Here is a 72,089-nt window from a genome sequence, read left to right as displayed (position 1 = left end):
ATTAATGGCACCTGTTTGACCTCGTTATCTGTATAAAAGACACCTGTCCACAGCCTCAAACAGTCAACCATGGCCAAGACCAAAGAGCTGTCGAAGGACACCAGGAAGAAAACTGTAGACCTGCACCAGGCTGGGAAGAGTGAATCTACAATAGGCAAGCAGGTTGGTGTGAATAAATCAACTGTGGGAGCAATTGTAAGAAAATGGAAGACATACAAGACCACTGATAATCTCCCTTGGGGTCAAGATCTCATCCCGTGGGGTCAAAATGATCATGAGAACGGTGATCAAAAATCCCAGAACTACACGGAGGGACCTGATGAATGACCTGCAGAGAGCTGGGACCAAAGTACCAAGGCTACCATCAGTAACACACTACGCCGAGAGGGACTCAAATCCTGCAGTGCCAGGCGTGTCCCCCTGCTTAAGCCAGTACATGTCCAGGCCCGTCTGAAGTTTGCCAGAGAGCTTATGGATGATCCAGAAGAGGATTGGGAGAATATCATGTGGTCAGATGAAACCAAAATGGAACTTTTTGGTAAAAACTCAAGTCGTCGTGTTTGGAGGAAGAAGAAGAACCCAAGAACACCATACCTACTGTGAAGCATGGGGGTGGAAACATCATGCTTTGGGGCTGTTTTTCTGCAAAGGGGACAAGACGACTGATCCGTGTTAAGGGAAGAATGAACAGGGCCATGTATCGTGAGATTTTAAGCCAAAACCTCCTTCCATCAGTGAGAGCATTGAAGATGGAACGTGGCTGGGTCTTCCAGCATGACAATGATCCCAAACACACCGCTCGGGCAACGAAGGAGTGGCTCCGTAAAAAGCATTTCAAGGTCCTGGAGTGGCCTAGTCACGTCTCCAGACCTCATCCCCATAGAAAATTTGTGGAGTCCGTGTTGCCCAGCGACAGCCCCAAAACATCACTGCTCTAGAGGAGATCTGCATTGAGGAATGGGCCAAAATACCAGCTACAGTGTGTGCAAACCTGGTGAAGACTTACAGGAAACGTTTGACCTCTGTCATTACCAACAAAGGTTATGTTACAAAGTATTGAGTTGAACTTTTGTTATTGACCAAATACTTATTTTCCACCATAATTTACAAATAAATTCTTTAAAAATCCTACAATGTGATTTCCTGGATTTTTTTCTCTCATTTTGTCTCTCGTAGTTGAAGTGTACCTATGATGAAAATTACAGACCTCTCTCATCTTTCTAAGTAGGAGAACCTGCACAATCAGTGGCTGACTAAATACTTTTTGGCCCCACTGTATACCAACGAGGCATAACATTAAGACCACTGACAGGTGAATTGAATAACAATGATTATCTCTTCATAACGGCACCTGTTAGTGGGTGAGATATATTAGGCAGCAAGTGAACATTTTACTTTTAAAGTTGATGTGTTAGAAGCAGGAAAAATGAGCAAGCATAAGGATTGGTGCGAGTTTGACAAGGACCAAATTGTGATGGCTAGACAACTGGGTCAGAGCATCTCCAAAACTGCAGCTCTTGTGGGGTGTTCCCGGTCTGCAGTGGTCAGTATCTATCAAAAGTGGTCCAAGGAAGGAACAGTGGTAAACCGACGACAGGCTCACTGATGCATGTGGGGAGCGAAGGCTAGTCCGTGTGGTCTGATCCAACAGACGAGCTACTGTCGCTCAAATTGCTGAAGAAGTTAATGCTGGTTCTGATAGAAAGGTGTCAGAATACGGAATGTGACTTCTTTCAGCAGGATAATGCGCCCTGCCTCAAAGCAAAAATGGTTCAGGAATGGTTTGAGAAGCACAACAATGAGTTTGAGGTGTTGACTTGGCTTCCAAATTACCCAGATCTCAATCCAATCGAGCGTCTGTGGAATGTGCTGGACAAACGAGTCTGATCCATGGAGGCCCGACCTCACAACTTACAGGAGTTAGAGGATCTGCTGCTAACATCTTGGTGCCAGATACCACAGCACACCTTCAGGGGTCTTCAGGAGTCCATGCCTCGACAGGTCAGGGCTGTTTTGGCAGCAAAAGGGGGACCAGCACAACATGTAGAGGTGGTCATAATGTTCTGTCTGATATATGAGAATTTTACTCTATGCTCTTTTCGTACTCTTTGATTTTTTCTAAAAAGCCTTAAGTATGTTTATAAGCATTGTTTGTATTATCACATCTTTAATCTTTCAGAATAATTGTCCCAAAAGTAATGTTGCTTTATATTTAATTGCATGCAGCAAATTTCCCTACTTTACAAATCATATTTATTTTTTAAAACAACTTAAAATGCTTTACAATTACAAATATGTATGTTTGTTGAAAAGTCTAAATGTTATGTCTATTCTAAATGATATTTTTTAGTGTTTAAACAGTTTTCCCATGTAATGTCTAAATAATTATCCTCACATTTCCACTGACACAAATTCACATCTGTATTTATTTAACTGGCATGAGTAATCTAGAAGAGCTCAGTAGCTTCACTTTAATACTTTAATAATTCTGGGTTATGTTGTCTCGTGGGTGTATATGCTAGCAGGGAAAAATCCTACTCCTTCAAGCACAGAAGCGATTTAAATGCTGCCAGAAAAGTTAACATGAATCTCCAGGCAAGCTTAGAATTAAATTTAGCTGAGTTGTGATTTACTGGAGCCTGTGAGTCCAGTCCCAGCTGAAAAAGTCAAGTCTTACAAAACAAAAGGAGAGAGAGAAACCTCACATATTGCATGCAGCGGCCAAACCAACCACCCCCCACTCGACCACCATCACCACTGCCACCACCGTCTACAACGCCCTACTAGAACAGCAAATCAAAACCACTTTTATCCCCAACACACACACATTTGAAAGAGCTTGCTGATGATGATCCAAATATATTTTACTGTGAACCCTTAAAGGCAACCAGCAGGACAATAAAAGACAATAATAAGCAACACACAGGGCAAACTGGTGTAGAAACCGGGACAGCCTCTTATTATCGTCTCTTTTAGGAAACGCCCCTCTCACATCAGTGCACTGACATTTGGGTTGCTTTATTCCTGACAACTCGGGCGCAGTCACAATTCCCAAGGTTATAAATAAAACATTACTATTTATAAATAGTAGACTTGTCGCAGAAAATTGTGTTGTTGTCCAAGCAGATGGCACAATCATATTCTTTATACCCACTGATTCAGAGACTAGCATGACACAAGGCTGATTGCATTGTAGACGCCCCTAACATGCTTCTCTTTATTCTTTCAGTCTCGTTTCGTTTAAATATAATTTGTAATTACAGCTTGTTACTTAATGTGGTCAAAGATGTGGCCAATTCCCAAAGATGTATCTTCAGTTCTATTCATTTATAAAATATAAATAAATGTAAACATTTAGTATTAGTATCTTGTAGCAAAAATACATCACTCATTGCTTACTGCAGAGGATGCAGTGGGGAGGAAATTGTAAGCTAGTGGACAGAAATATACACAAAATATGTGGATACCCACTTCGCATCAACTACTATTGCCTGACCTCACAAATGCTCTACAACATCATGTGGAAATAGTTCTCAGAAGACTGTGGGCTGCTGCTGTACCTGCAAAGTAGGTAAATGTTTCAAGTAATTAGTGTGTTTTTGTACAGTGAATACAGAAAGTATTCAGATCCTTTGACTTTTTGCACACTGAGTTGAGTTTAAGGGTACAAATTTCTCAACGAAGGCCATTGAGTTTTAAAGATTTTGAGTTTAGGGGATGTTGAGTTACAAGGTATCACTGTATCTGCTTTCTCTAAATTTCCAAAGTTTATGTTCCCTTTTTGTTTTACAACAGTGTATTTGTTTGTTTGAAAGTAGATTTCTCACAATTTTTACTTGATATTGACGTCCATTGTTGCATATTATGCTTCATGAAGCATCAAATGTTTCAATGGATGACCAGTCTGGACTCCAGGCAGGCCAGTCTAGAACTGAACTCACTAACTTATTCTGTGCAGACTATGATTTAGCATTTTCTCACTAAAACAAACAGTGACGTCTCTGAAAATATGTCATTACGAGGGCAGCATATGTTCCAAATCCAATCTATATTGCTTATATGACCCTAAGCATTAATGTTGCCTTCACAAATGTGCAAATTACCCATGCCAGTTATTATGTGTGTATATAATGCAGTGAAGGGATCAAATCTCACGGTCATTCAATATTGTTTTTCAGCCTTGCCCTTTATGCACAGCAATTTATCTGGTTTTGGTTCTTTAATAATTTTATGAACTGTACATTTTTGGCATTTAGCAGATGCTTTTATCAAAAGCGACTCACGGTATACAATCTAAGCAACTGAGGGATAAGGGCCTTGCTCAAGGGCCCAACAGTGGCAACCTGGCAGTAGTGGGGCTTGAACTTTTGATTACTAGTCCAGTATCTTAACCACTAGGCTACAACTGCCCACATAATCATTTTTAAATTATACATTAAGAAATTGTTGGTCTATTGTTTTATGTGTTTGTTTGCAGTAACAGAAAAAATCACTTGGTCATGAATGACTGAACTGTCCATTAATTCTGTTTTTTTACTTGATTATGATAACATGGCCTGTCTGAAATGTGTTGCAAGCATCAAAATTAGGAACTAGCACATATTTACAAAAACTAATCACGGAATCATATCTAATACTGTATGTTATTCTTATTATTATTACTGTTGAATAAAATATACTTTTTTAGTGCTATCGTTTCATTATAGTTTGTTATTTTAAAAATAATGAATGTAGCTATTGTGTAGTTACACAATTTTTGCCCTGTAGCATTTAGTGTAGCAGTTAGATTTTAATGTTTTTGCTGTTGTAACAACTTTACATAAAGTATCCCTTAGCTAACAACAAAGTTGTAAAGTTTTAAGTAAGTTTTGCAAAAGATTTAGAATATGACCTTCTCTACCTTTTTGAATACCCAATTTACCGTAACAACATAGGAGGACTGATTCAGGGGCTTTCATCTATGGACGATTTACACTACTTAGAATTGGACTTGCTGGCTTTTTATGAGTCATTAGCTCTTGTTATGTTTTTCCTTAGCATGATTTGGGCACTGACTTATTGCAAAATGTTCTAGACCACAGGGGACATCTGGAACCTGCTGGAACTGTGGCGGGTCTGATGAGTCCTGTGATCATTTAGCACATCTTAAGCAGCCATGTAGAAGAGCTGCGAGACAGCATATGGCTTTGTAGTTAGCAGTGTCCAATTACACAAATTATGTGTGCATTTTAAAGCTGCCATACAGCACAGATCTTCTTCATGGTTCTGCACCTTCCAGAGGTTGCATCAGCAAAGCTCAGTTCTTTCCATGATTGGCTCAGAAGCTGTTTGCTGTAACAGCAGTAAATTACCACATCAGGCACCTGGTGGAGCCATGCACTTCCTCTGGTGTGATGTCCATCACATACATGACATCCAGGGTTAATGCAGGAAAGAGGTGGAACGTTCTGGTGTCTGCCCTCGCTCAGGTAACATTCTCCAGGGTCTTTCGTGATAAATCTTGTGGAAGTTGCGGCTGTTCTTGCAAAGACCAAACTCTTTGATCCTGTGCTCAGAAGCAATAAATAGCTTTGATGCTACATTAGCACTGGCCATGTTTTACAGAGCCTATGGGTCTGGACTGAATAGAGGTGTTACCTTGATCTTCCAGAGACGCTGTAGAAAATGGTATTAGGTGAGAACAGGAAATGTGAGCGCAGGGATCAGTGAAAACTGCTTGTCTTCTTGCCCACTGTCATGCTAATTTTCGGTAGTCATTTTTTGGAACAACATCTTTACAAAAGGACAAAGTCTAACACCTTGAGTGGGACAACTGCAGAAAGTGGGGAGACGTCTGTGTAGGGTTCACTTCAAAAGAAATTACACTTTAGTGTTTGGTGTATGATAAGTAAATTTTATATTATATAATGTCAAGTGCCACCAAAACTGATTGATACTTATTGAATGTCTGGTTTAAATGATATGGACTGATATTTGGGCCAAATCTGTCATATAAATGCAGAAGTTATGTGTTTTTTACAGGGGCTTACTAAATACTTTTCACAAAAAGTAGAGAATATAACGTCTTAAGTCTTTTCATTTCCTACATTGTTTCAATGACAAATACACTACCACATCCAAAGCATTCTGCCTGTGACTAGAGTAAGGCTAATTAGAGACCTTGAGCTGTGTGCTAACAATACTTATGCATGTTTCGACTTTTGACTACTATTAAATAAATCACCTTAAATTTAATTTTGCAAATTAAGATTCTGATACAAAAATCTTTGTAATGTTACTACAGACTACAGAGCAGAATCAGGCTATCTAGGCAGAATGTTAGCTGTGTGGTAACACTACGTACATGAAATCAAAGCTATTAAAGCATTTTTGAGTGTGTTGAATGAAATAAATTGATGCAAGTTTTGTCTATGCAGTATATTTTACTTCAGCTAAAAAGTAAGTACATTATAAATCATTGTATCATATTTATTTTGGAACTGGTCCAAATTATCTAGAATTAAAAGTATCTAGTATCTTTATATACTGTATAAATACTGATGTAATACTAATATCTTTACAGCAACCAAACTGACTCTTGGTATGTAGGCTATGCAAATATTTAAAGGTCCATTGTGTAAGTTAGGGTCCCACGGTTATAAGAATTCCTAGAAAAGTCCATTGTGTGAATTAACATCACTTTTACATTACACAGTTACAGCATTAAATATGACAGTAAATTTGTTGTATATATTTAGAACAGGTAAACAATGGCTGCAAACTGATTAACTTAAATGTTCTTTTGATTAAATCCACTGGAAATGATAAGACTCAAGGAAATCTGATGTTTTGTACTAAGGAATCACTTTTGCTTACAAAGATAGAGCCTTTGGAGGATCCTTCTTTTATACCAAATCATGATACTCTCACCTGTAACTAATTCACCTGCTTATTGCAGATTATTTTAAAATGGTGTATCTTGAATATTTTATAAGCTTTTCACTTTTATTTTACTCTTGTCCTATCATTTTTGACATTTTCGGCAGATTTTATCCAAAGCAACTTACAGTATTGTGACAGTATACTGCCTAAGCAATTGAAGGTTAAGGGCCTTGTTCAAAGGCCCAACAGTGACAACCTGGCAGTTGTGGGGCTTGAACCAGCAACCTTTTGATTACTAGTCTAGTACCCTAACCCTAGGCTACAACTTAGTGTGTTGTAGGCATTACATTCTAAATTTTTATATATTTACAAAAATGTTGATCAGCCAAAACATTCAAAGTCATTTATTTGTACTTTTGTCAGTTAAACGTTAAAAAAGTTAAATCTCTGATTCTTATTTTTATGGTATTTTACAAAATGTCCCAATTTTCCTAAATTTTTAATAAATTCAAGAAAAATACTAAATATATGCATTTTCACTAGGGTTCTCAGACTTTTGCCTTACACCATACATAAAACCATAGTTATGTTATACTTTAAAGCATTTTAGCCAACTATTAAAATAACTGCTTAGAATGTTTGAATGTCAAAACTCCCACAATACCACAATCAGTATCGTGGTCTTTAGTTATGCAGCATACTATCTAAGTTCGTTCCTTCAGTGCAAATATTAAATTGCATATTATGCACTACATAGTATAAGGACATAGAGATAGTGGTAGCCTAGTGGGTAAAGCTTTGGGCAATCAATTAAAAAAAAGGTTGAGAGTTTGAATCCCAGCTCTGTCATTCAGCCACTGTTGGGCCCTTGAGCAAGGCCCTTAACCCTCTTGGCTCCAGGGGCGCCGTAGAATTGCTGACCCTGAGCTCTGACCCCAGCTTCCAAATAAGCTGGGATATGAGAAGAAAGAATTTCATTGTACTGTACATTTGTATATGTATATATGACAAATAAGGCTTTCTATTCTGTTTTATAGAGTCAAAGTATTGACAACAAATTTGGTAGCACTCTAACATGACTGTTGGTACAGTAACTGTACTGTTTAGTACAGGTTTATGTGAAGGATTGCTTCTATTTTTCCAAATGTATTATTTCAATGCTTTAACTGCATTAACTGAATGATACTTTCATAGAAATAGTGAAAGTTAAAATTTTTCTGCAATATCCTAAAGATTCCATCGATGGTGTGTATACTATTTAGTTACTTTAAAGAAGAGAGGACCAGATCACTCTGGAATGTGGAAAATGTGTGGCCGCATGACCTAGGAAGTTACGGCGATTCTCCATGCTGCAGGTCAGGAAGTCCAGATCTTTTCACACAGCATTGTCTTCATATTATGATCAGCTCTTACTCCTTAACCAGAGACCATACCTCATTCTTTTACAGAAAGGAGCAATTCTGTAAAACAAGCACAAGGTGTATCCAGCCTATGGACTGGGTAATTGAGCAGTAAAATTGGCTCCTAGCTCTGCAGGCGGGTAAGTGCCACAACACGGTTCTCTTTGATAAGTGCCATTGCTTCCCTTTCACAAAACCGTGTCAAACAGTGGCCCGCCACCGCTTACTGTCCCTAGGGAGGAGCCATTAGCTTGCATGTTGTTCTGCAAGCTGCTCTAATAGAGACTCTAATTAAGCAGACAGGTGATAATAGACATTCTGGTGCCAGAGGGTGGTGCCAGTGAGTGCAGCCGGTATGTAGGGGTGGTGGAGGTGGTGTCATGTTCTGTTATTGTGATCATATTTGTTTCAATGCTGCTTGTTTGTTGACAATATATTGTTGGTCAGATAAAGTAGGGACAATAATGGGGTACAGAATGTGTACTCAGTTCAGACTGTGACCTAACCCCAAGGTAATGTGGGGCGTGCCTTTCTACACACAGACAGAAAGGGGTGAATAACTTCCATTCTCACCTTGTCTGGTTCCAATTCACAAATGCCTAACGATTCTGCATTTCACAAAGGCTTGGTAAGGAGGGAGAGGTGGTTACTTAGACAGAGGACCCTACCTCATGAGTACTTACCAATATGCTGTTACATCTTGGTTTTGCTTACAGTACTGTCAAATTAAGCTGTGGAGTGGGTTTTGGAATAAATAATCCATTTATCCACATAAAAATATACGTAAATGTAAAAAAACTACTTAGCTATATTAAACACATATCTATATAAACACACACACACACACACACACACACAGACAGACAGACAGACATAGAAAGAAGGATAGATAGATAGATAGATAGATAGATAGATAGATAGATAGATAGATAGATAGATAGATAGATAGATAGATAGATAGATAGATAGATAGATATGTACTGCGAAATCTTAATTATATTATATAATATATTTATTATATATATATTATTATATTATATAAATTATATATATTATATGTACAACTGATTCAGAATATAATAGAAACCTGTAACAGTATATTTCAGACACTATATTGGAAATACTTTAGTTACTTCAATATCTTACTTGTGAATGTGTTATTAGAACTATAAAAGCTGATACATTGCTGTCAAATGTATACAGTTGTAAAATAAAATACATACAGAACTATGTAATTACTGAAGTACTTAGATAGTTACGATGTAGCACAAATTAGACTTTTTACTATGATTGTATCACTAAAGTAAAATAAACAGGATATAATTCGATTTTGCACATGTTTTTTTTATCTTTAATGCACACATAGCTAAGTTTATTATGCCATATAAGCAGTCACCTATAGGGCCCAATGTTTGTTGCTGGTTTGTTTGTTTAGGTTTTGTTTGGTTTGTAATTAATAGTAGTGGTAATTTATTTTCCCTACAAATGTAATGGCTGTAAAGACGAGGAAACTAGCACTGATTGAAATTAGTATTATGGTTGAGCTTATGTTAAAGTAATTCTGTTAAAGTAATGAGTCCTGCAATTCTAATGCCAAGTGATTTTAAAATTAAAATTTAGGTTTTACATTTTTCAAAGCAGCTTAGCTTTCCACAATCATGCCTAACCTGCATAAAAGTGATAAACCTAACCATTATGCAAATATTGTGCAACTCACTTGCCTTTTAATATTTTATATTAATCATGACTATGTAAAAATCTGATAATCATTTTATTAAGAACGTCTTTTTAACTGTACAATGTTTTAGAGCTGCTTATTTTTTAAAAGACTTTTTCATTACTCAAAATGTGTTCATTGTTTCTGCAATTTCAATTGAAAAAGCATTATATACATAAAATAAAAGATAGATAAAAATGATAAAAAGGGCATTTTAAAAAGGGCATTTTAAAATCTTGCATAAAGCAGTACAGGACCAGAGACTGCTCTGATCTTTGTGCACTTATATTTATACAGTATTTTAGTGTATTGTATTCTTGTTTTTAAGAATAGTTAAATGATTACATGACAATAACATGATATAGAAGAACTACAACCCACTGGAGAGAAAAATCACTTTGGCTCTTTAGATTTTTAAGTTGATATGTCCATAAATAAGCCTTAAAGTGGAGTAGATGTCTGGCAGACAGGAGCAGTCTGGGACAGTGTCAAAAGAGGAAGCATCAGTAGGCACTGCTATCTCTAATCACTTTGATAAAAGCTGGTTTTAGAAACTGCCCATCCTGCCATAAGTCCCCCACCTATTCCCTGACTGATAAATCCTATTGCTCTGCTTTCTGTAAGGTGTAGCGCCTAGGATGTCTAGCTAATAATGAGCAGTGCATAAGGCTGATAAGACTAATAATGAGGAAAAGAGTAGCAGAGAGCCTGCTGCTGATGATAGCCTTGTGTATTTCACAGCACCCTGTCACACACTATCTACTCGCTTATCTCTGTCTGTAACAGATTTACACTCGCTGATTCACATGCACACATACAGGAGCCTATTTTGGCTAACTGTGCTAATTGTGCTTTGCTGTTGCTTTCTAATCCTTACTAATGATAACAATCAAGTAAGATAAAGTGGTGGAAGCACAGGTACATGAAAAAAGCTCTAATGAAACACGGTCTGATCTTTATTTAAAATAAACAAACACAATTTAACAAAACTATTAATACCAAGAGATGTACATATTTTCAAATTGTAATAGAATCCAGATAATCATTCACAGACCAGGCTAAAAATACACTAGCTTCTGAATGATTTCCGACAACAAATAGATTCATTTACATTTTTGCATTTAGCAGACACTCTTATCCAAAGCGACCACAGTAGACATTTCCCTACTCTAGTTTAAGTTTGTTTGTTTGTTTATTAGGATTTTTAACGTCATGTTTTACACACATGACAGGAACGGTAGTTACTCATTACACAAGATTCATCACTTCTCAAGGTTATATCAAACACAGTCATGGACAATTTAGTGTCTCCAATTCACCTCACTTGCATGTCTTTGGACTGTGGGAGGAAACCGGAGCTCCCGGAGGAAACCCATGCAGACACGGGGAGAACATGCAAACTCCACACAGAAAGGACCCGGAACGCCCCACCTGGGGATTGAACCCAGGACCTTCTTGCTGTGAGGCGACAGTGCTACCCACTTAGCCACCATGCCGCCCACTCTAGTTTAAGTAAACAGTCCAAGAACACAAATCTGCTGAAACCCTGTTAGAATAATTTTACATGTTAGTTCTCAGATTAAGTGTGTAGTAAAGCGGTGGGGTTTATATATACTGTATATTGCATTTGTCTACGCTTTTTCTCACGATTTTTAGCGCGTCCAATTTGTACCCAATTGCGTTATGCTTCCTCTCTACTGGAGCCGACTCCCCGCCCAATTGAGGACAGTGAGACTGACGCGTGTCCCCTCCGACACATGCGCAGTAATCGCACATCTTTTCACCCACTCGAGACGAGTCCACATGTCGATCAACTCTGTGCACGGAGAGCCACACCCTGATCAGCACTATTCCTCGACTCTTGTGCAGGCGGCATCAACTAGCCAGCAGAAGTTGTAGCTCGCTCAGTTATGAGGAGACCCTATCTGACTTGTCCTACCCAATGAACGACAGCCATCGTTGTTCATACAGCCGCCCAGCCCAGCTGGATGGCAGAGCTGAGATTTGATACAAATTTCAGCTCTGGGATTTTAATCGTCTTTTGAAGACGTTCAAGATTGACATTGAAGATTCAAAAATAATAAAATGTCTTGGGAAATGTACAGTCAGTGTCTAGTCACATACTGTGTGTGAATAAATAATTTAGTGATGTTAATGTTTGAGACATTTGCTTGTGTTCTATATAAATATAAGATATGTTTTTGGTCTTAGTTGATTCAGAATGTGTTTGTCACTAATTATGACCCGGTAAAGCTCGCAACTAGTTTTATCAATAATTTAGGTAATCTAGGTTAACAAACCATGAATTTTTCCCAGTATGTTCTTAGTAAACAACAGTGAGCATTTTGATGATGTACGCTATGAATTTTTAAAAGAGCAAACAAGAGCTTCACTCTTAATCACCCATCTGCTTTTCTCCTTTTTTTCCCCAACATATCAGCTATTGTGAATTCCACGCAACACCCCACAAGCAAACAAAACCAGCCTTGTCCATTTTGTGATCTGATTGAATTATATCTCTTTCCCACAAGCTGGTGTCTGCTTTCTCCCTGTGACACACCTCCCCATGCTGCTCTGTGGGAAAAGAAAGACATCCTGATTGCTGTGTATAGCATGCTTTGTAGCAGGTAATTTAATTTTACACCATGTTTGTGTGTTGTATAATAGAGAGCGCCGGGGCATGTAAAGACAGAGAGAAGGGTCCACTAAGCAGTCTTTCATGGATCGTGTGCATTTTTGCATGTGTAAAAAAGTCCAGCGTGTTGATTGTGTGAATGGGGTCAACTTGATGGAGAATGTTTTGCTGTGTGGCATGAGTGTGGCAGACAACAATACGCCACCAAACGGTGACAAAGATTATGATCTTTTCCAGATTGCAGCGCTGTGCACATCCTAGGGCAAAGGGCTTCGTCATTCAATCAGCTATAAGAAATTCTCAAGGTGTAAAATATTTGACATTTACTAACTTGTCCCCCCTGCTTTCAGAACATGGATTCCACAAGATGTTCCACAAGATAAGAATTGACTTTTCACATGACTACATTTGATAATTGCTTATCTGCTGCACATTCATGTTGCAAATCTGCCATTTTACTAACCACCCCATCAATTGGCAATTAGGACCTGATCTGGGGACTGGGAAGGACACTAAGGCACACCAAACTCACTGTCATTTTTATGAAACCAGTCTGAGATTACTAGTGCTTTGTAAAAGGGTCCTTTATCATGTGGGGAATAGCCATTATAATATGGATTAATGCACCCTTGGTCAGCACATACAGTAGTGCCTGCTATAGCATCTCATTCCGGTTCTTGTCTGGAAGCAGTGTAAGACAATGTGGTCTTCTGCTTTTGTACCACACTTAATATATGGCCTATTCTGAAATGCTTTTTGCTTACCACGGTTGAAAAGAGTGGTTATTTGGGTTATTTGAGTTAGCCAGCTCAAACCAGTCAGACAGTTTTCTCTCTAAACAGGACTGCCACTTACTGGATGTTTTTTACTGTTGTACATAAAAGTCACAGCCAATAAGCCATTTCTGATATTCTTAAACCAGCCTGGCACCTCGCCCCAACAACCATGCCACAGTTAAGGTCATTTACATTACACTTGTTCCTATTCTGAGTTTTTGACTTACACTTATCACCAAGGCATAGACTCCACCAGTCTATAGGAGTCATATGGTATCTGGTACCAGGACATTACCTGCAGGTCCTTGAACTCCTCTATGTTTCAGGGTAGACTGTCCTACAACAAGTGTTTTATCTTATAGTCTGTGTTTTCTATGGTGTACAGGGCTAGTATTGACAATTTGTATACCCTGTGACTATGCAGCCACATACACAAAAGGATTAAATGCACCATGTGTTGTGACACATTCCCCCACCACCAGTATTAAAATAATCTGCAATAAGAGCCACAGTAGCTCTGCTGTTGGTCTGTACCAGACACTATAGCTCTTGTTGTTCTCTGGTATCAATTAGTCTTGGCTGCACAACACCCTGGCTGTGGTTTGTGATGTGTCCCGCCTTGGAGCACTGTATGTATGGACTCACCACAGCTGCCTGTGAGCACCCCATAGTGTTTTAGAGATAAATTAACCCAGTCCTCCAAGAATAATAATCAAAGTCCTTACAAATATGCTGCATTTAACATCAGCCCAATATTTATAATTGATTTAACAGTTGGATATAATGGATATAATGAAAAACATTTGGCATTTTATCAAACTCATGAAAAGGATTCTCTGGTGTGATAAGATGAAAATTGAATTTTTGGGCAGAACAGCAAGCACTTTATACCATTCATATGGTAAAATATAGTAAAGGCAGCATCATGCTATGAGGGTGCTTCTCAGTGACAGATACAGCAAAATTGATTAAAAAAATTGAGGAATGGATTAATGCAGCCAAAAACAAAACATCCTTGAGACAAAACCTCATCTACAATGCACAGAAACTTATACTTGGGGTGACAGTTCACCTTTCAACTTGAACCATAGCATACAGCCAAAAAAACTGTGGTGCGGCTTTGGTGCAGGTCTCTGAATGTCCTTGAGTGGCCAGTCAAAGACCTAAACCCCATTAAACATCTGCGGAGAGACTTGAAAATGGCTGCTCACAGGTGTAATTAAAGAAGTGGCTAATGAGTGTATATTGTCAAAGCAGAATGCAGTAGGACAATTTAGTTATGTCTGCCAACATATTTTAAATCTGATGTAGGCAGATTTAGCACTCCAGTAAAGGGGATCCACTAGTTTGGTGATATGGTAAAACTTGGTTTGACTAAAAAGAGGCACGTGGCAGCATTTTTTAATTAGTTGTGGTGGATATCCAAAGATTCGTCAGAAGGGAGTTGCCACTGGAGTAGTCCAGTCTTTTATCTTAAGAGCAAACAAAGCTGCAAAATATAAAGACATCTGCAAAAAATCTGTAAGTGGATGTGTGTTTCTAACAAAATTCCAGGCTCCATTTTTACAAGTATGTAGAGAGCTAAATAGATAAATGAATGGTGTTGTTGCTCCATGCTCACATATGTAAAGATGCATCATTTTCAATCTAAACATATAGTAATACACATGAAAAGTCACTCAGGAGCAGATTTTTAATATAAATTAATAAACCTTATAAATCTTGATATAACTGTGCACAATATGTTGGATTAAATAATTTGCACCGATTATTTAAGTTAACTGTGTGATTAAATGCAAAACAATGTGAATCAATGTAAAATATTTAATGTAATAAAATGGTAATTAAAATTATTACAAAAAGAATCATTCCTTAAAATTTCAAAAACAAATGACATCACTTTCCTACATACAGTGTATCACAAAAGTGAGTACACCCCTCACATTTCTGCAGATTTTTAAGTATATCTTTTCATGGGACAACACTGACAAAATGACACTTTGACACAATGAAAAGTAGTCTGTGTGCAGCTTATATAACAGTGTAAATTTATTCTTCCCTCAAAATAACTGAATATACAGCCATTAATGTCTAAACCACCGGCAACAAAAGTGAGTACACCCCTTAGTGAAAGTTCCTGAAGTGTCAATATTTTGTGTGGCCACCATTATTTCCCAGAACTGCCTTAACTCTCCTGGGCATGGAGTTTACCAGAGCTTCACAGGTTGCCACTGGATTGCTTTTCCACTCCTCCATGACGACATCACGGAGCTGGCGGATATTCGAGACTTTGCACTCCTCCACCTTCCGCTTGAGGATGCCCCAAAGATGTTCTATTGGGTTTAGGTCTGGAGACATGCTTGGCCAGTCCATCACCTTTACCCTCAGCCTCTTCAATAAAGCAGTGGTCGTCTTAGAGGTGTGTTTGGGGTCATTATCATTCTGGAACACTGCCCTGCGACCCATTTTCCGGAGGGAGGGGATCATGCTCTGCTTCAGTATTTCACAGTACTTATTGGAGTTCATGTGTCCCTCAATGAAATGTAACTCCCCAACACCTGCTGCACTCATGCAGCCCCAGACCATGGCATTCCCACCACCATGCTTGACTGTAGGCATGACACACTTATCTTTGTACTCCTCACCTGATTGCCGCCACACATGCTTGAGACCATCTGAACCAAACAAATTAATCTTGGTCTCATCAGACCATAGGACATGGTTCCAGTAATCCATGTCCTTTGTTGACATGTCTTCAGCAAACTGTTTGCGGGCTTTCTTGTGTAGAGACTTCAGAAGAGGCTTCCTTCTGGGGTGACAGCCATGCAGACCAATTTGATGTAGTGTGCGGCGTATGGTCTGAGCACTGACAGGCTGACCCCCCACCTTTTCAATCTCTGCAGCAATGCTGACAGCACTCCTGCGCCTATCTTTCAAAGACAGCAGTTGGATGTGACGCTGAGCACGTGCACTCAGCTTCTTTGGACGACCAATGCGAGGTCTGTTCTGAGTGGACCCTGCTCTTTTAAAACGCTGGATGATCTTGGCCACTGTGCTGCAGCTCAGTTTCAGGGTGTTGGCAATCTTCTTGTAGCCTTGGCCATCTTCATGTAGCGCAACAATTCGTCTTTTAAGATCCTCAGAGAGTTCTTTGCCATGAGGTGCCATGTTGGAACTTTCAGTGACCAGTATGAGAGAGTGTGAGAGCTGTACTACTAAATTGAACACACCTGCTCCCTATGCACACCTGAGACCTAGTAACACTAACAAATCACATGACATTTTGGAGGGAAAATGACAAGCAGTGCTCAATTTGGACATTTAGGGGTGTAGTCTCTTAGGGGTGTACTCACTTTTGTTGCCAGTGGTTTAGACATTAATGGCTGTATATTGAGTTATTTTGAGGGAAGAATAAATTTACACTGTTATATAAGCTGCACACAGACTACTTTTCATTGTGTCAAAGTGTCATTTTGTCAGTGTTGTCCCATGAAAAGATATACTTAAATATCTGCAGAAATGTGAGGGGTGTACTCACTTTTGTGATACACTGTATATGTAAAATATATATGTATGTAGTAATACAGTATATAATAATATATATGTAGAATATATATTTGTGTCTACATATATGTTGTCACATCCCGATGCATTGATTACATATTATACATATTTAAAGCCATCAGCATAAAATGTTTTTGGTTGAGCGTGTAGCCACTGATGCACCACTGCTTTCACATCATCATCACATGAAAATGTTCCACCCCTTAAAGCTTCTTTGAGCGTCCAAAAAGATGGAAATCAGATGGCGCTAAATCAGGACTATAATCTCTCTCTCAGTCTCCCAGACACGACCAATTACTACTCCTACCGCTCCCACCGTTTCCAATCAAAATATAAAAGTGTGGAAACTTTTTGAGGATCCCTCATATAAAGCATGGTAAGATAAAACAAAGCATTAAAGCACACTATGGTTATTATAGACATATTTCATCATACTTCATAACTTGATAGCTCTCAAAATGACAAATCTGCAAGTCATTGCTATTTAAGATTAATCAATAACAAATACAAGCCCAGTAAATTAATATTTAATACTTATATTTGTAGTTGTTGAAATCCAGATATAAGGCATTCACCTCTTAGACAATGACATTACACTGATCTCAGATTGTTACCACAAAAATAAATGAAACATGAACCTGAGACTCAGTGGTGGGGGGCTATTATATTAGACTGCTGCGACACCCAATTTCTTTTTTGCTTATTCAAGATGTAGTTGATGGTATCTTAAGTATATGAATATCTTTAAAAAGCCTTAAAAGCTTCATCATTAAAGTGTTTTGCTGCTTTTGTCTCTAAAACATTCCAACATAAAATTGCATTTGCTTAAATGTATGTATAATAAGAAGTCTATGATTTGCTTGTTCAATTTCAGGCATATAAAGTTTAGACTTTAAAGGGGTTTATTACAATATACTTAAATATACTTTAAAATGTACCACAGGTTGTCACACTACCTCTCTTAGAAGTTTGATTACTGACATAGTCATTTCAACTTTTCAGATTACTAACACGCATGTAACCTCAATAATTGGTTGTTTGTCTAAATTAGATTTTATGCCATCATGTAATTACTCTGTGCATGTAACTGCACTCAGTAATTGTAACTGGTTGAAGTTAAAGTTTTTTTAATCATGAAGAGTTCACTAGGTTTTACAAGCAGCACTCAGCTGTGACATGACTGTGTGAATCTGTTCCTCCTTTCTACTACATCCTGTCTCTATAATGAGGATAAGTGTGGATATCAGTATGCCAAATAAGACATAGCTCTGGTGAACATTAGTATTAGAAAAGGAAGGTGTGTAGTTTGGTGTGTTCCATGCAGACTTATTGCAGATCAAAGAGCTCTCTGAGGACGTTAATTAGAATTAGCACCTACCTGTTACACTCGCTGAGGAGACGCTACAGCTTTAAAGTAATGCTGGCTGTAGGTTCAATCATTCTTATATATTAACAAGCTCTTTCTAAAATGGGTACTTATGTATCATTTTCATTAAAACAAGTAGAATTTATATGAACCTGATGCTTCATACTTTAAAAAAGTCAATTTAACAGTCATATGTAATGCTGTTTTAGTGTTGTGCTCGGTCAGTGACTTCTCCTGGCATATAATTATCTAGATGTCTTTTGTCTTCTAGACATATGTAGCTGCGTCTAAGTATAAGCAATATATTGGGGATGTTTGCCACTGTTGACAGTGTATCTGTTCTTGCCATTTTGTGGTGCTTTAATCTGGAGCTTCCCAGCCTGGTGATCCTAATAAATATTTATGTTGAAATACATATTTGGTAAGACATGACTGTAGGGCATCCATTGCTGCTATATCAAAATTATGGACTATTCTGTCACACCACCCACGATTGATCATTTTCCTGTAAGAGCATTCCTCTTATGTGCTTTATTCCTTCACATATATTGATACATATGTTTCAGTAGCTTGTTGTCAGATTTTCCATCCACGTTTTCCTATCAGCTACTTAAAAGTACATCCTGCTGGATGAAATGTTTGTTTTCTTCCTAACAGACATTTTAAAGAGGCTACAGCCAAATGTGGTGGACTATGCTGCCAAAACCATTTCCTTTTCAAATTAATTTTACATTAAAAGATGGCTTACATTGTTTTCAAATAATTTTAGGTCATTGAGAGGCCACTATGCCATTCACTTAACACATGTTCATCATTTTGTCATTTATTATTGTTGTTACTTCAGTGATCTTCAAGGATCACTCGGACCTTCAGCGGGAAAAGTAAAGTCAAGATTCAACAAAATAATATGTTTGTTCAACTCATGTTAAATACATCAGTCACTTCAGGTCATTGCTTTAGTCACTACAAATATTTGCCCTACTTATACAGAAGCCAGATGATTCCTCCTGGGTTGCTCACTGTGAAATAACATGCATTAAAAGCACTAAAACATTTCATTAAAAAAAACACTTTATACACACATAAAACAAATAAAAAAAGTTTAACTTTTATACATTACATTTTAATGTAACATCTTAGTCTTTAGTCTTAAAGTACACTTGAAAATGTTACTTCTTTGTAACATTGAGTTAGTCTATATGAAATAATCAGTGTTAATTATGTCGATGTTAATGTCAGAGAAAGAACTAAATTTTATTAATTATTTACTTTTACTATTTTTATTATTTTACTAATTATTTCTGAAATGTGTTACTAAATAATTAAAATAAATTGTAAATTGTCTAAAACATAAATTTATTTAAAGGTGTATTGTGAGTTTTTTTAAATCTGCTGGCAGCACATCTAATAATGTATTATTTAACTTGTAGATGATTTTTTTTACTTTAATCATGTTTCTGATAAGTTGAAATCAGAGTATTTTGGCATATACCTCATGTGATACCAAATGTTGAAATTTTGTCAAAAAAACAATGTAAGAACTTTACTGAAATTTACCCCATTATGCTCAACAACAGGTACAGTGATGCTGGGATTAAATGCCTTACCATTTCTCCTTTAAACATAGTTTATATTTGTTTATATTTGCAAAAAAAATGTAATCTTTCTTTCATCTAATAATAAAACAGCCAAGTTTTATTTTGTCCATGTGATCAGCAATAAATGTAAAACTTTGCTTTAAGGGGTGAAATCACTGTTGTGCTATCTGTGTTCCAGCAAACTTTTTTTCTGAACCAATGTCTTATCTTAAAAAAGAACTTTAGTACAAAAAAGACTAATTTGACAGAGAACTATATATAACACTGTATAACCACAACTGGTCATCTCAGAGTTTATCTTTTAAATACATTTTTATTATGTCTGTTTGTTACAGACTGGTAGTAATTTGATGGACTGTTTCACAAATGCTATGCATATTTGTGTCCTTTGAATTTAACTTCTCTAAAGCAAGTCTAATAAACAAATGATACAATAAAAATAAAAAAACGACAAAAATACAACCTTTTGTTATATGAGTCTGTTTAAATGCTTTTGTCATCACGAGAACAGGGAAAACAACAGATAAAGAATGACGACGGTGGTGAAATCAAAATACACAGTCCTAATAGAGGCTCATAAATTCTAAGTTTTTAAACCCTCCTCCTGAGTGCTTTCTTTTCATCAGATGCTTCATCATTTCTTATGACCCTTAAACGTGATAAGATTTTAGGGATGTTATTTGTATGTTGATATGGCAGAATAAACTAGACTTTCCATCAATAATGTTCAGAAAGGCATGGATGGTAAGGCCATTTGGATTTCTGGGGCAAATGGAGGAAACTGGGCACCGTTACGGCTGGAGGGAAACGCCTGACCTGCCACTTTTCACGACCAGTAGGAACAAGCTGAGGTGACAAAACAAACTAATTTATTGAAGTGCCAGTCTCCTGGTTCAGTGCAGAAATCATGGTTCACGTAAACATCACTCTTCTCAGCCCAAATGGTCTGACACCCCCTTAGCCATTTCTTAAAGAGGGAGAAAGCCTTATTTGTTATGTTAGCTAAACAGTAACGCCCGGTAAGCACAAACAAAGCTGTGATTCAGGGCTATTAGACACTCTATGCTTAGCATCTGTGAACCTTTCAAACTTGATTTATAAACTGTAGTTCGGCTTTATAATATAGAGCTCTTATGCACAGTTACACAAATTTGTGCATCTGAAAGAAAACAGGGAATACTTACTTAAGGCCAATAAGATCAAAAGTGTATCTTTTGGCAGGCTTCAGGTTGCATCCCAAACCTTCCTGAACAGAAGAATAAATTAGTAATGTTCTTTTAAAACCGCTTATTTAACTCATTGAACTTTCTGACATCCTATTAAGTACATATTATGAAGTCTGGACATTGTCTCTGTATGGCAGCATGGGGATGTTACACAAATGCAAAAAGCACTTTGATGGCAAAGCACATGCCACAGCCTTAAAGAACTGTAATGTATAATTTGCCCATTTAATTATTTTGGATAATCAAAATGTTATTACACAAGGGACTTAAATACACTTTAGTATACTTAGTCAAATGCAAAATATGAACTGTATCATATATGAAGACTGTATCATGTGACATGGCTGTGTCATTGATGTGTATGAATAGTTTGATGCTTTAATAGCTCTACTCCTTCAGCCCACCTCCTGTTGTAGTTACCACACACCCTCTCTATTGGCCATAGCATTACCATTCTGCCAAATCCCAGCCCTGTCCCTCCGCCCATAGTTGCACCGCCATATTGTAAGGGGGAGATCCATCATCGGCTTGGAAATAGGGATGCCTTAACACACGCCTCATTCTTCTGCATGGCCTGCTCATTGCTAGACAGTATTGCTTTAGAGGTGGCACTGCTGGGGTCATACTGTCCTGGGAAAGTTAAGTTCCCCATTTAAATCAACAAACGACGCAGCCTTCTGCCGCGGATATGAATGTGCCAAGTGGCAGATGGCAGTGTCCCATACCCATAGACTCCCGCGAGCCCTAATCCCCGGGGGGATCATACGTTCCAGGGTCATCAGTTGTTCACATCAAGTATAAAAAAGGGGAGAGTGCAGCAGAGTTAGACACAGAGACCAAAGGCTGTGTCCCTTCTACCAATAACCCCCCTCCCTAAATTAAGCAAATACATTTCATACCAGCTCTGTGGTGAAAAAGGGCAGACATAAGCCTAGAAAAAAGTTTAATTAGGTGTTCCATCAGTCTGACAAGGCATCGTAATCCCAACTAAGTATGCAACGGATGATAAAAAGTGAGGAATATTTTAGTGCCTCCTGTACAATTCATCATTCAAGACACAAATGTTAGCAAATAATGGTTTTGTTCAGGTATCTTCATTGTTCTTCAGCGGCTTGTGCTTAGCTGATATATTATCTACCATTTCATACATGAGCGCTCATTTCACTTATTGTTTGTTTAGGTGGGTGAGTGCCACACTGGTCCCACGCTCCAGCCGTGTGTGTGTTTGTACATATCAGCTGCTCCAGGACAAACAAAGGGGACTCATGTGACTCAGCAGTTGAGGGAGCAGCATCCCCCAATACCCCCTTAGGCTCTATTGCTGAGAGAGGCTTTCTCACACCTCTCCATCTGGACGGGCTCTTTTCGAAACGTCAATCACAGTAGGGACTCCCATTTTTCTGGAAGCACTGGGGGATGACCCTCTCTGGGCAATTCGGTGGAAAGTCAGCGCTTGTTGATTTCTGATTTAGGCCTTTGAGGACATTGCACTGGCCTCTCTTATTTCTTGGGTTAATTTGTACAATTCCGCCCAGTTTGAACTACAAGATCTTGAGTGATGGTATTTTTATGGTTTCCAAAAAACAGCTTTGCTTTGCCACTTGATGCCTGGCAGTTTAGCTGATATGTATATAGTGTTATATTAAGCATTTTATCTCCAGTCCTGGTACTTTCACTGTACTTCCTTACCATAGGTTCTGCTGTAGAAAGGCAAAATGTTTTCCACAACACATAGTGTGGGCCAGACATTTCTGCTATAAGACTATAATTTCTATGTATCCATGCATATGTACCCATGTGTGCACCACTAGTCTGGCTTTTGGGCACTGTTGTGGCCTGTTGCAACCAACCTCACAAAACACTTGAGATCCAGTGTCTTACACATTATTAATAAACTGTGGATATGTGACATTACTGATTGTCGCCAGTTTTGCCATCTAGTTTCCAATGTCCTAATGTCAAGACAATGCTCTTACTGTTTATGGATGGTGCTCGACCCACCACTACCCTGGGCAGGACAAATTAATGTACTTATGTATTAATGAGTAAAATGTAGTAATAATCTAGTAATGCATAACCTAGTAATGCATAATCTAGAGTCCCATTGCCAATTCAAGCCAGTGATCATATGACCTATGTTTTTTTTGTTTTTTTTAAAATAAACCCCCTTAAATAAGCGTGACATTAATTTGATTGCCACAAATGTTATTTTTTGTTAGATTTTATTTATGAATACGTTCTGCTAAGCACTTTACTAGTTTCAAATACTGTATATACAACAGAGCTGTTTTGGCCATTGAGAGAAATCGAATGTATTGTCATTTGTATTTGAGCTCCCTCTAGTGGCCATTGAAAAATGTAAACGTCTTAAGAAGTAAAGCAAGGCATTAAGCCTCCCCTGCTGGTATTTAAAGGAATGACAGCAGCAGCCTAAAAATGTTGAATTTATGATGTTTTTGTTAGTGAGATATTAAGATTGCAGTGCTTTACAATTTACCATATCAAGCACTTCTGATTTAGGCTTTTGAGGAGATTGCACTGGCCTCTCAATTTGTTCTCACTACATGCTTATTTCTTGGATTAATTTGTACAATTCCGCCCAGTTTGAACTACAAGATCTTGAGTGATGGTGTTTTTATGGTTTCCAGAACAACTTTGCTTTGCCACTTAATGTCTGACAGTTTATCTGATATGTAAATGGTGTTATATTAAGCATTTTATCTTCAGTCCTGGTACTTTCACTGTACTTCTTTACCATAGGTTATGCTGTAATAGTGCTAATTGTTTCCCACAACACATAGTGTGGCCCACAAATATATGCTATAAGACTAGAATTTCTATGTATCTATGCATAGAAGTAAAGCATGACATCAAGCCTCCTCTGCTGGTATTTAAGATAACGACAGAAAGTAAAAAGGGCCTGGGTTTGATTCAACCACTGGGCAGCCAGGTCATCTCTGTATAAAGTGTGTATATATATGCACTTTACAATTACACCCATTTTTTAATGTTGTAGAACATAAAAAGAAAATATGTTGACATTGATTGGAAAGAAATTATGCAACTAGTAGGAATTATCGTAAAGGTAAAGGAGCTTAGTAAAGTTCTCAGGGATAAAATGATTAATCAACACCTAAATGGAAAAAAACATACAGAGACATATGAAATATCTTAAACATCACAATAAGTACAACTGGCTCAATATTTCTCAAGTGAAAGGTTCATGGAATCACAAAACCTCCCTTAAAGAGGTGGCCACACAAGATCTCACAACATGCCTTTAGACTAATGATAAGAAATGTAGAAATTCTCCCAAAAATCTCTAAATCTCAGATTTGTTTATTCTCTTAAACCTTTATTTAACTAAAAATTACAAAGAAATGACTTGGCTGAGCAAGTTAATTGTATTTTGTAAATATAAACAAATTTTGAACTTGATTTCTTTTTGAGAGACAGTCGGAGTCAACTTTTTTCTTTTACCTAATAGTGAAATGTTAATATAACTTTAATATAATGTTTAATTACACCATTAAACAAGGTAAATTAAAAATGTGAAATGATGATCCTGTTATAAATGTAGCCACATGGTATAAGGAAGTGCTTTGAAAAACCATTGTCACTTCACATGTTTTGCCTCTGCATGAAGAAATGCAACTTGAAATTCTTTAATACAAAGAAAAAGTCATATATTTTCTACCAGAACTAATCGTCGAAACCACTTCTCTGAACCTGAACTTATCTTAGATGATATCAGTGATGGTGAGAATTATATTGGTATTTCAGAGAGACATATGTTGTGTGTGTGCAATATTGCGCAGGGCGTGTGTGAAGCGTCTGTTGCAGTAGGGTAAGTGCTTGTAGTCAGTGCATGTTGCATGCTGCTTCCTGCCTGCAACTTTCTGCTTTCAGCTACTGCCGCTGGCTAGCCCCTATAGGGGCAAAAAGGGGAGCCGAGTGCGTAAGTCTCCTCCTGCCAGTACATAGCCTCTCCACCGCCGGTGCCTCCTCGTGGCCACACACAGTAACTGGGTACTTTGCAGTCCCAGGCAAAACTGCAGGGGATCTCGGAGCAGCAGTGGGCCCCAGAGATGCGGTGTGCAGGCCCACTTCCTGTGGACACGCTCTGGCACCCGTCAACCACTGCCCCAGCTATGGGCAAATAGCTCCACTGCCTTGTGAGTAGGCCTATTAAGGAAAGGCTAAGGGAGCACACCCCTACAGAAAAGCAACGTGCTGCCGGTGCGCAAAGGCGGGCCTGAACAGAGCAAAGACCCGGCAGCCTCCTGCAGCTGTGATGAGGACTGGTCATCTTGGGCTTACCCATGCCACCAGGTTTACCTCATCATGGTGAAGATAGTGCAACTGGAGACAGCACACCTTCCATGGCACTTTAAAAATCTCTCTGCGCAGGTATCCACCTCTGACCACGGTGAATACTACTTGGACCTACATCTGGTTGAAGTCTGGCGGCGATGGGGTCTCTGGCAAAGGGAACAGGTACGAATGGACTAGAAGCTCTTAGTCCGAGCCCCGCACATCAGCGGCACAGGGTATAAGGTCGCTGACAGCTGGGGCTGAGTGGCAGCTGTCCTCGGCAGTCCCCTGTGCGACTGAGCAGCCCTATTTAGGGATCCCAAGAAAAGGTGGCCTAAAAAAATGGCACTCGACTCACGCCTGGACAGGTTACCGCGCCTGTCGGGTCATTCCACTACTGCGGTCGAAAAAGAAGAAATAAATCTTATAACCTGAAACTGGCACCATGGAACATAAGGACCCTCCTTGACCTCCATGGTAGCTCTGAAAGACCCCATAGAAGAACAGCACTGGTTGCGGCCGAGCTGAGTCGCTATAACATCGACATTGCGGCTCAGAGTGAAACCAGGCTACTGGATGAAGGATCATTGGGGACTGGCCATTAAGAACACACTGCTGCCAAGACTCACTGAAACACCTGTGGGCATCAGTGAAAGACTAATGACCCTCCGTATCCCCCTGGTGAAGAACGATTTGCCACGCTTCTTAGTGTATATGTCCTCCAATAGTGAGATAAAAGACTCCTTCTGGAAGGCGGTTTGATTGTATGCGTCTGGGAAACACTAAGGCAAGAGACAAGTTTCGTTGCTCCCTGGCTGGAAAACTAGGTGAGCTAGAACTCTTCCTGAGTGGTGAGTATCCCCTAGATGAACAGTGGGCAGCCACCAGCTCAGCCCTCTATGAAGCGGCAGCCCAGACAATCGGCTTTAAGAGCAAAAACCACCAAGACTGGTTCAATAATAACTCAGATGCTATACAAAATCTTTTGAACAACAAGCATAAAGCACACCAGGTAGCCTTAAAAAATCCTTCATCCAATACCGCCAGACAATTATGGCAGAAAGCACGACAGGATGTGCAGAGGACTCTGCGGACCATACAAAACGAGTGGTGGACAGCAAAGGCACAGGAAATCCAGTCTTTTGCAGATAGAAATGACATGCAAAACTTTTATAATGCGGTCAAGTTTATCTATGGTCCAACTACCCACAGCATCACTCCCCTTAAAACAGCAGATGGTTTCAAAATTCTGAAAGACCAGAATAATATTCTTGAAAGGTGGGCTGAACACTTTAATACCATACTAAGCCAGGACGCTGATGTAGACTGCACCATTCTGTGGGAATTGCCTAAACATCCACAAATCGACGACCTCAATCAGCCCCCAACATTCCGGGAGGTCCTATCAGCTATCTGATAAATTAGTCAAAACAAATGAATATAATGATATTTGGTAATTATTTTAGTCTTAATTTAGAAGTCTTTTCCCCAGATTATTAAGTTTGTTTTTGTAGTATTAAAACTTACATTTTTTAATATATGGCTTGTCTATTTAAAATCACAGCTTTCATAACATTATGACTATAGGCCAAGAAAACTTGACAAATTTATCTTTAAAGAATAACGCTATTCTTGAAAGACTTTCATTAATATTTCAGCTTTTTATATCACCTTTTTACGCCTACAGTAACTTAAAATGTCTTGTTTTATTTTATACCATTATACCACATTTTATATTATTACAAATCCGTATATCTTCATTGACGCCACAAGGGGGTTAAAAGGCGTAATATGATGGTGTGGTCGTTGTGTAATAAGTAATAAGAGCACACTTTACCAGTGCACTTTGTAGGGTGTAGGGATCAAGGTGCTGTTTGGAACATAGCCTAATGTTGCAAGCGCTAAAACTCGCAGTTCCGCTTCCGTTGAGAATCTGAGTGAGCAGCAGTGTAAAAGCGGCTGTGTTCAGTTTAGTTGCTCTCACACGTGTTACAGTTTCTGTGTGCTATTATAACAGTACTAGTCCTAATTAAAATAAACATCAGTTAAGCTCGCTTTTGTTCTGCTCGTTGCTTTAAGAGCAATACCGAGTTTTAAACTAAGAATTGTTTGATGAAATCTTTAGCATCGTTAGTTAGCGTCGTGTAGCTAGGCGGCTAAAGTACCGGGTAACAGCGGGTTGAGTGTTTTTGAGTTGAATAGCCGAACAGAGCGGTGAGATGTGTGAGAGATCCACATACACAGCTCCACTTTAAATTCATCTCATTACACACCAGGTTTGTTATTAGTACCGCACCTCGTTCTTTTAGCATTACCACGACTGGAGGTGAGCATGGGGGCGTACCTGTCTCAGCCCAACACGGACAAAAGCGCTGCGAATGGAGGGAATCACAAAGTGAGCTATGGACTGGCGGCCATGCAGGGCTGGCGTGTCTCTATGGAGGTAAACATAAAGCTCTGCTGTTAGCCGTGTATACTTCAACATGTGCACAATTCACTGCGCCCGTCTGTTAGCACAAATACTACTTATACAGAAGGTTTATTGAAATAAACAGTTTAATTTAGCGTTCTCAGTGAGAAACGGTTTGCATGTTCAGGCTGTGTGCTCAACCAAACGTGCAGATTTTCGCGCCATTAAACCAGTGGAGTAACATCACTGATCCGTGCATCACACAGTTCACATAATTTCATTAAACTTTCCATCTTGGTTTGTGTTCTCCTGATATAAAACTTCATGACCAAGTTTATCTTTGTGGAACTGTGACTTTAATTCAAGTCTATGTTAATGGTCTAGAATTAGGATTAAATAAATTACAATTAAATTTCTCCCCTTCATTTTCAGGACGCCCACAATTGCATTCCAGAGCTGGATGAGGAGACAGCAATGTTTGCTGTTTATGATGGACATGGTGGTAAGTAAGCCAGTCGAGCACATTTAATCCTTTGCATGGTGTCTATGCACCATTATAATTATGACTGTCAATCTTTCACATTTTTGAAATGTTGGGGGGCATAAATACAATAATTGAAAATACAAAATTCACCTGGTCAGTTTGATTTTGCACACCACATTTTAGCTGTAAAAATAAAAACCTCTAACATTGCTTATTATTTCCTTAGGCTGCTTATTGGGAAAACTGTTAATTGTTTAATAAAACATGGTCAGTCCACCCTGAATCTCTCACAAAGTCACATTGTCATTGAGTCACTGTCCACTTCTAAAGTATAAAGTTAACATGAGAAAAAAAGCTTGGTGTGTTACCACAGCAACACAGAAATGCCAAAAATATCACTCACTTCGTCACTCAATTATAATCACTTTTTTTTTTATTAAACTATAAATAAAGCTGCAGGTAAAATAACTGCTCTTTAAATTGTCCATTGGCTGTGCAAATTTTAAGTAGAAAAGTGTGGGGTGAAATGTAGTGAGTAATACATTTGTGTGTGGCTGTTCAAACACCCTTTTTACTGTGCACTGTTATTTCATTTAAAAAAAAATCAAACAAACAGAACTGCTTTAATTCAATTTGGACCTTTATGAGGTGCTGACAAAGTCACTGGTAAGATTTACTTCTAAACCAGCTGAAAATGTCAGGGGTTTTGTATTAAAACTGTCTGGTGTCTCCTTACGTTCAGGTGAAGAAGTTGCTTTGTACTGCTCCAAATATTTACCGGACGTCATAAAAGAACAGAAAGCATATAAGGAAGGCAAACTGCAAAAGGTAAATGTAAAGTGCTTTACACAACCATGAGCCAAGGCTACCAAATATAGTCATCTTTGCATAATTTCTGTAGGTTGTTTCTTTAGTAAATTTGGTTTAAAAAACCCAGTTGTAAGTCAATGTTTTGATTAATTGTTGAAATGTAACTATGATGTACATCATAAATCAGTTTAGACTTGATATAGACCTAATAAGCTTACCATTGTATCTCAGTAGTAATGCATATAATATGCTTTGTTTTAATCATGTGTTGGTGTTATTATGCTCGCTAATAGCACAGACTGCTTTAATGTAGCATTACGTTCTAATAAGCCGACACCCCGTGATGGAATGGTGTCCTGTCCAGGGTGTGTTTCTGCATTGCTGCATTGGAACCACCACTGGTAAGACTAGTGAGTCATGTAATTCGAAACTGAATTTTACTGAATTGTTGGTTACAAGATTACACATCAAGATTTAAGACACCAGTGTTTAATCATGATATGTGGAAAGGGTGGTGGGATTTGGTGGGATACAAACCTTTGTATTTAGCACACCATAATCGCATAGGCCATAATCTTAGACCAGTGGTTCTAAAATGTGGTCTAATTAGTACTTCAGATCTTTAGAGCTTGATCACATAGTCCCAGATGATCTTGTTGCAGTAACTGAAATACAAAATACATTTCTCAACATTTTCTTTAAATGACCCAATTCTTAAATAATTGAGACATGCTCGCAAGCAGAGGGTGCCATGCAGTCAAAGAAAATGTTCGTTTATTAGGATTTTACCATAATGTTTTGGTTACATTCATGACAGGAACGTAGTTACTCATTACACAAGGTTCATCACTTCTCAAGGTTATATCGAAGTGATGAACCTTGTGGACAATTTAGTGTCAATTCACCTCACTTGCATGTCTTTGGACTGTGGGAGGAAACCCACGCAGACACGGGGAGAACATGCAAACTCCACACAGAAAGGACCCGGACCGCCCCACCTGGGGATCGAACCCAGGACCTTCTTGCTGTGAGGCGACAGTGCTACCCACTTAGCCACGGTGTCGCCCATTCAAAGAAAATGCAAACTAAAATTTTACATGCCTTAATCAAGTGAAGAATGGCTAGCCATAATTTTAGAATAAAAAATAAAAAAATCGGAATGGATCAAAATTCAATTGATTTGCTATACCATAAAGTACTAAATAGCATAAAACCATCTGCAGAAGACACTAAGGGTTGGGAAAACTTTAAGCCCTTAAACCAGGCATGCTCAAGGCAGTAGTTATGTATAAACTTAGACCTCATTTTATGCTGTTTATTTTGCATGGCTATAGGCCCTGGAAGATGCCTTCCTTGCAATAGACAGTCGTATCACTACAGAGGAGGTTATCAAGGAACTTGTCCAGATAGCTGGTCGCCCACTAGAGGAGCACACATCAGAAAAAGTAGCGGATGAAGATGACGGTAAGTACTTCTGTGCATTTGCTTAACAGAATGCAACATGATGATTTGAACCATAGCCTGTTAACCATTGTGTGCTTTATTCTCTTTAGTGGATAATGAGGAAGCAGCCCTTCTGCATGAAGAGGCTACCATGACAATCGAGGAGCTGCTTGTCCGCTATGGGCAGAATCTAAGTAAAATGAACAAAAAGCCAGCCCAGGAAGCCTCCAAAGAGCCAGATGACAGTAAGAATCCTGAACAAGAGAAGGGCATTAATGGTGAGATAGAATGTACAGCATCTAAAACAGACAGCAATGGAAAAGAAAAGGCAGCGGAGACTGAAAAGGCAGCTGAATTTTCCAAAATAAGGGCATGCAGAAAAGCCACAGCCTCCAGCGGTGGAAGCTCTGGGTGTGGAGGCTCCTCTAAAGGGGAGGAAGCAGGAGCAACGGGAGATGCTGGGCCATCCTGTTCCTCCTCAGCAGCTCCTGCGCCAGGAAGTACCAAGTCCAAGTTTTTTGATGATAGTGAGGAGTCAGAGGATGGAGAGGAGGAAGAGGAGGGCAGTGATGAAGAGGTGAGAAAATTGTTACTGAAGGATATTAAGTTGGAATTAAATAAGAACTTTTAACAGCAAGCTTAAAATTATCCAATTTTACCAGACCTGTAGTTCTTGTTCTTTGTTCAGGTTCTCCACATACAGGGTTCTTCTAGCTCTATTTGATTCACAATGCTCATCACAGAAATGATAAATCGAATATTAATGTGCATATTATTACACCAGTAATGATTTGTGATATTTACCAAGTCTATCAAAGAGGGGGTTTCTATAGTTACATAACTGGCCTGGGCAGTGGAAGCACAGTTGTTAAGGCACTGTTCTAGTAATCAGAAGGCTGCTGGTTCAAACCTAACCACTGCCAAGTTGCCACTGTTGGGCCTCTGAGCGAGGCCTGTAATCTTTAATTGCTTGACTTGTATTCAGTTATAATTGTAAGTCACTGAATAAAAGTGTCTGCTAAATGCCATGAATGGAAATAAGAAGTACAGTATACTGAACAGTTATACTGATGAAAATAAGTGCCTGTACCTGCATACCACAACAACTTACCTTCACTGTTAATCAGTGAATAAAAAAAAAAACATACTATAAATTGTATACTTTTTAGATGCTAGTTACAAACAGCATTTTTTAAAATCTGACATCAAGTATTTTACTCTTAACCCTTTGTTAAGCAAGTGGTACAGACAATTGGCATACATTTTAGCATGGAGTTGTGTATCCCTAAAAAAACATTGGCATAAATACATTGCAAATTGAAAAAGCACTGACTTCTTTCTTGTTAAACTTTATATTCTATGTTTACCAGTTCTGCTGATTTACTTGCTTTTCACTTAATTTGCTGACTTTCTTTCTGTTGTGTTTATGGCTTAGGATGGCAGTGAGGAGGAAGGTGAGGAAAGTAGTGAAAATGAAGAGGAGGACACTGAGGAGGAGGAGGAAGAGGACACAGACGAAGAAGAGGAGGAAATGTGCTTGCCAGGGATGGATGGGAAAGAGGAGGTGGGAATTTTAATTTTAGATGTAAAATAAATAAGCACATAATAAAGGAAAAAACTGATTTTGAATATACCCTTGAAATGCATGTTTTAGAGCATTTTTATATTTGATCAGCCAGCAGAGGTTTTAATTGCAGCAGTTATGAGCAACTCCCTTGGCTGTCCCACCCATGGACGAGATTGTTTTATTTTTAATATGTGATTTCATTTCAAAGTCTACTAATTATCTGGCAAAAGGGGCAAACAGTCTAGTTTATAAAATTCTTTAGTTTTGTAAATGAAGCAATAGAAATAAATTATTCAATGTACTTTTTTCCCTGACTAATGAAAAAATGTATCTTTGCCAAATGAAAATTTTGCCACATGAATTGTACAATGCTGTTGTCTGTACATGTGTAAATAATTATTGTGTTTTATTGTCATCATCTTTTAGCCTGGGTCAGACAGTGGGACAACAGCTGTTGTGGCATTGATTCGAGGAAAGCAGCTCATAGTAGCGAATGCTGGAGATTCACGCTGTGTGGTCTCAGAGAAGGGCAAAGCTGTGGACATGTCCTATGATCACAAACCAGAAGATGAATTGGAGCTTAACAGAATAAAGAATGCAGGGGGCAAAGTGACCATGGATGGCCGTGTTAATGGTGGTCTGAACCTGTCCAGAGCCATTGGTAGGTGCAGTTTTTAATGCTCAATTGTTATTTGAAATCATTTTGGGATTTGAGAGGTTTGTTTTAATAAAAACGTTTGTTAATAATCAAGGGGACCACTTTTACAAGAGGAACAAGAATCTCCCACCTGAGGAGCAGATGATTTCCGCTTTACCAGACGTCAAAGTGCTGACACTTAATGAAGACCATGACTTTATGGTGGTTGCGTGTGATGGAATTTGGTAAGTCCTTAAAGCAGTCACTTTTTTGTCATTTGTGGTCATTTGAAATGGGCATGGTTTTGGAATGTCAAACAAGCTTATATAGTGTAGTTCAGATACTTGCACGTTTACCAGGCAGAAGTTTTTTTTTTTTTTTCCACAGACAGAGGTATGCTGCCACAAGTTAGCACACATTAGTTTACAGTTGTGGTCAACGTTATTGGCACCTTTGCTTGATTAGTATAAAAAGCCTATATCTTCTGAAATAGGTGGATATGTACCAACTGTGTATTATTACAACATTTAAATAGCATGTCCAAAGACATGGACAGGGACAACCCCTAAATAAGCTTCTTGCACTTGCCTAATGGTATTTTCTTGCACTACATTGCAGTTCTCTCTCTTGAGTGTTTGCATGATTCCTTTTCCCAATAGCAGATTTCAGATTTTAGTTGTATTGAGATTAGGACTCATTTCTGGCCAGTTTAAAGCAGCCCATCTTTTCTGTGCTAAATAACAAATTAATTTCATTTAAGGACATTTCAATTCTTCAAGCTGCATGTACAAATTGTACCTAACCCACATTTTATTTGTGCTAATGAGAAGACCATATTTAAGTGGTTTGTCATCACTAAAACTGTTGTTTATTACAGGAATGTAATGAGCAGTCAGGAAGTGGTGGACTTTGTAAACGAGAGACTAAAAGCTAAAGGAAGTGATTCCAAACCACTGTCTGCCATTGTTGCAGAGGTAAGCTATTAATAACTGCAAATTTCTGACCAAAGGTTAACATTGGTTCCTTTTTTAGTTTAATAGATGTGGTGATTAGTCATAATGAAGGATGTAATTTTTTGAATGTGGGGCATTTTTTTTATTCTAACATGTCAGTTCATTTTAGCTACAGTGCAGTGTGTGGTAGGTTAGTGTGTCCATCTTTGTCTGTGCTCAAATTAGGGCTGGACAATATGGCTATATATGGCTAATATGACGATATAACTCCTAATTTCGGTCGATACGATATAATTCCGATATCGATATGAATAATACAAATGTCAGAAGAACTGCCAAAAACACCTAAATTGGATGGTGGTACCTGCAAACCTCTTTTCTGGTTTCTGACAAGAAATACAAGCTGAATAAATCACTGAATTAGTCCTTCCTCAGTGGCGGAGCCAGACAGTTTTCATAGGGGTGGCCAGACTGAGACCATTGCTCACACATGGATGGCACAGAAACTGTCTGATACCTTATTTTTTGTATGTGGCTAGTGGCTGTTGATCCAGTAGTGTTTTGGTCACTTGTTTACCTATGGCAGTGAGTACCATGTAGAATTACATCAAGCCTAGCATCATAAGCTTTTTATTTTTTTTTATTTTCCCTGACAAGTGAAAAACTAAAATATAGCCTATAACCTTAACATTATGAGGAAGAATTTCGAAGATATTCCTTTGCAATACTTGATCATTTGACTGCAAACTTGTGTGTACAGATGAGACTCATCTGAACCCCAGAACATGCTAGTGTGAATGCATGGAAAACAAATTTTAATTTTCTTTCAAGAATATGACACATTCTGACCAACACTTAATCCAAATCGGCATTGAAAATTGACTTTACTTTTAATAGCCTTCTACAATGCTGGGGCTTCTTAAACCTGAATATTCTCTTTTCAATAGAAGCGTTATTTAAATGCTATTAAATTGTTTTTCGGGGGGAAAAAAAAGAAAGCCCAATTTGGAGGAAAACCGCCCAATCTGGCAACAGTGTAACGCGAATAGCCCGTTGGTGCCTTTATTCGTCGCGCGTATAGTAATAAATAGTACTAGTACTTCTTCTGTAATAGTGTTGGTGGTTGACGTTTATGTTGAGTGTGTAACTGCACTGTTTTGATGGAGAACTACTCGCTTGACGTGCGCTGTTGAATTGCGTCCCTGTAGGAACACCTGCGAGCAGAAATGCTTCCGCAAAAAAGTAACACCGGCAAAGCGGCCAAGTGGATGCTCGTTCACTCACAGCTGTTGAACTCATTTAGCCGCTAATATCCACCGTGTTGTAGCGGAGTGTAATCAGCTCGGTAACGCTGAGCACTGGCTTCGTTCCTGTGGCGTACGTCATCACGCACTGACGTAATATATATCGATCGAATTTGTTTACAAATCATATCACCGTTATTGAAACATTTTCTATCGCGATATATATTGATATCGAATTATTGTCCAGCACTAGCTCAAATCTTATAAAGCATATATACTGTACATGTTGTATTGTACCTAATACAACAAGGGTTTGCTTGTAACTACTACACCTTACTGTTTTTGCATTTATTTTGAAACACTTGTTTAATATTGTTACAATTTGCTCTCACACGGTTCCTCTAAATCCAAATATTACTTGAAGTAATTAGGTGCAAAATGTTCTTATTGTAAAATTCTGCATTTCAATACTGACGACAAACGTATTGGAAAGTCATGATCCTGACATGTCACATTGCCCAGCCCTACATAATTATATTCATGTTAAAAAGTCATATATGGTAAAAATATTCATGGGTTTGAAACATCTAAAGCTCTGTGTTATTTACATATGATATTCTGTTTTCTTTCTAGCTGCTTGACCACTGCTTGGCACCTGACACATCTGGAGATGGTACAGGTTGTGACAACATGACCTGCATGATTGTCACTTTCAGCCCGCACGCCGGCACCAACGTGGCCGAGAACGCCAAAAAACGCAAGCCAGATGAGGAGGTTTCTGAGAAGAATGGGAACGACAGCAAAAAACCCAAAACAGAATAGAGGTGCTGTCATTGGACGTTGCACTCTTTTAACATTCTTTATATGAAGTTAAATCAGACTCTTTCTTTTCTTCAGCACAACCGACTGGATAATTTTATTAATGACTTCCCAAGAAAAACATTTTTTTAATTATTTGAATGTGCAAGAAAATTAAATGTTAAAGAAAACGGATTTGTACACCAGCTATCTGTTTGTTTTTGTTTTAGGTTTTTCTATAACAGGCCCACTTCAATGTATTTACATGGATAAGTGCTGCAGTCACATGAAATAATTCTGTGAACCCTTATGTACTCCTATCCTTGTATATATTTTCAGGAACTTGTTGTCCTTTTTTATTTACTACTTTTTTTTTTTTTTTTGCATTATTGTGAGTAATGGTGACTTCCTCCAAACCCCCCTATATGTAATTGTATTCAAATACAGTTTTGTAAATGATGTGATAAATGTGATCCTGTTTTAATTTTAAGAATTACATTTGTAAAGCCATTATGTGTTCAGTGTGAACTATTGAGATTTTTTTTTTTATTTAAAACGAGTTTGAAACACAAAAGGAATGTTAAACTCCATTTATCTTTATAAAAAAAAAAATTAAAAAAAAAGACTTGCTAAAAACTGAATGTGTAGATCTGCAGGTTATACCATGAAGCTAGTTCAGTATACCAGGCTTATGTATAGTATTTTTTTTTTTTTAAATAAGATCCTTAGAGTTAGGCCTAATCAATACCATCAAACAAAATCTAGGCTAATTTTTGGGTGTAATGAGTGTCAGTGCACTCTTTAGTCTGGGGTTATGATTAATAAAGCCGCATTGTACTGCAGTTTTACATTTGCTATTTAATATTTGGCAGTACATGTAAGGGGCCAATATTTTGAAAGAAATCTAGATAAAAGCAAGAATTTCAAACTGCATAGTAGGTGTATACTGTGTAGTTTATAATTGTGTTGAGTTCATCTTGGCATTTACTTCAGTTGACACTGACCTTTAAGGAGTATTATGCAGTACTAATATTTGTCGAATATTTAATTAGTCTTTTGTTAATAGCTTAGGGTAATCTTTGTCTAAATGCTTGGTGTCATCGTTGCAAAGCACCAATGTTATCTGGTCTGTTCTCTGTAACGATGCCAGCTGTGCCCCCTTGAGGAAAAGCATCTCTATGGTAAGCCTGAGTAGTTTACAAGCTAAGTCTTTACTCTTTTAATTACTTTAAAAAGAATGAAGCCTACTGTCAAAAAATCAACAACTGTAAATAAATATTATTGCTTAAAGTTATCAGCTATTTATATTGTTACAAATAATTTTAGGTTAACTTGCAATGAAGATTGCTAAGTTGATGTTGAATTGACTTTGTGATTACCAATTCAGTTCCACTTTTGGCAATAAGCATTTATTATAACATTCTGGAACACAGGTTCAGCAAGCAGAGGACTGCAGCTATGAAGCACTCGGTACAAAGCAATCGGCATGTTTCTCAGTTATGTAGCTACATAAGTTTTCTATATGTGTTTTAAACATACTTCGATATCATTCTCCAAATCTACAGCAAATAATGTCTTTCTCTACATAAACAATCAATTTGTCACTCACTTCGTCTGCCCCAGCCCAACAAAAATTTAGTTTGAATTTTGGTAGCCTACTGACCTTAAACCCTAATCTTACAACCTTCGAAGTGACTGCTCTAAATATAACACTGTATGTCTATTTGGGCACTTCTAAATGTATGCCTGCCCTGACCTGGGAATAAATCAAAGTCAGAACAACTCATTTCTATACATCCACTCTGGAATAAAAGAAACTAGGAGGTAAAAACCTTACAGAGCTCTTTTATCCTACACTGCAGACCTTTGCATCATGGCAAGTGATGTAGCCTATGGTGTAAAAGGAACATGGGACCAAATTTCTGGTCTAATACCATTTTTTGGAACACATCGTTTTAAATAATACTAATTAGTCTATTCTAATTAATGCCAGTGATGGTTAACACAGCTGGTAACAGGTGACATCAGTTTAAAGTTATGCCTCAGTGAGCAAGAGGTGCCATTCCATGGTTCTTGCTAGCTTTGATTCTTGTCCTGCTTTGCTCTCTCCCTGCTTTCATTTAAGAATCAATGAAATGAAACAAGGTAACTTAGCTTTTGAAGTACTCTCTCCACAAGATGTACAGTAGTGTTTAAAAAAATAGCAGTCCAACACCATTAACTTGATAAATCACTGTTTTTAGTAGAAGTGATATTTCTACATAGCAAAAAATTCACTTGAAAGTGTAGTAGAGTAATCAAAACTAAACAAACCCAGCAATTAGGACATGCATCCCACTCATTCTGAGTAATTGAAGCATTGATTGAAAGGGGGTTGTTCAAAATAATAGCAGTGAGGAGTTCAATTGGTGGCGGCATTCATTCTGCAGAAGAACGGGTGTCAATTTTGGCCCTTATTTAAGGTAGGAGGGTGGCAAATGTTGCACAGGTTGGTCATAGCGCGTTTCCTTCTGAAATACTGGGTAAAATGGGTTGTTCCAGACATTGTTCTGATGAACAGCGTACTTTGATTAAAAAGTTGATTGTAGAGGGAAAAAACATACAGAGAAGTGCAGCAAATTATTGGCTGCTCAGCTAAAATGCCTTAAAGTGACAACCAAAACCTGAAAGACGCAGAAGGAAGCGTGGAACTACTGTTCGAATGGATCAGAGAATAGCCAGAATGGCAAAGGCTCAGCCAATGATCACCTCCAGAAAGATCAAGGAACATCTGAAGTTACCAGTGAGTACAGAAGATGATTAAGTGAAGCCAAGTTACCAGCAAGAACTCCTGCAAAGTCCCGTTGTTAAGATAAAGACACGTCCTGAATGGGTTCAAATTTGCCAAGGAACATATTAACTGGTCCAAAGAGAAATGGCTCGACATTTGTGGACTGGTGAAAGCAAAATTGTTCTTTTTGGGTCTAGTGGCCATAGACAGTATGTCAGACGACCCTCGAGCACTGAATTCAAGCCACAGTACACTGTGAAGACAGTAAAGCATGGTGGTACAAAATGATGATATGGGATGTTTCTCATACCATGGTGTTATGCCTATTTATCACATACGAGGGATCATGGATCAATTTAAATATATCAGAATACTTGAGGAGATCATGTTGCCCTATGTCGAAGAAGAAATGTCCTTAAAATGGGTGTTTCAACATGACAATGACCCAAAACATCTTGGTTACAGACAAACAAGACTGAGGTAATAGAGTGACCAGCCAAATCCCCTGACCTCAATCCCAGAGAGAACTTGTGGGCTGATATCTGAAACACGTTTTTTTGAGGCAAAACCCAAAATTGCAGAAGAACTGTGGAATGTAGTCTAATCATCCTGGACTGGAATACCTGTTCAGAGGTGCCAGAAGTTGGTCGACTCCATGCAACACAGATCTCGGAAACAATTGTTATGCCACTGAATATCAGTTCAGTAATTTAAAGTAAAGTGAAACATCGAACATTTTTTCATGTTATAGATACATTTTTTTAGTTTTTAAAGAAAAATGCTGGCACTGCTATTTTTTTTAACAGCCTAATATTCATTTTTCTTAACTTTCTGTAAATGATGAACACAAACTGGCTACATTTAGTTAATGTTTTGATTTAGAGTTGAAAGTGGAGTATTTTCAGTGCATTTGCATTTATGGAAATAAAAGTTATTATAATGATTTTGTGCTTTAGTCACTTTTTTAAAGTCACTGCTATTTTTTTGAACACTACTGTAAGTAAATAAAAGTGCACTGGACCTCAGTTTACTGTAACCCATGGCAGGATGTAAAAACAGACTACAGTCAAAGGTAGAGCTGAAGGTGTTACATTGATAGCTCCAAAGGATTTGCTAAAATAAAGAATGTAAGATTGCAACTATGCATCTTAAAGAACAAACACTAGCACTACAATGGGCCCTGGGCAGCACTGTGAGCTAAAGATGAAGATAAATATTTAGTTGTATTTCATACTGTAACCAACAAGTTCCACCAAACGCACATGGGTGTGGGCAGCTAACCTTAATCATGCCTAAAGCGTTGGATGTAATTTTAAAGGTGCAAGATGAATTAGAAACAAGCAATTAGGGAAGCTTAACAATTAACAAATCACTAATACTTGACAACACTGGAAAAGAATTAAAAGGCTTTTATTCATCTAACTCCTTTTTATCAGCATATTGTAGGTACATGTCAAAGCACAAGGTACACACAAATAACTTTAATTATAAATATTCTCAATATAATGAAAAAAGATATAAAGTTTCTGCAGTTTGTAGTTGAGACTGAAATGCAGTTTATCTAAAAGATTTCACCAGAGTGGTGCTCGTTTAAACATGCCCTCCCAGCAGTACGACTCTGCCATCTGTTAAAAAACAAACATAAGTAACTCCATGTATACACTAGTCATTTTACTCTTGCTAAAAAACTAAATTCAACAGACACTATTAATACAGTTTTAATGCTTGTATAGCACAAAACCTACTTACCTCCATTCTTTTATGAAGAAATTGTAGCTTCTGGTTCAACAATTCAATGTCCTGCAAATTAAATGATCATTAGGTCATTAAACATCATGCTATACTGACGAAATTCCTTTAATCAGATTGTAAAATGTATTTAAAAATTGAAATGCAACTTCATGTGAATGTTTCATCTTGAATATCTTGTCTTTATATTTATATTTACGACATTTAGCAGACGCTTTTGTCCAAAGTGACCTACAACTGTCACTGATACAACAATAAAAGCAATTAAGGGGTAAGGGTTTTGATCAGAGGCCCAACATTGGCAGGTAAGCAGTGGTGGGGCTTTGAACCAGCACCCTTCTGATGACTATCACCCATCATATTTGTCATTGTAAATATGAACAAAATAATCTATTATATAATCTAAGGATATTATCTAGATGGCAGCATATGTTGCTCAAACATGTTTACGTACCCCTCAGCATCAATGGTGCCTTCACAGTAGTGCAATTAACTTATTGTATTTTTTGCTTTGCCTGTAATCAGGATGTTTTTGTCTCTTTGGCCCGGAGAACACAACATTAACTATTTATAACAAAAATGTTTTAAGTCCGACTCATTTGACCACAGAATACATTTCCACTTCACTTCAGTCTATCTTAGGCAAGCTTTAGCCCAGAGTAGTTGGCGGGGTCTATTATTATTGATATATCACCATGCATATATAGTCTTAACTTGCATTAGTAGATGCAGCTATGCACTGTGCTTAATAACAAGGATTTTTGTAAGGTATTATTAAACTGAAAGTGGTTATATAAATTAATTTTTAATTAGTTTTTAATCCCCATTCATTATCACATTAACTGTTATTTATTCATCACTTTCATGGTCTTTGGAATATTTTGAAAATTCCAAAGCTGATGTGGTAAAATATTTAATGTCTATGTCTACCAACACATCTCACATAGTGTTTAAAAAGGGCCTTGCATGGCCTAGCCTTTCTGCCTAGAGGTGGTGTCTAGTTATAGATTTGTATGTATGTAGACGCCCAACCAGCCAATAGCCCTGGATCCCAGTGGTAGTGGCCTAGTGTAATTTACTGCTGTATAATGAGCATTTTTATTCATCTTTGCCAAAATTCATGTTCCAATAGGCAGTACATGATTTCAGTAATAGTTTACAGTGTTCCTTTGCTTTACCACAATATCTGGTTCCCCTTTATATTCTGTATTGTTATTAGCTTTTCATATATGCTAAGATATTTAATATGGTAAGCTTTTAAAAAATATCTTACCTTAATCATCTTCTCATGCTGTTTTTTCTTTATTTCAGGGAGCAGTTCTTCCAGTTTTTCCATCTGAAATGATTATAACCAGGCTGTAAGAATGGGCCATGTTTGTACTCCACCACTGTCTAATAATGTATTTATAGACTTTAAAATTCTCTTTAATATAGCACTGGTTTCTTACCCCTCTCACAATATTTTGCAGTCTTGACTTCAAGCTCTTGTTAATCACAGTCATTGCGATGTTTCTTGGCCTTGCGCTAACTTTATGTATACAGAAACAATTTATGAATATGATATTTTAGCAATTATTATAACAAAACAACTGAACGTTTAATTTTATTTAGACAAAGTTTTAAGGGGAAGAGTCACATTTGGCTTTTTTGCACCTAATTTCCATATTTTCCAATTTCCTTGTGCACTCTGGGGACCTCGATCACGCTGTCCAAGGAGAGTCATGGCTAACATATACCTTCCCCAGGACAAGTATAATCACCAGGTGCATGTTTACACTGAACAGTGACAAACTCATACTGAGAGTCTCAACAGGTACAGAGGACCATGCTACTCCCTCCATAGTCTGCCAAACATGCTGCTGTTTTTACCAGATATTAAAAGTCGCTTTTGCAGTAACAGGGAAGATATATGCCATCCGGCCTTTCCTTCCTCAGACACAGCCAACTGTGTCTGTTGAGCACCTGGCCTGGCAAGTGACACCAACATTTTACATTCTTTAAAATGTTAACTATATATGTTATATATACATACAGTATGTTATATGTTAAACAAAAATAAGCACAGCTTTCCCCTTTATAAAATGGCATAATCCTTGAGTGTAGTACCATGCTGAAAGTATTTGGCCACCTCCAAGACATAAGGCCTAAACAGAAAGAATAACAAAGATGTTAAATGAGCTTGCTTTTTATTATGTCACTGTTTTCCAACCATATGAAAAACTATTTTATCTATTTGCTTCCTAATGAATATATTATTAATCTTTTCTTAAAAGTCTAGTCATTTAAATAACTCACATTATGTATTAAAATATCATCTTACAAATACAACCCCAACTCGGAAAAAGTTGGGACAGTATGAGAAATGCAAATAAAAAGACACCTTTTTTTACATTTACTTTGACTTTTATTCCATTGCAGACAGTATGAGATATTTCACAATTTGGCCTGCAACACATACTAAAAAGTTAATTTGTAATTTTTTAACAAACTGAAGATTGCCTGCCAACCTTTGCTCCTCAAAAACTGAGTCTTTTGTGGATACTGCTTTTGTACCAAAACATGATTACAAAACCCTTCTGAAATCACATGGTGATTTAGGTTTTTACCTAATTAGTAGCCCTATGTTGCCCATGTCCCAATATTTTTGGAATGTGTTGCAGGCCTGAAATGCAATAATGGATGTATATTAACAAATAAAACACAGTTGACAAAACATAGGTTCGTACTATCTGCAATAAAATGCAAAAAAAAAAAAGTTAATGTAAGAAACATTGTTTTTTATTATTTGCATTTTTCATATTGTCCCAACTTGTTCTTGTAAAACATACTAAATTCCTACTAATTCTGTTTGGTTACATAACTGGGAAATTAATTTTTTAAGGATATAAATATAGTAAAAAAAACTTACATTTGTTTGCTGTTTACTGCAATGCTGTCATTCAAGGGAATCAAAAAGCCTTGACTGTTGCGTAGCTGTAAGAACACATTTAGTTATTTTACTATATGTTTATACACAGCTTAGAGTACTTATTAGAGACCTTAATAAAAGTGTCAGCTACACTATACAGCAAAATGTATGTGGACACCCATTCTAATTTTTAGATAAAGTGTTTCAGGCAAACCTACTGCAAACAGGTGTAAATAATCAGTAACAAATAAAATAAGTTATATGGTTTCAATTTTGTAGCAACAGTCTGGACAAGTCCCTTTTCCTGTTTTGGTCCATAACAACATGGTTTTTGATGTGAAGTAGCCTGCACAGAGCACTAACTTTATTCTTACTGAACATCTTTGGGATGAATTGGAATACAGATTACAAGCCAGGCTTTCTCCAAATCAATGCCTGATCTCACAGTGCTTTTTGAACTTTAATAGATTTAACAGATTGACAGAGATATACTCCAAATACGTAAACAAAACAGTAGACTGTAACATCACTTAAGAGGAATAGGGTGTCAAGATACTTTTAGCCATAAAATGAGGTTTTTTTTTTGGTCATTCAAATTACTACACATACCTTAAATGTCACCTGAGCAAGGTCTAGTCTGAATGAATAAGCTACAATCTGTGAGAAGACAAAAATGTTAACAATAACAAACTGTTTTGAAAGTGGGTAAAATAGAATAAGCTATGTTACCTGTCTTACAGTGGTCATTTTTGTCCCTCTGGGAATGTGAACTTTCCTCAGAGCTACAACTCTGTTATCTACAAGAAAATCGGTTATTATTATTATTATTATTATTATTAACAGTTGGTCTTGGCAGACTATAACACATTTTCCCACATGCTTTTGGCAAAACTGGTGTAGGTTTTTGCAAAATGTAGCCGGGCTTGGATGTTATTCTTTGTAGGAAAAAAACATCCTCTTGCCACCCTACCCCACAGGGTACAACTATAAAAAATGTATTTTAATTATATATTCCCTGTGGTAGTGTTGGTTGAGCCACCTCTGCAGATATAAAGGCCAAAATTTTACTAGAAAAGCTGAACTTTATATGGGGTTAATCAGGGTCACTTCAATTGATGGTGTCACTGACTACTATTTATTAAGAGTGTGAATGTGATTAGTTCTTTCTGAACACAGCTACATCCCCAATAATAAGAGGGTGTGCACACTTAGGCAACCGCATTATTTTCGTTTTTACTTTTATTTTCCCCTTGAAATGATTTTAGTTTGTTTTTCATTAGAATTACACAGATTATAGGTCAGATTATAATTTATACAGGACTCTGTCATTAAAACAGAATTTGAGATTAAAAGATGCATCAAATCTGACAACCTTTTTAAATCACAGATATGATTTTGATTTAAAATTACAAATGTTGTACTTTTAAGATTTGGCTGTATTTGGCTGTAGTGGATGCAAGTGCTTTTTCTTTGGATTGTATTGCATTGTTTTCTGTGTTTGGGTACATACTATACCCTCAGAATTAATAGCAATGTAGGTGCAGGTGCATTGCTGACTGTCAGTTCCATCTGTTTACTTAAGTGCTCCTTCAGCCTGTTGTTGCCATTGTTTGGGACCAAAGTGACAGGCGTTTTTATAAATAACGTTTATTAACGTTTAATAAAGTGACTTTTTACTGTATACATTTATATACATACAGACAAACATACAATTCAATTCTGTGCAGAGGCGACTATGTGTTGCTATGGCAACCATGATGCTTAGGCACCAGCATCGTCCTTATAAATGCATACTGGTGTGTTTAAAATAATAAGAGAAAGTAAATCTTACCATTTAGATCCAGCCTCTTGAGTGCGATCCACACTGTTGCATGTGCACTGTCCCCATTGGCCATTTAAACAATGATCAACTGGATTCCGCGATCACTGAAGGGATCTGAATCTACCTCGGACTGATAGTGCAGCTCTATAAACACAAACACTGTACTGAGGGAACAGCGGCCTCTCGGGTAATGCATGGTTTTACTCTCAATAAAAGTCCCACACACGGTTTTTTTTTATCCATTCATTAGAAAATACCTTAACCCTTGTCATGTATGTGGTGGGTCCTGCGTTACCCTGAACATATAAGGCGTCACATGGTATCACACTCTCCCCCAATTAATCACTTGCTCAATCAAGTCTAGGGTCAATTTTGAGTTATTGACATATTTTGAGACGTTAAAAGAAAACTAGACTAAGCACAAAAAAACAATCCACTTGGACACAGAAAACATGCCAAACTCTTTGAAGAAATTTTTTTGAGGTGGGTACCAAAACTAGTTCCCCAAAACCCAGGATCTATATAAGGCTTATTCATGTGTATGTGTGTGTATGTGTGTAACTATAAAAACATGCTTAAACTCTAAATGTCTCTTAATTTTACTCATTTTCTATTTTTATTTAACTCCAATATAAACACTGGGAGAACATCTAACAACTTTTTTCTACTTACAAATATTGACTGTGCACAAATCTCAAATTTATGCTACATCAAGAATAATTTAGGTGTACGAAGACATACAAATGTTTAATTTTTTAAGACTTGACAAGAATACTGCACTATTTTCAAAAGTTGTACTGACCATAAATGGTGAAAATACAGTATGTAAAAAATAAATAAATAAAAAATAAAACTGTCAGACTGGCTGGTATACTTACCTTTTGCTAGTCATTCACAAATAAAAACATGGCAGACTCACTTGCAAAATGGCTCACAACTTCACACCAAGGTTGTTTGTGGAGGGATGGGGGGGACACAATCCACTGCTGTAGATTAACCATGTGTGCTATTTTACAATTTAATAAATATTGTGCAACACATTTTATTTATTTATTTCTGAATTTGATCATCAGTTTGAAAGCTTTTTTTTTTTTTAGCACAAGTTACTTTTTCAGTTTTTCTACAACCGTATGCATACTGTAGTGCAGCTGCTACGATTACACGTTCACGGCAGACTAGGGGGAGAGGACTTTTATTTTGAATTCTACACTGCTCCATGTAATGACATGTGAATAATTTGGGTGTTTTGCTGCAGAGCTCACATCTCACACGCCTCTTAGTGTAGTTAGACTGCGGATAGGTGTAGCTGTACACTGCTCTGCTTTACTTCTTATAATGTAAATAAGCTCTTTATTATAATTACATTTCACTCATTATAACACGTCACAGTTTAAAATGAACAAGACAGAAGGTCTGCGATACAGGAGGACAAACAGACCTCAAATTATCACTGATGAGTCTAATGAACCCCAATTAAAAAACACCAGGTGAGCAGCTTATATTTATGACTCATTTAATTATATTAGCTTTAATTATCTAGTGCTTTAAATATGTTAGTATGTACAAATATTAAACACTGAAATTGTAAATAATACCAACAGTCAATATCGGTTGAACTGAGTAAAAATAACTTCATTAGCAGTCAGGGTATATATATATATATATAGATATATAGATATAATGAATGAAGTATATATGTTGTATGTATATATGTTGGTGCTCAAAGTTTGAATTATTATAAAGAGACACATTAGTGACCAGTATAAGAATTGTACTTTATTTACTGGAATGATTTGTACTAATAGAGAATGGACTCTCTGTGTTACTGTATTTGTTTTTGGACGTTTAGTTGAAGATCATTCTCTACCTGCCTATTAATTACAGACAGTAATGTCACTGGTCCAGTTTTCTCTGGCTTTATATTACAAATAATTTAAGCTAAAGTCATGCAGCTTTTAAAGCATTAAACAACCTTTACTGATATTAGTAACAAAACTATTAAAATGTGTTTTAATTATATATTCCCTGTGTTAGTGTTGGTTGAGCCACCTCTGCAGATATAAAGGCCAGTAGTGTTGCAAGCTCCTAATTCATTTTGCTCAATGTGATGTAGTAATTCTGGCTCATTTCTCTTGTAAGTCTAGTTGTGTAAGTCTAGTTGTGACTGTTAACTATTATTGATTACCACAAAGACATCTTCTGTATCCACAGGGCACATACAACCCCAAATCAGAAAAAGTTGGGACAGCATGGAAAAAGCAAATAATAAAAAAACACAGAGTTTTTTACATTTACTCTGACGTTTATTTGATTGCAGACACACTTAAAAGACATTTTGGCACCGAGGAGACCAAGTGATTTAGTGTTTCAGCTTTTATTTTGTCTCATTCTTCCTGCAAACACGTCTTAAGATGTGCAACAATACGGGGTCGCATTTTTCCTTTCAAAATTCTCTATTGGGGACAGATCAGGACTGCAGGCGGGCCAGTCCAGTACCCGTACCCTCTTCTTCTGCAGCCATGCCTTTGTAATGTGTGCAGCATGTGGTTTTGCATTGTCTTGTTGAAAAATGCATGAACGTCCCTGGAAAAGACGACGTCTTGAAGGCAGCATATGTTGCTCTAAGATCTCAATGTAAAATTTTCTCACATTTGTTGACAGACTGGAGATCCTCTGATCATCTTTGCTCATCAAAGACTCAGCCTTTCCTGGATGCTGCTTTTGTACCAAAACATGAATACAATCACCTGTTGACATCACCTGTTTGGAATCACATCATTATTTAGTTTTTTCACCTAATTACTAGCCCTAAATTGCCCTCGTCCCAACTTTTTTTAGAATGCGTTGCAGGCCTGAAATGCAGGAATGGATGTTTATTAATAAATTAAATTAAGTTGAGCAGATAAAACATGAACTATCTCAGATTCATCCTGTCTGCAATGAAATAAAAGTAAATGTAAGGAACACTGCATTTTTATTTTATTTGCATTTTCCATACTGTCCCAACTTTTTCTGATTTGGGGATAAGTCACATATATTAACATATACACACAACATTGCTGTACTCCACTGCTCCCTAACAAACATGACGGAACACACCTCACTCCTTTTCATTTAAATTATTGTGGGTACCACCAGACATGAGCAATGCCGCAAAAAAAGGTCAGGGTAAATTGCTCTGTGGGAATCTAATTTCTCCAGAAATTAGCAATAGTAAAAAAAAAAAAAAGTAGGTAAGAAATAGTGCTGTGGTGGTACAGCCATCTAATACACTAGCCCACCACTACCAGGTTTGACTTTCAGTTGTGCTATCAGCCGGCCGGCCGTCTGCACATACATAAAGCCAATGGATTGGCACCCTGTCCAAAGTATTCCTGCATGCAGTGTTTACTGGTGGAACTGGACCCGCCACGACCCTGACTAAGATAAAGCAAATCATGAAAAAATGTATGAAAGATTTATTTATTTATTTATTTATTTATTCACATTGTGCAAGGTTAATCAGTTTCAGTTATGATTGAGGCCACTGTGGTTTTAGGAACACTAAAAGTTTTATGGTGTGTATGTGAACACTCGAATACATATTCATAATATAGACTGTAAATACCTATTCAGCCTACACTTAGATCTCTCTTGGCTACTCAATGCTGGCTAAAACTTTTACCACAATTATTTTAACGTGTACAATATCAAATATAATTAAAGTCATTACAAAACAGTTTTTGCATTGCACATTATATGCTTGTATTTAATGAAAATAATGTACCATAAAAAACCTGCAAAGCTTTTACATGCCAACATTTTATAATCATATATTTTTCAGCTCATACAGCGGGAGAGTGTTTCGGGTCACTCTGCTTTCCCTGGCTGTGTTACTGATCATGCCAGTTCTGGTAGTCACTTTCATCCTTGAGTCCCCTATTCAGCCCGAGGCCTTCAGGTAAGCTGTAGGGGTGACAGAAAAAATTTATGTCAATGTGTAGGAAGGTAAAATTATGATGTCATGTTACAGTTTCCAGTCTTAAGCTGAAGTAATTGCGGCTAAAGGTGGTACAACCAGTTATTAAGTACAATCATTCATTCAAGTGTGTTGGGTAAATTCATCCCTTGTGTTTTGTCCTCTTTGTATAATATATTTTATTCGCATATTTATTTTTTCAAGAGGATTACATCTAATATAACGTCTAAAGACATCTTAGAATAACAGATTTTTAAAGTTTTTGTAACTGTATCTGGAGCTCTTATTTTCATCATTAAGTAACAGACAAAAGCTATTGCTTAATGTCACTTGCATGTCATGGCTGTTTCAAAATGTTTCAAACTGCCTTTTCACAATACTTCCCATGACTGGTCAGCCAGCATGAACAACTTCCTGATTTAAAAAAAAATCTTTCTGACAGGTACATTTTTGTCTGATAATGCATTCAGTGTTAACTGTGTGTAAATGTCTGTGAGGTTCACATTTTGACAGTTAAATCGAAATGATTCCATACACTTGTTAGGACATGCATGTCACGCCAGTTGCTTCAATGAGTTCTGCAAACTCTTCTTTATAGTCCTAGTACTAAAAAACCCCAAAACAACTAATTACATTACACCGATCAGCCATAACATTAAAACCACCTCCTTGTTTCTACATTCACTGTCCATTTTATCAGCTCCACTTACCATATAGAAGCACTTTGTAGTTCTACAATTACTGACTGTAGGCCATCTGTTCCTCTGCATGCTTTGTTAGCCTGCTTTCATGCTGTTCTTCAATGGTCAGGACTCTCCCAGGACCACTATAGAGTAGTTATTATTTGGGTCATGTGTCCTTCTCAGCACTGCTGGACTGAGAATAGTCCACCAACCAAAAATATATCCAGCCAACAGCACCCCGTGGGCAGCGTCCTGTGACCACTGATGAAGGTCTAGATGACCAACTCAAACAGCAGCAATAGATGAGCGATCGAGTGGACAAACTAGGTAGGAGTGTCTAATAGAGTGGACAGTGAGTGGACACGGTTATTAAAAAACTCCAGCAGCGCTGCTGTGTCTGATCCACTCATACATATTTTTGTACAAAGAAGTGTATCTATTTTTAAACCACCAGTACGATTTTACCACGGCACCGTACAGGTAGTTGTATGATGGTTATTTAGCAAAATTATTTGTACAGATAGTCTTGTGATCTGGCTTCAGGTGATATTTCTTACTAAAACAGAAGGCAACAAAGTGAAAACTTCTTAAGTGCTATCCCATCAAGTTTTGCCAAATATTAGAAAGTACAGAAAAAGAACAGTTGCAGAAATAATTGAAATTCCAAGATTACAAACATTTCCCTTACAAATGGTTGTCCACCCCTGACATCTACTGTTTATGCACACATTATTTTCTTCTTACTAGATACTACAATGGACAGTGGTAGCGAAAGGTTGAGAGTTTGAATCCAGGCTCTGCCATGCTGCCACCGTTGGACCCTTGAGCAAGACCCCTAACCTTCTTGGCTCCAGGGGCGCCGTACAATGGCTGACCCTGCGCTCTGACCCCAGCTTCCAAACGAGCTGGGATATGCAAAAAAGAATTTTGTTGTACTGTATATGAGTATAAATTCAAATAAAGACATTCTATTTTATTCTACAAGGCTTTTTTAATGTAAGACTAATGCAGATTTACATTGGCAGCTTTTCCCCTGGCTCCTAGCAAAGCTGTGTATTTAAGTAACCTTGGTACAAAAGTAAAAACAAATCTGCTATGACCTCTCATTTAAATTCATCTCACAGTTCAGGATTGTTGGTTAATGATTGATTTCATTTGTGCTGCTGTTGCAATGCAGTGTCTCCTCTGAGTTTTTGAGCCTGCAGTGAGATTTACTGTCCCCACCTGAACCTGTTTGCATTAAAGCATATTATTATTACACTATTTGTCTTATATGTTGTTGTATCATTTTATTTCTGATCTTGTCCTGTTAGTCTTAATGAGCCACCCCTTATGGCTGGCTGCTTCGAACCCAACCTAAAGCTGAGACGGGCAGAGAGGCTGTTTGAAGACCAGCTCGTTGGACCTGAATCCATTGCCAATATCGGAGGTCAGTCCAAGTAGCCATTGTTGCCTGTCTTTCAGTTTACCCTTGTGCTAGAAGTGGCTAGATCAGAATAGTAACAGCTAAGTAGGTGAAAGGTTATCTGCCTGTGGTTAAACTTTAATGTCTCTAGTCGGTAGAAAGCTCTTATGTCTGTATTGTAACTATAGTTCTTGTATTTCTATGTATGCATTATTAGTGTTTATAGTCTAAAAAGAGTTTTTTTGCTTTGCAGATGTTTTGTACACTGGCACTGCAGATGGAAAGATTGTGAAAATTGATGGAAGGAAAATCAGTGTTGTGGCAACTCTTGGCAAACCCCCATGTGGTAAGATAAAAGACAAACTGAACTGCTTCTCCACTGGTGGTGTTGCAAAATTTCAGAATACAAAAAAAACCAATGTTTATTCTGAGTCATGATGTGTGATCACACTCCCAAAATGAATCATTAACAGATAGACATGAATAATTTTGTGTTTTATAGCTCAGTATAGCTCAGCATTTTTTGAATGGTATGCAGGTTGGAATCTTGGTCTGTTTCCCAAGTCTGAGTAAGCAGTCAAACCATGTCATACAGACAGGCTCTCCTCTGAGACTAAGTGCTAAATGCACACTCGCAGCCACAGCATGTAATGCAGTTACACTTAAGTAACCAAGAGTTATTATGGAAACATGTTCTTTTCTCTTTTTTAAGGGTCTCCTGATCATGAGCACACTTGTGGCCGGCCGCTTGGAATCAAAGTGGGTCCAAATGGCACACTGTTTGTGGCTGATGCCTACCTGGGGCTGTTTGAGATCAATCCTACTACAGGTTAGAAAACACAAACATTTCTTTTATGCATTTAATTTTACAACAGAGGTCACCAAATAGTGGATCACTGCCCTGATCTGGACCAGGATGGATTTTGTCCACACTTGCATGTTTATTACATGTTAATACATTTACCAAACAAGCATTTCATATCTCTTACGGAGACTCCAAATTTGAATACTTTCATGAACTACTCAGCCAACTGGAGTGTTATTTTTACATACGGGGGCGGCACAGGGGCTCAGTGGGTAGCGCTGTCACCTCACAGCAAGAAGGTCCTGGGTTCAATTCCCAGGTGGAGCGGTCTAGGTCCTCTGTGTGGAATTAGCATGTTCTCCCCATGTCCGTGGGGGTTTCCTCTGGGAGCTCCGGTTTCCTCCCACAGTCCAAAGCAGAGATGTTCACGAGTCACAAAATACGAGTTAGTCAAGTCATGAGTCTTTAGGCTAGAGTCCGAGTCAAGTCTCGAGTCTTTAGGCTAGAGTCCGAGTCAAGTCACGAGTCTTTAGGCTAGAGTCCGAGTCAAGTCACGAGTCTTTAGGCTAGAGTCCGAGTCAAGTCAGAAGTCAATATAATCTACACAAAACATATATTGGAAATGTAGCGTAGAAATAAACAAATAATATGTAAGTTCAGATAAAAACAACAACAGATTAGTGATTGTATTTTGGCGTTTTACTTAGTGTCTTTACTTTCCTAGTTACCAGTTAAAAGCTTAAACTGACATTTTGTTTTCATTGCCAAAATTCCAAACACAGCAAAAAAAATCCATAATACTGCTTACCTTAGTTTATGTTGTTCCAGATGCTATTAAACTTATAATCTTGTGTAGTCCGATTAGGAATATAATTCGTTATTTTGTAAATGTGCTTGTAATTAAAAACCTCCAAACTCCCAGTTGTGTAAAACACTAACTGGTTAGAAAGCCAATCAATCACATAATTTGTGTGACGCAAACTGAATGAATGCAAATAACAGCATTTCTTACTAAAAATTAAAATCAGAAGGTCTGATTGGTTCAGAAAGCGCTTCTTACAATCATTAGCACCAATTCTGTAGGAGCGTTCCATTCACATTATGTTACTGTGAAGTGCACTACGTAGGGTATTCCACCATTTTAAGTAGGGAGCGACACTTCATCACTACGCTGGAAGCTGGCTGGAACATTTACCAATTGCATGCTTTGCGGGTTGAAACGGCAGGAGCGTTATTAGAGAGCAGAAAATGACATGATTGGAATGATGTCGGATCATATATACAGTGTATCACAAAAGTGAGTACACCCCTCACATTTCTGCAGATATTTAAGTACATCTTTTCATGGGACAACACTGACAAAATGACACTGACACAATGAAAATAGTCTGTGTGCAGCTTATATAACAGTGTAAATTTATTCTTCCCTCAAAATAACTCAATATACAGCCATTAATGTCTAAACCACCGGCAACAAAAGTGAGTACACCCCTAAGAGACTACACCCCTAAATGTCCAAATTGAGCACTGCTTGTCATTTTCCCTCCAAAATGTCATGTGATTTGTTAGTGTTACTAGGTCTCAGGTGTGCATAGGGAGCAGGTGTGTTCAATTTAGTAGTACAGCTCTCACACTCTCTCATACTGGTCACTGAAAGTTCCAACATGGCACCTCATGGCAAAGAACTCTCTGAGGATCTTAAAAGATGAATTGTTGTGCTACATGAAGATGGCCAAGGCTACAAGAAGATTGCCAACACCCTGAAACTGAGCTGCAGCACAGTGGCCAAGATCATCCAGCGTTTTAAAAGAGCAGGGTCCACTCAGAACAGACCTCGCGTTGGTCGTCCAAAGAAGCTGAGTGCACGTGCTCAGCGTCACATCCAACTGCTGTCTTTGAAAGATAGGCGCAGGAGTGCTGTCAGCATTGCTGCAGAGATTGAAAAGGTGGGGGGTCAGCCTGTCAGTGCTCAGACCATACGCCGCACACTACATCAAATTGGTCTGCATGGCTGTCACCCCAGAAGGAAGCCTCTTCTGAAGTCTCTACACAAAAAAGCCCGCAAACAGTTTGCTGAAGACATGTCAACAAAGGACATGGATTACTGGAACCATGTCCTATGGTCTGATGAGACCAAGATTAATTTATTTAGTTCAGATGGTCTCAAGCATGTGTGGCGGCAATCAGGTGAGGAGTACAAAGATAAGTGTGTCATGCCTACAGTCAAGCATGGTGGTGGGAATGCCATGGTCTGGGGCTGCATGAGTGCAGCAGGTGTTGGGGAGTTACATTTCATTGAGGGACACATGAACTCCAATATGTACTGTGAAATACTGAAGCAGAACATGATCCCCTCCCTCCGGAAACTGGGTCGCAGGGCAGTGTTCCAGCATGATAATGACCCCAAACACACCTCTAAGACGACCACTGCTTTATTGAAGAGGCTGAGGGTAAAGGTGATGGACTGGCCAAGCATGTCTCCAGACCTAAACCCAATAGAACATCTTTGGGGCATCCTCAAGCGGAAGGTGGAGGAGCGCAAAGTCTCGAATATCCGCCAGCTCCGTGATGTCGTCATGGAGGAGTGGAAAAGCATTCCAGTGGCAACCTGTGAAGCTCTGGTAAACTCCATGCCCAGGAGAGTTAAGGCAGTTCTGGGAAATAATGGTGGCCACACAAAATATTGACACTTCAGGAACTTTCACTAAGGGGTGTACTCACTTTTGTTGCCGGTGGTTTAGACATTAATGGCTGTATATTGAGTTATTTTGAGGGAAGAATAAATTTACACTGTTATATAAGCTGCACACAGACTACTTTTCATTGTGTCAAAGTGTCATTTTGTCAGTGTTGTCCCATGAAAAGATATACTTAAAAATCTGCAGAAATGTGAGGGGTGTACTCACTTTTGTGATACACTGTATATATATATATATATACAGTGTATCACAAAAGTGAGTACACCCCTCACATTTCTGCAAATATTTTATTATATCTTTTCATGGGACAACACTATAGAAATAAAACTTGGATATAACTTAGAGTAGTCAGTGTACAACTTGTATAGCAGTGCAGATTTACTGTCTTCTGAAAATAACTCAACACACAGCCATTAATGTCTAAATAGCTGGCAACATAAGTGAGTACACCCCACAGTGAACATGTCCAAATTGTGCCCAAAGTGTCAATATTTTGTGTGACCACCATTATTATCCAGCACTGCCTTAACCCTCCTGGGCATGGAATTCACCAGAGCTGCACAGGTTGCTACTGGAATCCTCTTCCACTCCTCCATGATGACATCACGGAGCTGGTGGATGTTAGACACCTTGAACTCCTCCACCTTCCACTTGAGGATGCGCCACAGGTGCTCAATTGGGTTTAGTCAATCACCTTTACCTTCAGCTTCCTCAGCAAGGCAGTTGTCATCTTGGAGGTAACTCAACACAGCCATTAATGTCTAAATAGCTGGCAACATAAGTGAGTACACCCCACAGTGAACATGTCCAAATTGTGCCCAAATGTGTCGTTGTCCCTCCCTGGTGTCATGTGTCAAGGTCCCAGGTGTAAATGGGGAGCAGGGCTGTTAAATTTGGTGTTTTGGGTACAATTCTCTCATACTGGCCACTGGATATTCAACATGGCACCTCATGGCAAAGAACTCTCTGAGGATGTGAGAAATAGAATTGTTGCTCTCCACAAAGATGGCCTGGGCTATAAGAAGATTGCTAACACCCTAAAACTGAGCTACAGCATGGTGGCCAAGGTCATACAGCGGTTTTCCAGGACAGGTTCCACTCGGAACAGGCTTCGCCAGGGTCGACCAAAGAAGTTGAGTCCACGTGTTCGGCATCATATCCAGAGGTTGGCTTTAAAAAATAGACACATGAGTTCTGCCAGCATTGCTGCAGAGGTTGAAGACGTGGGAGGTCAGCCTGTCAGTGCTCAGACCATACGCCGCACACTGCATCAACTCGGTCTGCATGGTCGTCATCCCAGAAGGAAGCTGACGCACAAGAAAGCCCGCAAACAGTTTGCTGAAGACAAGCAGTCCAAGAACATGGATTACTGGAATGCCCTGTGGTCTGACGAGACCAAGATAAACTTGTTTGGCTCAGATGGTGTCCAGCATGTGTGGCGGCGCCCTGGTGAGAAGTACCAAGACAACTGTATCTTGCCTACAGTCAAGCATGGTGGTGGTAGCATCATGGTCTTGGGCTGCATGAGTGTTGCTGGCACTGGGGAGCTGCAGTTCATTGAGGGAAACATGAATTCCAACATGTACTGTGACATTCTGAAACAGAGCATGATCCCCTCCCTTCGAAAACTGGGCCTCATGGCAGTTTTCCAACAGGATAACGACCCCAAACACAACCTCCAAGATGACAACTGCCTTGCTGAGGAAGCTGAAGGTAAAGGTGATGGACTAAACCCAATTGAGCACCTGTGGCGTATCCTCAAGTGGAAGGTGGAGGAGTTCAAGGTGTCTAACATCCACCAGCTCCGTGATGTCATCATGGAGGAGTGGAAGAGGATTCCAGTAGCAACCTGTGCAGCTCTGGTGAATTCCATGCCCAGGAGGGTTAAGGCAGTGCTGGATAATAATGGTGGTCACACAAAATATTGACACTTTGGGCACAATTTGGACATGTTCACTGTGGGGTGTACTCACTTATGTTGCCAGCCATTTAGACATTAATGGCTGTGTGTTGAGTTATTTTCAGAAGACAGTAAATCTACACTGCTATACAAGTTGTACACTGACTACTCTTAAGCTATATCCAAGTTTTATTTCTATAGTGTTGTCCCATGAAAAGATATAATGAAATATTTGCAGAAATGTGAGGGGTATACAGTGCATCACAGAAGTGAGTACACCCCTCACATTTCTGTGTATATATATATATATATACCGTTTTTACCATTTTTTGCGAGTCACGAGTCGAGTCTGAAGTCACTGTGTGTGCGACTTACGTGCGACTCGGTCCAAAGACATGCAAGTGAGGTAAATTGGAGATACAAAATTGTCCATGTCCATGTGTTTGATATTAAAGGACTTGAACTGATGAATCTTGTGTAACCAGTAACTACCTGTCCTGTCATGAATGTAACCACAGTGTGTGAAACATGACGTTAAAAGCCTAATAAATAATTTTTACATTATGTGAAATAGTGTGAAGATACTAATATAGCACACACACACATTCACTTACTCAGTTTACCTTTTATATGTTTTTGAGCTGGAAGGAAACTGTAATTGCCAGAGGAAACCAGTGCAAATGGGGTAGACATGCAAATGTGCTTACAGATAGTGTCCAAAGACATTACATGAGCTAAAAATTAAAAAAAAGTAAAGTACCCGACATTACATGAGCTAAAAAAAAAAAAAAAAAAGTAAAGTACCCGGAAAAAAACACATGAAGAAAATTCCAAACTTTACATCGTATCTAAAGGCAAGGATGAAACCCAGATCCACAAGACCCAACAGCTATGTAGCACCAAAACAATGTTTCCCACAACTGAAGCTGAAGGGCAGCGGTAGCTCAGCAATTAAGGTTGTAGTAGTTAAAAGGTTGCTGGTTCAAGCCCAATCACTGACAGGTTGCCACTGTTGGGAAAAAAAAAACCTTAACCCTTAATTAATAGGAATGTATGGGACACAATTAGTTTCACTTAAGTGTATTAGGTCTCCCCTAGGTCTCTTGTCCTCATTTTGACTTAAATTTGTGATGCTGCTATGTTAAGGTGCACACCTTAATGCATTATAAACATCAAACTTTAATTAACAAAGTTTTTTTTCTCTGGCGTTCAGGTGAATCAACACATCTGGTGAGTACAAATAAGCTAGTAGGTGGTCGGCCCCTCTCTTTTGTGAATGACCTGGCTGTGACTAGTGATGGAAAGAAGGTGTACTTCACTGATTCGAGCAGCAAGTGGCAGCGTAGAGACTTTATGAAACTCATCATGGAGGCCACAGCAGATGGGCGGTGAGGTTTAGTGTCTATAAAGCTGTGCTGTAGTTGTTTTTTTTGTTTGTTTTATCCAGATTGCTGACAATTACTATTTGGAATATTTTAAAATCTTTTTGTTTTTTTAACATTTTGTATATTCAACTTTTTCTATACTTTAGGGTTCTGGAGTATGATACAGATACTAAAGAGGTTACTGTGGTGATGGAGAACCTGCGTTTTCCTAATGGAATCCAGCTTCTTCCTGATGAAGAGTCTGTTCTTGTTGCTGAAACTACAATGGCAAGGATACGGAGGTGAGGTTTTATCTTATTGAGTGGGATTGGTTGGTCTACAAATGTTTCTGCAGATAGTTGTTCAAATACTTTCATAATGCAGTGATGGAGAATACATTATTTCTTTCATGATTTTGCTGTGATGGACAACACAATACTTTCATGCTGGTTTGCACTGAATTACAATCATCTTTCCTATGTCCAAGACTAGCACATTTACATTACATTTACATTTTCAGCATTTAGCAGATGCTTTTATCCAAAGCGACTCACATTACTGTGACAGTATACTGTCTAAGCAATTGTGGGTTAAGGGCCTTGCTCAAGGGCCCAACAGTGACAACCTGCCAGTGGTGGGGCTTGAACCAGCAAACTTTTGATTACTAGTCCTGTACCTTAACCGCTAGGCTACAACTGGGCACATGTGATGAGATCTGCAGTACTGTACATCATGCAATAGCTGATTTATAAAACAGGGTATTTAATTAAAGTGTAATCAGTTGTGCTATGGATGAAACTATAAATAACATAAATCAGTGCACAATGCAAACAGAGCAGTATTAGAATCAGGTGTTATAAGAGAAACACTTATAACTACTGCTTTCACATGTGTTCGTGCACCAATTTTACAGATGTATAGGGCATGCTGCAGTTCTAACCAGAAAACAATATTTTCATCCTTGTTTATTTAGTTCTTTTAATGAACTTTTTGCTTCCAACTTTAAACTAGTTCTGCTCACGCTGTTCATTTATCCTGCTGTTCTACATGTTTATGCTGTGTTTTTTATTAATGAAAGCCTAAAGTTGTGTTAATAAAAGGATCAGTATTGTGTTGTATATTTTAATAGGGCACAATGTCCTTGTCAGTTAACCATGATGGTTGGTTATGAGTAAGGCCCTACCTAATTCACAGCTGTGAAAATCACATCAAGGACCGTAAAATGAGTATTAAAACCTGATTGTATGATACCCTTACCTCTTCTTAATTTACATGCTTATTGTGGAATGTTTCAAAATAGATTTGACACCTTAATTTTGTCCCTTTCCTCACTTTTGGAATGAGTTGTGTTTTAATTTTTTCAACTTTTGCTGCAGGACTGATTTTGTCCTTCTGGTGGCTAAGTAGTCTTTGTTTTGTTTTTGACCTGTTATAATCAAATTCATGGTTAATTTGCGAGTGACACAAAAACACTCCTTCCTAAACAGCCTGTTTTCAAACCGTCTGTCTCTAAACTTAAATAAAGTTAAGATGAGTTAAGGGATTAGTCAAATAATTTACCAAATAATACTTATGTGTAGACCGTCTACAACACCTGAGCATGTTCATAGAGATGCTAAAGCAGAAACATAATAAAGCTGTTGCATGCAAATGAGCCTCACCTACTCACTGTTGTATACTGCTCACGTCTGCTGGAGGCACTACCCGTCGTCCCTACACACAAGCTTCACCTAGATGAATGATGCTGTTGCCAAGGTAACAGGATCATTCATCAAGCTTGCAGCATATAGAAGTAAATGGCACGTATGCTCTATTAGTGAAGCTATTGTAGGCACTGGGGGGTTGCACATAGGTTTTCCTCTTTGATCCTAGAAAGGTTGAGAACCAATGCTAAAAAGTACCTTGCCTGAAAGTGCTTGAAAGTTTACAAATATTAACACTGGTTTCACCAGAGTATTAATAAAACTTGAATAATAACTTGAATTGTTCTGTTATAGTCCTGTATTACTCCAATCTTATGGGTGGTGGTGTGGTGATTTCTTTTACCTTGGTGTTGTGTAATTCCCCACAGGGTACATGTGGCTGGTCTTAATAAAGGAGGGATGGACACCTTTATAGAAAACCTTCCTGGCTTCCCTGACAACATCCGACGCAGCTCATCTGGCGGTTATTGGGTGGCCATGTCTGCCGTTCGTCCAAACCCAGGCTTCTCTATGCTTGACTTCTTGTCCCAAAGACCCTGGATTAAGAATCTCATATTTAAGGTACGTGTATTAGTGCCCTTAAGAGGGATTGACACTTTTTATGTAAAAAAAAAAAAACTATTAAAAATGTCATAGTAATGTACTACTATTACATAAGTGGGAATCATGGGTTGACATGGACAAGACAGCTGTACATCACAGAGTGTTTGCATTAGAGGGGTCATTATTTTTTGCATTTAACAATTTTATCTAAAACATTACAATTTAGTGTACATTTTTGTACTGTACTCTGACAAATATCAGGATAATTATTAATGATCTCTAATAAAATTAGTAGTATAGTAGAGCCTTGTATTTCAGTATTGTATTACATGTCGAATGAAGGCAAATCTTTATAAAGTGTGTATGTGTTCGTACGTGCCTATTCATTCCTATTCTTTCAATATATGCCATAAGGTGCTCCAAATTGGCCCTAGGTGTAAGTGGGTGAGAGAAAGTGGACAGCATTTTGAATTCACTCCAAACCTGATCAGGATTAAGCAGTTACTAAAGATAAATAAATTATGCTGGAAATTTCCAACCATCTCCCCAAAAATATGTATGAGTAAGTGAATGTGTGTGGTGTGATCTGTCTGTGGTGTATTTCTGCCTTGTGCCCAGTCTGTTAGTTAGAATGAATAAGCTATAACATTAAAACTACCTCCTTGTATCTAAACTCACTGTCCATTTTATCAGCTCCACTTACCATATAGAAGCACTTTGTAGTTCTACAATTACTGACTGTAATCCACCTGTTTCTCTGCATGCTTTGTTAGCTCCCTTTCATGCTGTTCTTCAATGGTCAGGACTCTCCCAGGACCACTACAGAGTAGGTATTATTTGGGTGGTGGGTCATTCTCAGCACTGCAGTGTCACTGACATGGTGGTGGTGTGTTAGTGTGTGTTGTGCTAGTAAGAGTGGATAAGACACAGCAGCGCTGATGGAGTTTTTAAACACCTCACTGTCAGTGTCACTGAGAATGATCCAACACCCAAATAATACCTGCTCTGTGGGGGTCCTGACTATTGAAGAACAGGGAGAAAGCAGGCTAAAAAGGTATTAGAGAAATAGATGGACTACAGTCAGTAATTGTAGAACTACAAAGTGCTTCTATATGGTAAGTGGAGCTGATAAAATGGACAGTGAGTGTAGAAACGAGGTGGTTTTAATGTTATGGCTGATCAGTGTATGTGCTCAAAGAGTCCAAACCCAACAATGCTATACTGAGATTTCTATGAGGTAGGCATCTCCATGTCAGCCAACGGGAAGCTAGATTACTAATCCTTAGTGTGTCCGTTTTCAGCTTTTTAGCCAGGAAACACTGCTGAAGTTTGTGCCACGCTACAGTCTGGTGGTGGAGCTGCACGATGGAGGAGTATGTGTGCGCAGTTTTCACGACCCGCACGGTACCGTAGCAGCATACGTCAGTGAGGCCCATGAGCATGATGGCCACCTTTACATCGGCTCCTTCCGCTCTCCCTACCTGTGTAGACTGGACCTGAGCAAAGTGTGAAATATGGTTACATAGCTCAGCACAACAGGAACCAGTGGTCATGAAGGCATTTCTTTCCCAAGGCACGCAGCGTCAAGTAAAGGAGCAATTAACACTACTATGAAATAAACTGCTGTACTCAGTACTCCCTTCCATATTTATCTTCATCCCTCTACTAGACTAAACTGCCTGAGCCCCTCCATTCCTGCAATGTCTACTTCTGTTATTTTAGCTCTTATGTTTAGATATTTTAACTGCAAAGTAATGCAAGTGTTTACACACACACTTCTGGAGATTTAGATTCAGATTTTGTTTTCCTTGACAGCAGGTGCACAATGTTATGAAATGTAAGCTGGGAGCAGTGAAACAGTATTACATGTTCTAATCTTGGCCAGTAGGACCACAAGATTGAAAAGTACAGTATTAGTTTAAATGAATCAGTGTAATGAGTCTGAGCTTCTGTTTGTAAAGATGATTTGAGCTCCAAAAATTGAACATTAAACCGGCAATAAATTCCAGCTAAATGCTTATGGAAATATGTGATGTCATGCATATTTATGACAAGCACTACAGGGGTTGGACAAAATAACTGAAACACCTGTCATTTTAGTGTGGTAGGTTTCATGGCTAAATTGGACCAGTCTGGTGGCCAATCTTCATTAATTGCACATTGCACCAGTAAGAGCAGAGTGTGAAGGTTCAATTAGCAGGGTAAGAGCACAGTTTTGCTTTAAATATTGCAATGCACACAACATTATGGGTGACATACCAGAGTTCAAAAGAGGACAAATTGTTGGTGCACGTCTTGCTGGCGCATCTGTGACCAAGACAGCAAGTCTTTGTGATGTATCAAGAGCCACGGTATCCAGGGTAATGTCAGCATACCACCAAGAAGGACAAACCACATCCAACAGGATTAACTGTGGACGCAAGAGGAAGCTGTCTGAAAGGGATGTTCGGGTGCTAACCCGGATTGTATCCAAAAAACATAAAACCACGGCTGCCCAAATCACGGCAGAATTAAATGTGCACCTCAACTCTCCTGTTTCCACCAGAACTGTCCGTCGGGAGCTCCACACGGTCAATATACACGGCCGGGCTGCTATAGCCAAACCTTTGGTCACTCGTGCCAATGCCAAACGTCGGTTTCAATGGTGCAAGGAGCGCAAATCTTGGGCTGTGGACAATGTGAAACATGTATTGTTCTCTGATGAGTCCACCTTTACTGTTTTCCCCACATCCGGGAGAGTTACGGTGTGGAGAAGCCCCAAAGAAGCGTACCACCCAGACTGTTGCATGCCCAGAGTGAAGCATGGGGGTGGATCAGTGATGGTTTGGGCTGCCATATCATGGCATTCCCTTGGCCCAATACTTGTGCTAGATGGGCGCGTCACTGCCAAGGACTACCGAACCATTCTGGAGGACCATGTGCATCCAAAGGCGGTGCCGTGTATCAGGATGACAATGCACCAATACACACAGCAAGACTGGTGAAAGATTGGTTTGATGAACATGAAAGTGAAGTTGAACATCTCCCATGGCCTGCACAGTCACCAGATCTAAATATTATTTAGCCACTTTGGGGTGTTTTGGAGAAGCGAGTCAGGAAACGTTTTCCTCCACCAGCATCACGTAGTGACCTGGCCACTATCCTGCAAGAAGAATGGCTTAAAATCCCTCTGACCACTGTGCAGGACTTGTATATGTCATTTCCAAGACGAATTGACGCTGTATTGGCCGCAAAAGGAGGCCCTACACCATACTAATAAATTATTGTGGTCTAAAACCAGGCGTTTCAGTTATTTTGTCCAACCCCTGTACATAGCTTGTATGAAAAGTTAATAATAAATACCTCTTCATATGAACTTATCGGATTCCTCCATTGAACATTACTGTGTTGCTAGAGCCAGAAATTAGATTACACCTTACCCACACAACATAGATCCATTTACAATTGCTGGTTTTATGTGTTAGATGCAAGTATTAGGCTTTCCCAAAGGTTTCCTGTCCACACTACTTCACAAATGTAATAGAAAATTACATGATTAACATCAAACTAAGTGCTTGGCCTTGTTATTTCCTTAATGCTGCAGTTACATTGAGCATGATATTTCAAATCCCAAATGATTTCCCAGGAACTACACAAGTTACATCCTGGATTCTACAGCTTAAACATGTGTGCAGTCTGCACTTCAACACAGCTGCACAAAATATTCCATAGGTATTCATTTGGGTTATGATCTGGTGAAACCAATCAGTGACTGACTTGTGGCCTGTGGATTGAGGCTGTCATCTTTATGTCGGAATATGTCAATCATGATGTCAATGTTTTTTTTTTTTTTTTTTTTTTTTCCCCAAAATTTTCTCCCAGTCTAGTCATATCCAATTACCCAATTGCATTATGCTTCCTCTCTACTGCTGTTGATCCTCACCCTGGTTGAAGAGAGCAGAGACTGACACACGCCCCCTCTGACACATGTGCAGTAGCCGACTGCATCTATTTACCCACATGAGACAAGTTCATATGCGGATCAGCTTTGTGTACGGAGAGACACACCCTGATCAATGCATCATCTTAGTGCAGGCGCTATCAATCAGGCAGCAGAGGTCCCCTCCAGCACCCCCCTTGAACAACAGCCAATCGTTCTTCGTATAAGCGCCCAGCCTGCGGGATGGCAGAGCTGAGTTTTGAACTGTCAAGTTTGAAATGTCAGCTCTGGTGTGCTAGTGTGTTTTACCGGTGCGGAACCTGAGCGCTATTTTATTGTATTAATATATTAAGCTGATCAGTCAAAATAACTAGCACAGACAGACTCTGTGAATATGCTCAGCTGTTGTAGACTGATATACACATAAGATATTATTAAGGGGCAGATTCAAAGTGTATTGAATTGTAGCCAGTGACCCTTCCCGGAATCACAAGTGGACCCAAAAGCAGATGCACTGCTTGAAAAAACCACCAGACCTCTTTGCTGTAGGGATTAAGCATTCAGGTCACTGCCATTCTCTTGGTATGTCATTATAAAAAACATCACTTTAAATACATGCTGGTATGGAATTAGGAGCCTTTAAGGCTATTTTTATTTCTTTATCCACATCATAATGCAAAAATCTAACTTTCAGATTCATCTACTTTGTATAATTGGATTCGACATTGAAAACTGAGCATATTTGGTATTTATATTCAAACAAAAGATGCATGTACTGTAAAACCTTCAATTATCGTAAGCGGTATACTAAAAGCAAGCTTTCTCCACCTTTCATTGTACCACTCCTAGACTCTCTGAAGTGCAGCATTCACATGCAAACTATTGAACAGATTAAACTGGAAATCCACATATTTTTCCAAATGCTAGTTGGGTCATTTATTCTTTGCCAGATTTACTCAGATATCTGTTAACTCAGTTTCCCATTACATGTTTTACATTATTATTTGTAGTACTGGGAAAATGATTTATAAGGCTGGCTTACTACGATATGAAGCAGAGCAAAAGAAAGATGTGGTCTTCATTATTTTCTGCCATGGTATAGCCCACACCTCAAATTTACAAAGCAATGTCTGGAAGAAAAACACAAGTGATATTTAGCTAGGGAGGTTCATGGCACCTTGTTTAAAATGAACTTCAATAGTTACAAAGTTGTGACAACGCATTTTACCTCTTGCAACACACGTTTTGACTGGAAGGGACACTTAGCAAGGTCAACATTGGTCTCTCTCTTCTTACACTTGGTCCGAGATATTTCTACCTCCAGAATGTACATGACACCTTTAACAATCTGCAACAAAACAGTAGAAGTACATTTAAACTCTAGAAGTTTTACATATTTAAGAGGTGAAAGATGTGAATTAAAGACCCTACCTGTCTTTGCGCATCATCAATAGCAGAAGCCTTGAAAAAGAAGGCATCATTTGACTGATTGTTAAAGGAGTAAGTTGCAGTTAGGACAGCCTGTTTAACAGCTGGGTCATTTTTGCTGACATTCTGTGGTTTGCCGGGAGTCGGTCCACTTGCAAAGGTATGAACTGACGATTTCTCTAAAAAAAACATTTAAAACATCAAACAATATAAAAGTCGACCAGTACTTCACAGTTGCACTGAATTAAATCACTCAAGCTTTATAAAGATATTGATTTAACTGTTACAGATACCCTGATTTATCTTTATAAGTAAACAAAACCAGCAGACTAGCTTTAGAGAAAACAGATAAAACAAACAAAACTAATCAATTTGGTTGTGTGCTATATGGTTACCACCAAAATCAATGAGTGCCATGTTTTTAACTTGGTTTTATCATTATTTCCACCCATAATTGGAACTGTTTTATTGTTGTAGATATGTGTGAGTTATCTAGCCTATCTTAGTACTGTATTTTCTCTGCCCAGTGTAAATTAGTATTAGATCGGCAGTGGCAACATACACCACTTAAGGCTACCAACCAGTAAATGCTAGTCTCCTGGTTTTGTTTGTTTTCAGCAAGTTGCTAAAAACTACACTTAAATAAAAAGCTCCCATGTTTACAATTAAACTTTGTTTTTTGGTTTGTCCATCTTGGGATCACTTAGAAAAAAAATCTTTTAGAGGATTCTTCACATATGAATAATTCTCCCTAGATCAGTTAATCACCCACACAATATAAGAGTCTACAGAGTCGGTCATGCAAAAAAAACCCAAACCTCACAATTGTCAAAAAGAAAGCCATCAGTTTACTCAGCATTAATAAGGCACAATGTAAAACAGCGTAATAATGTATGACTTCTTACCAAGTGTGCAAAACCCAGTCAGAAGAAAAACTAAGAGCAAGTGATACCAAGTGGCCATGGCTGTGCGTGTGCTCTCAGCTTTGCTCAGCTACTTCCTGTGGAGCAACACTTCAACCACCTTCTGAACTGATGCAGCAACCCAACTGCACTCAAGTAAGTTGCACCACTGCTAGAAACTTCCATTTAGAATAAGAACCAGTGTGGTTTTTTTTAAACTGCAGTCCTGGACACCCACTGCCTTGTAGGGTTTCAAACTTTCACTGCTCCCAACACACCTGATACAGCTCAAGGAGGGCTTGATAATTGGCTTACAGGTTAAATAAGGCTGAAAAAACTTCTGCAGGGCAGCAGGCCTTTAGGACCAAAGTTTAGGACTAAACCCTGGTGTAAACAGCCTACCACGTGTACAAACATTAAGAATGGTAACTAAGCTTTACTTCTTTAATATGCTTGCTAACTGGTGTGCTCACCACAGAGCTACAGCGGGAAAACTGACTGATAAAAAATCTGTATGTACAAATGACTGTATGCTAGACCCCAGTGGTTTTACACACATCCTGAGTTCACATAATACATACGCTGCATTTCTACTCAACATGTGGCCAGTAAGTAGGATTGACTAGAATCAGTTCTAAATTAGAGCAATGTGTATAGATGTATAGATATACTATGACTAAACAGGTTTAAACACAATAAGCAGCACTTGCACTGAACAACCTGTGTAACACTACTAGTTGAAACTTTGAAAAACTGATCCTAAATAAAAGTCAGTTTGCTTTAGTAAACGTTTCTTAATTTAAACCTGTTTATACAACTAACGCCGATTCAATATAGTATACAATTTTACCCTTGACTCTTTGGCATACCCTGACTTTTTTGTGTAATGACATTTCTCACAAGCTGTTGGTACTCTTTATTGTCCTCTCCATATCAGGTTCTGGGCGATTCTTAATGACCGTATATGAACAGCAGCATTACTCAGGGTGTAAAAAGCAACTGGACGTGGCATCTCCGTCTGATTTGTACTTATTTTTAGCCTGTTTTCAATGATTAGAGATGTTCTGTTTTGCTGGGAATTTTGGCTTATGCTTTCATTCAGTGGACGCCTGGCATCCCATTAGCTAGACACATTCAGTACCCGCCTAAGAAGGGGCTGGTAACTCTCTATACTTTACTGCGCCCTGCTGGGATTGTGTGGCTCCGGGGCACTACATTACTTATGCATCTTTGAAGTGTACTTTGTTGGATAAAAACATATTACTGTACTCTACAAAATTGTCAGCTCCTACTTCCACCTGCCTGTAACTATTTTAATATACCCTGTTTTATACATGGCCACTTTATTAATAAGTCTTCCATATTATTAAGAACTCTGTTATGGACAACAAATTTAATAGTTTGTCTAACTGAAACATGGTTTCAACCCCAATATTATTACACTTTATGTTTATATTAGCATAACTTGTTTGTGGGGTGGAGGTGGTGGGGTGGCAGTTCTTTTCAGAGGTAATTTTAAAATAAGGGAACTGTCAGTCCCCAGATATACTGTCTGTGTGTGTCTGTGTGTGTCTGTGTCTGTGAGTGTCTGTGTGTCTGTCTGTGTGTGTGTGTCTGTGTGTGTCTGTCTGTGTGTGTGTCTGTGTGTGTGCCCAGTCCAAAACTACTACAGTTTGTCTGTCTGCACACAGAGCTCTCTTAACTTTTTGTCTTTAGTTTGCACCCTCTGCCCTTTTACTTATTTATTGGTAAATTTTATTATTACCATGTGTCATGTTGACTCTGACACTTGATCTTTGACACAAAATGATTTTTAGCTTTCTTAGATTATAATTGAACTGTTTGAAACCATAAGTTTGTTCATTTTTATTGCCTTTCTCTTTCACCAAATCTCATAAATAAATGATGGAAAAACTAAAATATCCAGCATATTAACCCCATTACTCTATCAAATAAGATTCAACTAATTAGTTTTTCCCTACTTGTCCTGCTGTACATGTGGAGACATGAGGGTAATATGGATAAATATTCAAAAGCACTTATACACTATATTTAAACACTATATTTCTTTTTAAGGTATTAGCAAGAAGCACAAAAATCCACAAGTACTTTTGAGCTGTGAGCTTTATGTGAGCATAGCTTAATGTGGCATACGCCTAGCAATGGATATATTAAAATTTCTTTGCTTGTGACTTGCCAGTGTAAAACCATGTACCTTTTCATGTGAAAAAAATTACCAAATGTATGCAAGTGAATGCAAGCTCACTGTTTGTATTACTGCAAAAATGCACATTAACCCTAATAGTGTTATTTACTTTGTAGTTTGCGACACGTCCAGGCTCACCTCTTTACATTTTATTTAGTTTTTGAATTGTACTTGCTGCCTTTGTGGTTTTCTGTTAATTTAGTCCTACGTGGTTATAATAAGGCCTAGAGCTACAGTATTTAGCTTATGTTGTCGCAGTGCACTTCTGTCCGGCAGATGGCGCTGTATGTACGAGTTAATTGTATCGTCCTGAGCGTTATGGAGGGAACGCGCATGCTCTGTTTTGTTTGCCAGATCGCTGGTACATGAATGTTATTTAACATTCATTCATTGTTTGTTTTTACCACCGCTTTACCCTATTCAGGGTCGCGGTGGGTCCAATTCACTGGACGAGAGGTAGGAAACATCCTGGACAGGTCGCCAATCTATCACAGGGAAACACACTCACACACATTCACCCAGGGCAATTTTGTATCTCCGATTGTTCTCACTTGCATGTCTTTGGACTGTGGGAGGAAACTGGAGCACCCAGTGGAAACCCATGCAGACACGGAGAGAACATGCAAACTCCACACAGAAAGGACCCAGACCGCTCCACCTGGGATTCGAACCAAGGACCTTCATGATGTGAGGTGACAGTGCTACCAAGTCACCATGCCAGAGGAGTGTCTGATGATTTTATTCATTTTATTCCAAACTCCATTATAACATGAATACCTATAGAAACTTTGCTTCCTATTCGAAACCCCAAATAGTTATTTATTTACCAACCCCACTTCTGGAAAACATGATACATTTTGTTAAATGCAATTGAAACAAGAATCTGTGATATTTTTTTTTAATTCTCATGAATCTTTAATTAACTGACAAGTGTACAAACAAAAGATTTTTGATGTTTTAACTTACCAACTTAATTGTAAGTGTGTGCCATGCAGTATCAAGGTCCTGAGGACATGAATCCTCATCTTCAGTCACTGTCTGTAATTAAATTATCATGATCTCTCTTTGTCTATGTTGCTTTGCTCCTTTTTTTAGATACTAAGTTACTCAAACATTATTCTTTTTGAAGAAGAATCATAAATTCAAGGGCAATGGTAGTTTAGTGGTTAAAATACTGGACTGTGCATGGAACAATATTGCAAAAATCTGGAGGAAAACCAATAGTGCCTCCCTATTTTAAGAGTGACCTTGTCAAGGTGGCACGATCTAATCCAAGAACCACCAAAGAGTAGGTCTGCCATGAAGTGCGTCACACTGTCCAAAGTCAAGTGAGTTTTTAATTGTACTTTTTAATGGATGCTGTCAAACTAGTCCAATTTCCACCAATCATTCAGTTAAGAACAAAAAAGTTGTATAAATCATTGAAATCCCTAAAATGCTGTAAAATACAGTGGATTCAGAAAGTATTCAGACTAGTTCACCTTTTTACACAATTATTGTGTTGTTGTTTTTGAATGATTTTAATGTCCATTTTTCATCAATCTACACTTTATTCCCTATAATAAAGTAAAAAAAAATTTAAGGTTTTTCACAGTTAATTCAAAATTAAAAACTGAAGTCTATTATATACAGAGACTTTGCTGTGGCACTCCGAACTGTGGTCACGTGCATCATGTTTGCTTTAATTGTCCCAGTTATGCGCCAAGAATTTAGTTGTCTGATTCAATTTTTTGCTATTTAAATTGAATGGATATTGTGACTGGACATTTAAAAAGATACACATCAGCGTCTATAAAAGCCAACAATTTACACAGTTTTATCCATTGAAAATTAAATCCACTATTTAATGTGAAAAAGTAAAGTAGTTACTATTTAAATGTATTTCAATGTTAAATAACACAAAAATTTAGACTAAACAAAGCAATGTATTGGCGTCTTGTCCAGTATGTGTTACTGCATTGTATTTAGTTATTCTCGGGACCACAATAAACTAAAAGTAAATAAACGTGCTCTTCCCAAACACCTTCCTATTCAATACGTAAGTATAATAAATAGGATATAATGTAATCATGTTTAGATCTCTTGGTGCACATTTTGTTTGCACATTTTACAAATTTACCGAAAAGTAAAAGTACAATTAATTGATTTTACTCTTGCAAGTACAACTTATTTAAAAAAGTAAATCTATTAGTGTAAATGTGGCACATTACTATTCACCTCTGGTATTAGGATCTCCCTGTGTTTTTAGTTTGTAGATTTAACTGTGTGATCAATAGACTTTTGTCCGTATATTTTATATTTCTTGCTTTACTTTGTGTTTCAGCCTGACTAGGATCAAGCAGCTACTAAGGATGAGTAAATGAAATAATTTAGTATGTTTCATGTCAAGGTGAGTAGCAAAAATGTGCTGGTTAATGTTCTCAAATTCTAAATACCATAAAGCACTTAAATTGTTACTGCTAATTAAATACATAAACATTGTGTTGGGTGAACCTGATTCTGCTTATTTGATGCTTGTGGATATGCACAGTGTTCACACTTTGTGATGGGTGTTAGACAGTCGACTTTTTAGGCTGTGTTAATAGCACAGACCTGTCAGTAACAGCTACATAATGTAGATAGAGGTCATGCACAGGGTGATGTGGTAATAAAGAAAAGAGTGGTACAGCAGACTGGCTAGCTCTAAAATGTGTCCTTTGTCTCAAGATCATCAGAGAGCTAAAACTCATACAGCTGCCAAGCAGAGTATCAATAAACACTGCATTAAATACATCTTACAATGGTAAAGAGAAGTACATACATTATTCAAACAAAACAAACATTTATTATAATGACCTCTTAAACTCCACTCAGACTAATAAGTACATCATATTTATAAAGCCTTTACTTTTTAACCATTTCAGTGATGTCAATTATTCACATTATAGCCATTTATAAATATATGATGGTATAAAATGTATTATGAATGCACATTAATATTTATGCTAATACTTTTATTACTAATAATACTATTATTCATTAAGTCATATTTTGTTTAATGTAATAATCTAGGGCAGCTGCAATGCCTTACATATACACATATCCAACTTTCTTTGGAAGCCAGGGTCAGAGTGCAGGGTCAGACACGCAATGCAGCCAAGGTAAATTGGTATCGGGTAAGGGAATCATGATTGGGTAAAAAAGAAGGATCCACCAAAGGCTCAGTTTTACTTAATCTACCTTACATGATTTCATTTGTATATATACATTCATTCCTGCATTTCAGGCCAGCAGGTAATGTCAACAGGTGATTGTAATCATGATTTAGTACCAAAACAGTATTCACGTGGATCGCCAGTTTGTCAACATATGCATGAGAAAATTATTAAAATGTTTTAAAACAATGTACCTCAAATAAAAATTGGAAGGGATTTGCATATTACTTACTCTACATAATATGATTAAACAGTTTCAGGAGGAATCTGGAGGAATTTCAGTGCGTAAAGGGCAAGGGCACAAGCCTAAGCTGAATACCTGTGATCT

At 38.2% G+C, this 72,089-nt stretch overlaps 4 protein-coding genes across 5 annotated transcripts; 2 read left to right on the top strand and 2 right to left on the bottom strand.

The window, feature by feature from the left end:
• Window positions 1-27,496: 27,496 nt before the first annotated feature.
• ppm1g (protein phosphatase, Mg2+/Mn2+ dependent, 1G) lies at window positions 27,497-36,313 on the top strand. Its single transcript, XM_062995938.1, has 10 exons — window positions 27,497-27,900; window positions 28,300-28,369; window positions 29,094-29,179; window positions 30,496-30,625; window positions 30,715-31,181; window positions 32,040-32,168; window positions 32,598-32,832; window positions 32,924-33,053; window positions 33,686-33,782; window positions 35,639-36,313. The coding sequence occupies exons 1-10, from the start codon at window positions 27,790-27,792 to the stop codon at window positions 35,825-35,827; spliced, it is 1,644 nt and encodes a 547-aa protein (XP_062852008.1). The 5' UTR covers window positions 27,497-27,789; the 3' UTR covers window positions 35,828-36,313.
• Window positions 36,314-39,967: 3,654 nt separating this feature from the next.
• On the bottom strand, window positions 39,968-45,232 carry si:zfos-1056e6.1 (uncharacterized protein LOC107988029 homolog). 2 transcript variants are annotated; one of them, XM_062995023.1, is made up of 9 exons: window positions 45,062-45,232; window positions 43,960-44,027; window positions 43,840-43,887; window positions 43,231-43,295; window positions 42,429-42,466; window positions 41,771-41,850; window positions 41,596-41,658; window positions 40,323-40,373; window positions 39,968-40,198 (listed from the first exon to the last, which is right to left on the bottom strand). In XM_062995023.1, the coding sequence occupies exons 1-9, from the start codon at window positions 45,123-45,125 to the stop codon at window positions 40,145-40,147; spliced, it is 531 nt and encodes a 176-aa protein (XP_062851093.1). In that variant the 5' UTR covers window positions 45,126-45,232; the 3' UTR covers window positions 39,968-40,144. The 2 variants fall into 2 exon arrangements, with proteins under 2 accessions (XP_062851093.1, XP_062851094.1); XM_062995024.1 differs by having other exon boundaries at window positions 43,969-44,027.
• A 1,101-nt stretch (window positions 45,233-46,333) lies between these two features.
• Window positions 46,334-62,120, top strand: apmap (adipocyte plasma membrane associated protein). Its single transcript, XM_062995935.1, has 9 exons — window positions 46,334-46,539; window positions 48,876-48,992; window positions 51,007-51,122; window positions 51,352-51,444; window positions 51,811-51,927; window positions 57,716-57,890; window positions 58,034-58,168; window positions 59,938-60,130; window positions 61,414-62,120. Exons 1-9 carry the CDS (start codon window positions 46,448-46,450, stop codon window positions 61,621-61,623), a joined length of 1,248 nt encoding a protein of 415 aa, XP_062852005.1. The 5' UTR covers window positions 46,334-46,447; the 3' UTR covers window positions 61,624-62,120.
• A 2,541-nt stretch (window positions 62,121-64,661) lies between these two features.
• LOC134315029 (cystatin-F) lies at window positions 64,662-66,428 on the bottom strand. Its single transcript, XM_062995937.1, has 4 exons — window positions 66,365-66,428; window positions 65,463-65,638; window positions 65,260-65,379; window positions 64,662-65,161 (listed from the first exon to the last, which is right to left on the bottom strand). The coding sequence occupies exons 1-4, from the start codon at window positions 66,420-66,422 to the stop codon at window positions 65,057-65,059; spliced, it is 459 nt and encodes a 152-aa protein (XP_062852007.1). The 5' UTR covers window positions 66,423-66,428; the 3' UTR covers window positions 64,662-65,056.
• Between the last annotated feature and the right edge of the window lie 5,661 nt (window positions 66,429-72,089).

This window comes from Trichomycterus rosablanca, chromosome 5 (genome assembly GCF_030014385.1).
Source record: "Trichomycterus rosablanca isolate fTriRos1 chromosome 5, fTriRos1.hap1, whole genome shotgun sequence".
In the NCBI taxonomy this organism is placed as follows: domain Eukaryota; kingdom Metazoa; phylum Chordata; class Actinopteri; order Siluriformes; family Trichomycteridae; genus Trichomycterus; species Trichomycterus rosablanca.
Note: the sequence above shows the minus strand (reverse complement) of the source record. Positions and strands in the feature narration are given on the sequence as shown.

Coding starts and splice junctions, on each gene's coding strand:
- LOC134315029 (XM_062995937.1), bottom strand. CDS start 66,422: ATGGCCACTTGGTATCACTTGCTCTTAGTTTTTCTTCTGACTGGGTTT. Junction 65,380..65,462: donor TTGATGATGCGCAAAGACAG/GTAGGGTCTTTA, acceptor GTTTTGTTGCAG/ATTGTTAAAGGTGTCATGTA. Junction 65,162..65,259: donor CAAAACGTGTGTTGCAAGAG/GTAAAATGCGTT, acceptor TTTTTCTTCCAG/ACATTGCTTTGTAAATTTGA.
- si:zfos-1056e6.1 (XM_062995023.1), bottom strand. CDS start 45,125: ATGGCCAATGGGGACAGTGCACATGCAACAGTGTGGATCGCACTCAAG. Junction 41,851..42,428: donor GGCCAAATACTTTCAGCATG/GTACTACACTCA, acceptor GTATACATAAAG/TTAGCGCAAGGCCAAGAAAC. Junction 40,374..41,595: donor AGCATGAGAAGATGATTAAG/GTAAGATATTTT, acceptor TTTAATTTGCAG/GACATTGAATTGTTGAACCA.
- ppm1g (XM_062995938.1), top strand. CDS start 27,790: ATGGGGGCGTACCTGTCTCAGCCCAACACGGACAAAAGCGCTGCGAAT. Junction 32,169..32,597: donor GGATGGATGGGAAAGAGGAG/GTGGGAATTTTA, acceptor ATCATCTTTTAG/CCTGGGTCAGACAGTGGGAC. Junction 33,783..35,638: donor TGTCTGCCATTGTTGCAGAG/GTAAGCTATTAA, acceptor TTTTCTTTCTAG/CTGCTTGACCACTGCTTGGC.
- apmap (XM_062995935.1), top strand. CDS start 46,448: ATGAACAAGACAGAAGGTCTGCGATACAGGAGGACAAACAGACCTCAA. Junction 48,993..51,006: donor ATTCAGCCCGAGGCCTTCAG/GTAAGCTGTAGG, acceptor TTGTCCTGTTAG/TCTTAATGAGCCACCCCTTA. Junction 57,891..58,033: donor GAGGCCACAGCAGATGGGCG/GTGAGGTTTAGT, acceptor TCTATACTTTAG/GGTTCTGGAGTATGATACAG.